General features: G+C 34.7%; 4 protein-coding genes and 1 long non-coding RNA gene across 5 annotated transcripts; 3 read left to right on the top strand and 2 right to left on the bottom strand.

Moving 5' to 3' along the window:
• The first annotated feature begins 12,365 nt into the window (after positions 1–12,365).
• Positions 12,366–13,127, top strand: LOC106393950. Its single transcript, XM_013834588.3, has 2 exons — positions 12,366–12,562; positions 12,653–13,127. Exons 1-2 carry the CDS (start codon positions 12,366–12,368, stop codon positions 13,125–13,127), a joined length of 672 nt encoding a protein of 223 aa, XP_013690042.3.
• A 3,590-nt stretch (positions 13,128–16,717) lies between these two features.
• Positions 16,718–19,948, bottom strand: LOC106391194 (protein DETOXIFICATION 37). Its single transcript, XM_013831793.2, has 7 exons — positions 19,522–19,948; positions 18,549–19,180; positions 17,897–17,953; positions 17,559–17,797; positions 17,331–17,449; positions 17,141–17,227; positions 16,718–17,026 (listed from the first exon to the last, which is right to left on the bottom strand). The coding sequence occupies exons 1-7, from the start codon at positions 19,825–19,827 to the stop codon at positions 16,961–16,963; spliced, it is 1,506 nt and encodes a 501-aa protein (XP_013687247.2). The 5' UTR covers positions 19,828–19,948; the 3' UTR covers positions 16,718–16,960.
• Positions 19,949–34,023: 14,075 nt separating this feature from the next.
• Positions 34,024–37,312, top strand: LOC125593444. The gene is made up of 2 exons (XR_007329345.1): positions 34,024–36,576; positions 36,705–37,312. It is a non-coding gene; the product is annotated as an uncharacterized LOC125593444 (long non-coding RNA).
• Positions 37,313–43,722: 6,410 nt separating this feature from the next.
• LOC111213896 (uncharacterized GPI-anchored protein At1g61900-like) lies at positions 43,723–46,713 on the bottom strand. Its single transcript, XM_022715731.2, has 8 exons — positions 46,297–46,713; positions 45,955–46,074; positions 45,297–45,878; positions 44,970–45,215; positions 44,848–44,859; positions 44,606–44,749; positions 44,466–44,510; positions 43,723–44,066 (listed from the first exon to the last, which is right to left on the bottom strand). The coding sequence occupies exons 1-8, from the start codon at positions 46,364–46,366 to the stop codon at positions 43,993–43,995; spliced, it is 1,293 nt and encodes a 430-aa protein (XP_022571452.1). The 5' UTR covers positions 46,367–46,713; the 3' UTR covers positions 43,723–43,992.
• A 14,602-nt stretch (positions 46,714–61,315) lies between these two features.
• Positions 61,316–62,449, top strand: LOC125593443. Its single transcript, XM_048770068.1, has one exon. The coding sequence runs from the start codon at positions 61,594–61,596 to the stop codon at positions 62,185–62,187; it is 594 nt and encodes a 197-aa protein (XP_048626025.1). The 5' UTR covers positions 61,316–61,593; the 3' UTR covers positions 62,188–62,449.
• Positions 62,450–72,089: the final 9,640 nt, after the last annotated feature.

Below are 72,089 nucleotides of genomic sequence, written 5' to 3'. Positions count from 1 at the left end.
ACCCGAAGAGGAGGCTTCTGAGGCTGAAATCTCGGGAGAGCGGCACGATGCGGTGGAAGTTGGTGAAAGGGAGGAATCTGAAGTTCCTCTTAACGCCGCCCGTCCGGACGGTTCTGAAGAAGACAGCGGAGAGTCGCTGCTTTTGATCAGGAGACGTAACGACGAGGTTGGCAATGAGGTGCGATCTCCTATTCTGGCGTCTTCTCGCGAGGGAACTCCGGTTCCCATTGGGGAAGGGGTCGCTCAGATCGGCACTTCTTCTCGCGGCTCCGCTATTTTGAGGAGGGTGCCCGGAGTCAACTTTCCAAACAAGGTTTCGTTTCACTACGAGGGACCGGCCCCTCTAGTGTACGTTCCTGAGAAGTGTGGAGAGTTCCTCCGCCAATTAAGGGGGAGGGCGCAACCTTTGCTCGCTGTGAAGAACCTCATCTTTGGGGGTGAATACGAGGAAGCCGCGAGGGCCAAGCTGCTGGTAAATGGCTCGGCACCTTCTATATTTTTTTTGCTTCGTTCTTTGACTTTTTCTTACAATTTTCATCTCCTCGTTATTTAGGGGGATAGCGTGACGAACGTCGTGATCGATAAGTACGACACTGCCCTGAAGGGAGCTTTAGGCGAACTCGAGCTGGCTAAGAAGGAGTACGCGGAGAAAGAGGAAGCTTCTGCTCGCCAGCTGAATGCGTCGAGGGCTGACGTCGAGAGGCTTAACGGGATGGTTGCTCGCATCATCGCTCGAAGAGACGAGCTCAAAGCCGAGTTGGAGGTATCTCGAGGAGTCGTTCGTGAGCTCGAGCGGAAGAACGCTGAACTTGAGAGCGAGAAGGTTTCGCTCGCTGCGTCTCATGAAAGAGAGATGAGGCGCCATAGAGACTCCAGGATCCTGGAAGTGACGAGGGAAAGGGGAAGAGTTGAGGCCGAGATGGCCGCAAAAGCTAATCGTCGCTTCGCTAGGATTCGTTCCCGAGAAGAGCGACGAGGTCCCTATGAGGAGGCCCGGTTGCTTCATAGCCAAGCCTTCGGAACCAGGAAATGCCTTGAGGATTTGAAGAGGGCTGGGAACGACATCTCGCAGGCTACTATCGAGATATTCGCCGAGCAAGAGAAGAAATACGAGGAGGAAGCCGAGAAGCTTAGGGTGGGCGAGATGCCCGAGGAAGATCTCACGCTTTCTCCTCTCGTATTGGACTCTCAATTTGTGGATGCTCGAATCTTGGCGAGTCTCGATCCGTATGGGTCCAACGCCGGCTTGATCGATCCGGAGACTGCAGCGAGTCTTCACGTTCCGCTTACCCATCCGACTGAAGAGCGGCCCGAAGACCCGACGCTTCTTCTTGAAGGTCCTTTGGCCGATCCAGAGATCGTCCCGAGATCAGACGAAGTGCATGCTTCTCCGGCTGCTCGTGAGTCAAGCGACAGGGCTTCGGAGCTCTCCGTCCTCAACGATCGCGAGAGCGATTGGGAAGCTTAGTCTTTTCTTTGTTTGTTGTTTTCTTTTGAGTCCCGGATGACTTGTGTTGTTGTCTTTTAGACTCTTGCCTTTCGAGGCTTCTACTTTGTTTTTCCTCTGTTATTTCCGACTCTTCGAATCGTATTAACTGTTTATCTTTTATTGTACTTGTCTATCGAATGCATGTTTTCTCAAGAGTTGAAGTGACTGTTTAGTATAAACGTTATTCGAGATATCGAATCGTTGTGGTGTTAAGCTCGTTATGACTTTGTCTTGGTCGATTTCTTTGACTCGCGATCGTTTGTCATTTGAGTTTAATTATAATCGAGATATCAAATCGTTGTAGTGTTAGTTATGACTTTGTCTCGGTCGATTTCTTTGACTCGCGATCGTTAGTCGTTTGCATTTAATTATAATCTAGATATCGGATCGTTGTATTGTTAAGCTCGTTATGACTTTGTCTCGGTCGATTTCTTTGACTCGCGATCGTTCCTCATTTGAGTTTAGTTATAAGTCCTCAACGTTGATGGTTCCAAATCGACCCTAGCGTAATTTTCAAGCGTTCGGTGGGCCAAACTTTACTTTAGTAAATTACAGGGTGAGTTGGAGTCATTGTCTCGGTCATGTTGGTTTAAATCGCAACACGGTCGACTCCCGTGAATACGTGTCTGATCAGGACATATCCAACGTGGGATGCGAGTACTGATACGCTTGTTCGAGAAGCCAGGACATGCTCGTGTCGGCATCGCTTAAGTGATCGTTTGCTTCGGAGATCGATTCCTCGGGGAGGAGGTTTGTATTTTTTTTTTCCGGCTGGACCCCCTTTTTCTTTTGGGCTGCCTACGTATCCCTTTGTGGGAATAAAGCCATTCGTAGTTCTTAGATTGCGAGTAAAAGTCGCTTTTGAGGCGCATTTACTCGGCCTTTTTTTTTTTTTTTTGAGCGAGAGAACCTGACCGTTGGTCGTTCTTTCGCTCTTTTTTTTTTTTTTTTTTGAGCGAGAAGCGAGTAAAAGTGGCCTTAGTGGCGCATTTACTCGTTAAGGCGTTCGTCTTGACTAAGGATGGAATAGGCGGAGATGTTTGGAGTTCCAAGCTCTCAGTATTGCTTCGCCTGTTGACGTCACGAGGCGGTATACTCCTGGTTTGATGACTTCGAGCTTGCCGGCTTTCCATTCCTTAGTGTTTTCGAAGACCTTTCTTAAGACGAGATTGCCCTTTTCGAGGGGACGTGATTTGACCTTTTTGTTGTAGTAGCTCTCGATTTGATGCTGGTAATTCTGGATACGGAGTAGTGCTTGGTCGCCCTTTTCCTCGATGTCGTCGAGTGCGTCGAGCAGCATGTCGCGGTTGAGTTCGACGTTTTGGGGCATTCGCGATCGGCGCAAGCTCGTCACATTCACTTCTGCGGGGGCCATTGCCTCGACGCCCTAGGCCATCGAGAAAGGGGTAACCTTCGTCGCTCCGCGGGGAGTTGTTCTGTGGGACCACAGGACACCGTCTAGTTCATCTGTCCAGCAACCTTTCTTTAAGTCGAGTCGTTTCTTCAGACCGTCGATGATGGTCTTGTTCGTCGACTCGGCTTGGCTGTTACTTTGCGGGTTTCTCGGGGTCGACATGTTGAGTCGAATTCGCCATCTGTCGCAGAATCCCTTGAAGTGATGCGAGATGAATTGTGAACCGTTGTCTGTAATGATCTCGTATGGGAGCCCATGCCGGCAGATTATGTTCCTCCAGACGAAGTTTTGCACCTCCTTGTCGGTGATGCTGGCGTAGGCTTCGGCTTCAACCCAATTGGTGAAGTAATCTGTGAGGACCAGGATGAACTTCTTTTGGCGGGATGCCGGCATCAGACCGATGATGTCCATTCCCCATCGCATGAATGGGTATGGAGCAGTTAGGGTATGAAGGAACTCCGTTGGGTTGTGTAAGGTGGAAGCATGACGCTGGCATTTGTCGCACTTGCGCACGTATGTCTCGCAGTCGGCGTTCATGGTTGGCCAGTAGAATCCGAGATTCTTTACTTTTAGTGCGAGGGCTCGTCCGCCCGGGTGATTACCTGCTGCTCCTTCATGTGTTTCGGCCATGACTAGTCTCGTTTCTTCGCCGGAGATACATTTGAGTAGCACCTTCGTCGCGGTCCATCAGTGTAGTTCCCTGTCCATGACAACGTAGTGTGCGCTACATCGCTTCAGTCGCCGCACGTCCCATTTCTCGGTGGGCAATAAACCTTCAGCGAGGTAATCGATGAGTTCCTTGCGCCAATCTGTTGGCTGATCGTCCTGCGAAGGAGGTTCTGCTACGTCGATGTCCATCGCTTCGCTAATCGCTGCTGCGATCGCAGTCTGTCCCGCCTTCGTATCGATTTTATGGATTGGGATTGTCCTCTTGACTTGATCGTGTAGCTTGCTTCCTAGAGCAGCGAGGGCGTCGGCACAAACATTTTCTCCGCGAGGAACCTTCGTGAGTTCGAAGAACTCGAAGTCTCGCGTAAGGTCTTGGACGAGTTTGAGGTAGGCGTCCATCCTTTCATTGCAGACGTCGTAATCGCCGAGGTACTGGCTTACGACAAGTAGAGAGTCGCTGTAAACGCTGATTCTTTTGGCCTTCACTGCCTTGGCGAGACGGAGCCCTGCGATGAGGGACTCGTATTCAGCTTCGTTGTTTGACGCCGCAAAACGAAAACTGAATGACTGCCGGATGAGTTCTCCTGTTGGTGATTGCAGTTGCACTCCTGCCCCTGACCCTTTACACGTGGATGAACCGTCGACGTGGAGGATCCAGTTTAAACTTGGTAGGATGAGGTCTTGCTCCAGCTCTGGTGTTAACTCGATCAAGAAGTCAGCGAGGACCTGTGACTTTGCTGCTGTGCGATTCTTTTACACGATGTCATGTTCGCTCAGCTCCATTGCCCATTTAGTCAACCGTCCTGACTGGTTAGTATTCTGCATAACCGTTCGGAGTGGTTGGTTGGAGAGTACTTCAATCGTGTGCGACTGAAAGTAGGGTCGCAGTTTCTTGGCCGAGGTGACGACAGCTAAGGCCATCTTTTCGAGTGTTGGGTATCTCGTCTCCGGCTCGGTCATTCTTTTACTTGTGTAAAATATTGGTCTATGTTCTCCCCGATCTTCTCGAATGAGCATGCTGCTGACAGCGGAGGATGTGACGGCTATGTAGAGAGACAACGTGTCACCGGCTTCTGGCTTTGATAGTACTGGGGGGGTTGTGAGGTAGTGCTTGAGTTGATTGAACACCTCTTCGCACTTTTCGTCCCAGACGAACCTCTTGTTGCCCCTTAGTAGCTCGTAGAAGGGAAGACACTTATCGGTTGATCGCGAGATGAACCTGTTGAGAGCTGCTATGCGTCCGGTTAATCGTTGTACTTCGCGGCTGTTCTTTGGGCTTGGAAGATCGAGGATCGCCGAGATCTGCTTGGGGTTAGCCTCGATTCCTCGTTGAGTGACTATATAGCCGAGGAATTCTCCCGAAGTGACACCGAAGGTACACTTGGCCGGGTTGAGCTTCATCCCGTAGTCATACAAGATCTTGATGCAGTCGCGTAAGTTGTTTAGGTGATCGTCGGCCTTGAGCGATTTGACTAACATGTCGTCGATGTACACTTCCATGGTGTTGCCTAGCTGATCAGCGAACATTCGGTTGACGAGTCGCTGATGAGTCGCGCCAGCGTTCTTTAGCCCGAAGGGCATCACCTTGTAGCAGTAGGTCCCTCTGTCGGTGATGAATGCCGTCTTCTCGCGATCGTCGGGATGCATCAAGATCTGGTTGTATCCCGAGAAAGCGTCCATGAAGGTTAGGAGTTCGTTACCAGCAGTTGATTCGACGAGACGATCGATATGAGGGAGTGGGTAACTGTCCTTTGGGCACGCCTTGTTGAGGTCCGTGAAGTCGACGCATATGCGCCATTTGCCATTTTTCTTTTTGACGACCACCGGGTTAGCCAACCATTCGGGGTATCGGACTTCGGTTATGAAACCCGCATCGAGAAGCCTGTCGACTTCTTCGTTTACGGCTTTAGATCGTTCTGGACCGAGTTTTCGTCGCTTCTGTCGGATGGGATTGAACGTCGGGTCGACGTGCAGTTCATGAGAGGTAACTGCGGGGTCGATCCCCTTCATGTCGGAATTCTTCCAGGCGAACGTCGAGGCGTTGTCTTTGATGAAAGAGATGATCCTTGAACATACGTCGTCGGACAGGTAGACGCCAACTCAGATGATTTTCGTCGGGTCGGATTCATCAATTGCGACTTCGTAAACTTCCTCCTTCTGAGGGTATATCTTGTTGAGTGGTTTACTGACGGAGTTGACAATGGAAGCTTGTGGCTGCGTCTTTACAGTTGCGATCAGTAGTTCTCTCACGAATCGTCTGAGTTTTGCCGTCTTTTCCGGAAAATTTGATGCATTGATGATAAGTCGAAGGGACGGCTTTCATGGAACACAGCCATGGTGTTCCGAGTATGGCATTATAGGGTGCTTTGGCGCTGATGACGGAGAACTTGACGGTGCGGGTTATACCACCTGCGTAAACTGGAAGGCGAATTGTCCCGATCATTTGCTCTGAGGCTCTGTTGAAGCCGGTGAGCGTGCGAGAGGAAGGCTTTATATCCCTTAATTCAACTCCCATTTTGTCGAGTGTGTCGCGAAAGATGAGATCGACTGAGCTGCCGGTATCAATAAGGACTTTTGCGACCAGACATTCGCCGATGTCAAGGTCGACGAGGAGAGGATCGTTATGTGGCATGTGGACGCCCTTGGTGTCTAGTGCCGAAAAAGTGATCTGGTGATAATTTTCGACTGGAGAAGGCCACTTCTGAGAGGTGGTTGCTTGACGTTTGTAATCTTTGATGGCTCGAACCGAGTCACCGCAAGGTGGTGATCCGCCCATTATGACACTAATGTGTGGGGCTCGGGTAGCTCGCATTGATTCGAGTTGCTTCCTCAAATCGTCAGTTGTGTTCTCGAATGCAGGAATTTCTGCGGGCTGTTTCTTTTTTGACTCGAGACATCGTCGCAAGTCGTCGGCCTTCGAATTGAGCTGGTTACGAAGGTCGCCAGTTTGACCGACTATCCGAGCGTTGCATTTTGAGATGGTCGCACGGAGGTCGGTGGTTCCTGTGTTTTCGTTCGTGGCGCTTTTTCGCTTCAATAGAATGCGTAGGTCTTTATCTGCTTTCGAGGGAGCGAGAGACTGCTTATCCTTGCTCTCCAATTTATCGCGCAGATCTGGTTGCACTGTCGGGACGTCGTCATCAGAGGAGTCGCAAGGGCGAGAGAGTATGACTTCCACTCGTCGCCGGCGAAGCGGGTGTTTGTCTTCTGACGAATCGTTGGCGGGGCCGACGTTGTTGACGGGAGTGCGCTCAGGGCTTTCTCTTTCCTCGCTCTGGGCCGTGTTCTTTTGAGACTTCTGTGCCTTCTTCTCCTTGTTCTTACTCCAGCTTTTAGTGTTTTTCAGTGTCGTAGGAGAAGTGAGCATTTGGATTGTCCCATTAGTGATCCCGTCGAAAAACTGCCCGATGAGGACCTTGCATTCCTTCATGTCATGGGAATCCCTTTTGTGGTAGAGGCACCATTTTTTCGGCTCCTCGGAGTTTGAACTCGCTGGTTCGGATGGGGTTGATTGCTTCGGAGCGGAGTCTCGATCCCAGTGGTTCCAGCCTTTCTCTCGCGTGATGGCTGCTGATTTTGAAGATTCCTCATCATCGACCGAGCTAACGTAGCCTTGCTTCTGAGTGGTATTTCCACTGGAGGAGTGCTGGCGGGGCTCGGGGCGGGTGTCGTTTGTTCGGGAGGATCGATGTCTCGCTGCTGCTTCTTTTGCGAACTTTGCTCTGGTGTCTTCTTCCATGCGGATAAAGTTGTGCGAGCGAGCGATGGCGTCGGAGACAGATTTTGTCGGATATCGGTAAAGATCCTGGCGGAATGTGGAGTCGACGTGCAAGGTGTTCATCAAAGATTCGACGGCGATATGGTCGGGAATATCAATCTTCGAGACAATAGCTTTGAATTTCTCCATGAAGTCGCGGAGACTTTGGTCGCTGGCGTGAGTGAGGTTCCACAAATCTGACACGGTCGCTTCCTGGTTGGTGAACATGATATAGTTCTTAAGGAAAGCCGTCGAGAGGTCGTGGAAACAGTCGACGGAGTTCTCTCTGAGGCCGGTGAACCAAGTAAGGGCCTGTCCTTCTAGGGTTTCGACGAAGAGTTGGCAAAAGCCGGCGTCTTTGTCTTCGTCGGTCAGGTTTGCGCGTCGCATCGCTATGTTGAAAGACGTGACGTGAGTAGAAGGGTCAGAGAGACCTTTGAAGGTTGGAAGACGGAGTTTCTCCATCTTCTGTAGCCGCACACCGGTAACCTTTTGCGTGAAGGGTGTACGAAGAGATTCCGCGAGTACATGCTCGATTTGGGGCGCGGACGTCGTCACCTGGTGAATCTTCGAATTGATATCGAGGACCGACTGTTTCAACGCGGCTAGTTTGCTTGCGGTGTGCGCGTTGGTGTCGTTACCGGCGCTTTGGTTATCGTTATCCCGCGTAGGTGCTAAGTCGGTGGTTCGTTCTGTGGCGAACTGGTGTCGACGATACTGCGCTGTTGAAGCTTCGGCGTTTGCAGCGAGAGTAGCAAGGATCTTTGCTATCGCCGTGATTTGGTCAACTGCCGCCTTTTGCGCCGCTTCTTGTAGGACGAGGCGTGCCAGGATAGTTTCCATAGACGCAGGATGGGGAAGTGGAGTTACTGGTGTAGGCGTAGGTGTCAACTCTGGAGCCGGTGTCACCTCGAGAGCTTCGCGCTCCTCGCTTGACGAAGAACTGTCGTTGCTAACGACCATAGTTCTGACGTTACTTTGCTAGTTGCCCCACGGTGGGCGCCAACTGTTTGATCGGAAAACGGTAATAAATAAGATGTGGGGTTTAAACAAAGACGTCTTATTAATGGTCGGAGAAAAACGTTCGGTCGGTTTCAAGGGAAAAGAAGAGAGTGCGACAGAAAGGAAGCCGGTGGCTCGATGAGCTACCGGAAAAGTGCAACTAACGGCGAGATGAAGCAAAGGTGAAAACCCTAATCTAGCCGCCAAGTGTTAGTCAGTGATTTCGGATCCTTCTCTCGTTGTCTCTCCTTTCCCTTATATAGACGTCCTGATGCCTCGTCCTTTACCTAATTTACGCCATCTCGGTGGGCCTCCTCTGCTGGGCCGAGAAGTCCGTAGGCGTCCGAGCAGCCGCTGAGCCGGATGTACTTCAGTCGATGACGATCGACTAAAAGTACTCAAGAGTCAAGCCGAGAGACCTGACTCTTGAGCCGACAGATCGAACTGTCGCTCTACCTAATCCGGGCCAGGCCTTTCTATTCTTCGGGCCACAAGGATGGTCAAATCCATCCTCTACAATGATCAGGTTTGCGGACCTGGTTTCAATGGTATAGTTTTCTAGTGAGTGACCTTTCTTCGTTAGCTTTTCTAACTTTGTTATTCACTACAAAAAATGGTTAACATCATTTATTTTATATTTTTCATTAGTTATACGTGATGGAAAGAATTTTACATGATAAATCTCCCACTGTTCTTCAAACTAGCTGTTTATGTTGTTACTTCTAGTTCTTGTCTTTTTGGTTGGTTGTTAATAAACTTTATTTTCCAAATTAGACAACCAATCACAAAAGAATAATAATAATGGCTGGTTGGTAAAAGAGTATTATTATTGTTCAATACTTATGTGACTACACTAGAAACAATTGAAAACCAAAGCACATGAATCATTGTGATGATGATGGTTGGATTCATTAAATTTAGTTAATTATTGACTGGACCATTTTATTTCTTTTGTCAGGAAAGGTTGGACCAGTTTCAATTGGTTCAGCCTACTAATAATAACATACTAGTACATGACTGGACGTAGCTTTTAATGTAAATATTCCATTTTTTATTTTCTTTTAACTTATCTTTAAGTTAAGTGAAAAATCAAACCGTGAAAAAATCAAACCGTAGAAAAAATCAATAAAACTAAAAAGTAAGTCCCATTTTTACAAACCGGAGTTGCTCTTTCTTTTTTTACTTTTGAAAATATGTATTTTTTTTAATTAACTATTTTTATTATATTCCCAATGGGGCATCATTACAATGAACTTAAAATCAGGATTCAACCAAAATCTGTACAACCATAAGACTTGGTAGTTTTAACTCATCGGACACACAGCCAAGTTGTTGGGCGCAACTCCGGATCCTTCCATTATCACCACCGTATCCAGGTTACTCCGGGAGGAACTGATAGCTCCAACTCTCCTCCATGGCCAAGCCAGGGTTGCTCTTGGAATCCACCTTCCAAGAATTGGTTGAAATGCAAGAGCAGTGGAACCTGGATAAGAACAAAGAGAATAGCAGGCTAGGGTGGATTTGCAAAGACGAGAAAGGTCATGTATTATGTACAAGGGCAAGAGCTGTGACAAGATCGGCTTCAACCATTATTACAGAAATAAAAGCGCTAAAATGGGCTGCAGAAACTTTGGCAGGCTTTGGTTACAAGAATATTATATTTGAATCTGACTCTCTGACCCTAGTCAAGATGATAAATGGAGTAGAAGAAGCAGTGCTGTTTTAACCAATATAATAGACTTTAGCAAATCACGGAATATAAACATTCTTATAAATATTTTTCTATATTTTTTCTTCATTACGTTTCTTTAACTTGAGCTCTAAAATCTGAAACATATAGAAAAATATATCTCAAAACTAATGGTAAGAGTACATATTTCTTATTGTTTTGGTTTTTAATAAGTAAATTAGGTTTACTTAATTATATTTTTTTTTATAATTTAACATATTGAAATAAACCTTTAAAACAACAAAAAAAAAATATTATTGATCCATGGCAAATGTCTATGTTACCTTGGGTAAGAGCCGGCACTGAAAAGAAGTTTGACCAATGTTGCAGCCTACAATAGACGTGATCTGCCAATATTTGTCACAGATTCAGAGTCTTGAGGTCAGTTATTATTCAGGAGGAAGAAATAAAACAGTTGACAAAATAGCAGAGGAGACTTTTGATTTTGTGTCCAATGTTCATATGTTATACAATTATGACTCAAACATCTGGTTTTGTCTGATAAAACAGTGTAAATTGGTGTGAAAACTCACTCTCTTTAATAAAAATACATATATTCACTCTTGTTATAAATCAAGTGATGAATGTCCATAACCGGCCAGGTCCATAACCGGTCCAAACCCTAGAAGAAAGAGACAAAGCCGAAACCATAGAGAGAGGAGAGAGAGGCGGCCGCATGCCTTAGAGGAGAGAGAGAAGCGGCTATAAGCTTTAGAGAAAAGGAAACCCTATTTCCTTTTCCTTGTATATGTAATCTTTCCATTTATGTATTTAATAGTTATCCTAAATCTAGTTGGATTAGGATTTGTACTCTTTTCTTTTATTTCTATCTTGTAAACCTTATATAAGGGATGTCTTATTCATTAATAAAATATATAGAATTCCAATTCTTTTACAACACGTTATCAGCACGATTGTTCTCCGCCATCTAAGCTAAAATCGCCAATCTCTTAAACCTAACCTAGCCGGCGACTTTAACCTAATCCCGACGAACCTTAATTCGTCCTAGCTCGCGTTCCAGCTCGTCAGCAACCGATCAGCTCCATCCCTAAGGTGTTTCTGATCCTAGACGACCTCAGCTTCCGTTCGCATCACAGCCAGCTCGTGTTCCCGATCAACCAACTCGCAATCCCGATCAGCCGCTTGCAAACCAGATAGGAAGCAGACGCGTCCCGTCCCGTTCAGCTCGCATCCGACGACACCCAGCTCGCGTCCGTCCGTGTGCAGCTCGAGGTTCATCGTTCTCTTTGGTGGTCCGGTTTCAACCCTACAAACAAAGGTATACCGATTAATCTAAGAACATAATGATCAAACCCTAAAACTCTGATCCATTATTATGGAAATCTAATGTTCTTGATAAACCCCAAAAATTGATATAACCTAAAACTGATCATCTTATAATCACTAGATTGAAATCGATTTCATTAGAACATGTTGATTGATTGTTCTGATCTGAATTATGAAAACCCTAAAACCCTAAAGCTTGAAATCGATTTTAAATTGTTCTTGCTTGATTGAATGATTGATGATCTCAGTTTTAAGATTAATAGATTGATTGAATCTCGAAACTAAAATCTTAAGGCCTTGAAACCCTTAACCTCATGCTGATAAAATCAGCCACTTAAATGTTTAAAACACTAAATCTCATTTTCCTAAAGGCCTTGAAACCTTGATCTCATATTACTAAAATCAAATTCTAGTATTGCTTAAATCAAAACTCTAATTTTCATAATAAGAAACCGATTGATTAGGGTTGTTTGCATAAACATATAAAACTGAATATGAATTGCATTCGTCTTGTTTTAAAATATCGAACAACATGACATATAGATCGTATAAACTTGAATAGTTTGCATCATAGAATTGTATGGCCGTGCGGCCTAATATAGAATCTATGATTGATCGCACCATGGTCGTTTTAGATTGTTTGAAAACATGATTGTATAAGACTTGCTTGTGGCCGAGATTATTGATTGTCTTGCGGCCACATGATCACATTGTGAAACCCTAAATTTCGAATGATAATGTGATTCAGATGTCGAAAATTTCAAACCTAGACTATGATGCCTTTAATCTCTCCGGAGACAACTATTTGCAATGGGCACTTGACACAAAGATTAACTTGAGGTCAAAGGAACTCGGTGATGCTATCATCGAAGGAAACAATGAGACTGATAAGAATTGGTACAGGGCTATAAGTATTATATGCCACCATCTCATTTAGGGTCTAAAAGATCAGTACCTCACCATGGAGAATCCCCTAGACCTTTGGACCGCTTTACAGCGACGATATGATCACCAGAAAATGGTGCTATTACCAAAGGCTAAACATGAGTGGAAGAATCTCAGATTCATGGACTATAAGTCTGTGGATGAATACAATTCAGTATTGTTTAAGATAGTCTCAATGATGAGACTTTGTGGTGAGGAAGTAACCGAGAAAGAGTTGCTTGATACAACATTCTCGACGTTCCATTCGACGAACGTGTTGCTGCAACAGCAGTATAGAGAGAGAGGCTTCGCCTCATACACTGATCTGATCTCGTGCCTACTCCTGGCCGAGGCTAATAATGAACTTCTAATGAAAAACAGTGAGATGAGACCCATCGGAACAGCAGCATTACCAGAAGCCAATGAGGCTGAAAAGAAAGATCCCAAAGAGTGCAACCACGTCCATGATGATAAGAGATCACACGGCAAAGGCCGTAGTAGATACAAAGGACGTGGCCGTGACAACTACTCATATGGCTGGCAAGGAAACCACAATAACCATGGTCGTGATTCCACCTATGGTCGTGGCCGAGGCAGTAATGGTTGTGGTCGAGGTGGCATATCCAAACCGTCTAACTCGACCAAATCAGCTTGTCACAGATGCAGGATGAGTAACCATTGGGCCAAGAATTGTAGAACCCCTAAACATCTATGTGAGCTCTATCAAGAGAGCCTTAAGAACAAGAACCTGGAAGCCCATATGGTTCATGATACCGAGTATGATGCTGATGATGATTCCGACCTTGAAAAGGACGACCTCTTGGATTTTGAGACTTCTGATTGTCTCAAAGACTAAAATCGACATCTTGTCTTATTGTTTTATGAAATGCATTGAGCTCATTGCTATTATATCTTGCCTGATTTTGCTTGATAATGTGAATGATTTTATTGATAAAGAAATTGCCTAAAGGGCATTATAGTACGGGTATAGTAGCCTAGTAAGAAATCTATGGCCAAGGCATTGCCTAAAGGGCATTATATACACCCAAGAATGTATGACCCATTGAGTTATAATAAAATGGTTTCCAAATAGAAACAATGGGCAAAAGGAAACAAGTTCCTTCAGATTTAAGAAAGAAAGAAAACGCCTAAGACCCTTTTCAGAAAGTGATCAAGACTATACCTATGTAATATACTGATCAAAACTATGCTACATATCAGTATGATAAGAGGCAAGAGCCGTGGTGATCATACTGATATATCCCACGAAAATTATACACTTTATGGCAAGACCGGATTAGCCATCCTAGTCTAAACTTGATGCAAAGATTGATATTGAGAAGACACAAAGAGTTATCCCATAAGATATCACGTTGTGAAACATGTACACAAAGGGAAACTTATTAGGCTTTATTGTCCTACTTCACGAAATTATAGTACGTTCATGAAGGGGAGAGATGATAAACCTGTGATACATGATCAATACTACAAATTCGTGAACAAATTCGTGAACCATGGTCTATGACCATGATATAAACGGCTTGGCCATGCAGTCCATTACCTATAAGGATCAGACATCCATCCTAAAGCATAGATATTCCCATCTCAGATTGAATACGGGTCATAAACCAGACATACACCATCTTAAGTGACTTTGAATAAACCACCACAGACATATGTGCCGTCTAAGATGGAACCTCAGAAGAGGATTGGGAATATATGTTGGATAAGAGTAAGACTTTCTCCCACGACTTCTAAGAGACCTTGAGCCAAATATGGGTGATCAGAAAGTGGCCAGGTACATGGATTGCATGATCAATGAATCCGACTATCCAACATTGAAAGGAGAAAGCTATAAGCTGGTAAAGAGTAAAGAATGATAAGAAACAGAATGGTATCAACCATCATTGTCTTGGCAAAGATCCTCGGATTAGGCTTATAGACGTCCAAAGAAAGAAAAGATTATATATAGCTAGCTAATCGAGATGCCAGACACTGACCCGAAAAGAAAAGAAAAGAATGACTAAGTCATAACCAGCTTAGCACCAAACAAAATCTAATGTCCTAGAAAGAGACACAGTCAAGTTGCTACAGAGTCTATACAAGATAGACCAAAGTGTTTCATAAGATAAGGAACCTCGGAAAGAAAAAGAGAAAGGTGCATAGAATACAAATCCGAGGTCATAAGGAAACCAGACCAGACATTGAGAAAAGGCTGCGCAGCTAAACATTTAAGGTACCAAACCATGTAGTTTGGGACGCCAAGCTACTAGGTAATAAAGGTCCTGGATAATGAAATCTCAAATCGATTAGATCATGTCTGGAACACAATGGAACCATATATAAGTGTCGACACAAAAATATATATTTGTACATAAGAGAGTAGCACTTGAACATAAAGATATAAACGAGGATCATAACCCACGAAAGAGTACTCATAAAGATTAAAGATTAGATTGAAAAGATAAACGTGGGGTTTAAAGTATCTATAAAGAAGAGATAGGCGTATTGGCCATACATACATATACATAAACGTCATCTGATATAAACCAGTGAAATAGATGGGTCTTGTGAGGGAAAAGAAACCGTGAGATATGGTACATGATCACGAGGTCTAAAGGTGTTCATGTTTCCTACTAACAGCATACGATCATAGCTTGTTACACAAGGATACTCACAGAGACCATGGAACATATTATAAGGAGATAAACTCCTATGTGGTGGATGCTGCTACACAATTTCGAAATTGACAAAGGTCTGGTCATAAGAAAGAAATTAGATTGACATATAAAGATGTAGTAAGCAGCATATGGATCACTGGATAAAATACAACATTGTTCCTAAGCTGTTCACGGACTAAAACAAAGCAGCTGCATATAGTATGTAATATTAGTAAAGGAGTTCTATAAGAACGATCAAATTCAGTCCATATGTAAACTAATAAAGAAATTCGAATTCCTTGTGTTTATACTAAACCAACCTAAAGAGAGGTTAAAAGGTTTATACAGATCTGTGACACTAGCATGGACCGACTAGATTGTAGTACGGGCTAGTGGAAAAGAAAGATCAGCCCAAAGAAAGGTAATTCGGATTGTCTCAGATTGCTACCTCGGATAGCATGTTCTCCGGATAGACCAATCCAACATCAGATCCCTTAGATAAGGATCCGGCATAGCAAAACAGTCTGCTACTGCTGTGAGGCTGAGAGGAGACATTTAATATATCCTTCTCGATCGGATACCAATAGGTTGCAGTCCATAAGAATGTGTGATCGAAGTCCATAACCTAATGTATATTCAGTGTGTGATATGATCCACGGCAGAGAGGTCATGGGACGCCATCAAGATATGGATAAGGGACTGCAATGTCTGATATATATATGGCATTACCGAACGCAAGAGAGATTGATAACCGAGGTCCACGAATGTATTTGGCCGCAGAGCCATAGTTTGATAAGACTGTAAAATCCTTGCAGCAATGATCTTGGACGCTCATGGAACGAGTTGCAGACATATATAGACAATGTCTATAATTCAAAAAATGAATCGATCAGAGTATAGTATGGTCGATGGTAGTCCGCACTTTATCATCATAACCAATCATAATAGCCAAGGTATTCGAGAGCTTATGTGGTTGAGATCTATGACTCAACATGATAATAGAGAAAGATCAATGGAAAAGATATGGGTAAACTTCCGTGTATAAGATACACCGGATCATAGGTTTACAACCTGAGATTATTAATTCATGGAACCATGCTAGGTATATTATCCATATACACACGATTTGCAAAGACTCATGCACACATGAGTTTGCAAAGAACCGACAGTGATCTTCGAGTACAATGCAATCCGCATTGCTCAGCACATCTACTTTACTAAAGGCACACAATGTCAAAGGACATGAGAGAAGGCCGAAGAGGTCGAAGTGGTCCAATTACGGTTCAGTAATAACTTGACCGATTTGTTTACTTCCCACCTGCACGTTCAGGAAGATCACGCATCAGATGCGTAGACTAAATAATTTCCACTGAGGTTCACATCAAGGGGAGTAGTACGTGTTGTACTATTTTTCCTTCATCATGGTTTTGTCCCACTGGATTTTTCCTGATAAGGTTTTAATGAGGCAACGTGAAGCGTATTACAATCATGTATGGTTATGGCATCCAAGGGGAAGTGTTATAAATGAAGTGATGAATGTCCATAACCGGTCCGGTCCCATAACCGGCTCAAACCCTAGAAGAAAGAGACATAGCTGAAACCCTAGAGAGAGGCGGCCGCATGCCTTAGAGGAGAGAAAGAGGCGGCCACAAGCTTTAGAGAAAAGAAAACTCTATTTCATTTTCCTTATATATGTAATCTTTTCATTTATGTCTTTAATAGTTATCATAAATCTAGTTGAATTATGATTTGTACTCTTTTCTTTTATCTCTGTATTTTGTAAACCTTATATAAAAGATGTCTTATTCATTAATGAAATATATAGAATTTCATTCTTTTTACAACAACTCGCACACTGAAATACTGATTACAATTTTGTTTCCTCTCCCCCTTTTTCCAGGAATAAATAAATAAATTTCCGAGTCATTAATCAACAAAACAACATACATTTTTCGATTGAAAAAATATGTGTGTTTATCAATTAAATTGGCATCTTTCATGTAATACTCTCAAAAATATTGACCATTGTTTACTGCTTCAGAAGCGGCTCACGGCTCTCTTCCCATTGGTCCAGTCGGCTCGAAGCTTTCTCCACCTAAATGATTTATAAAAAAAACTTTACCATATGGTCCATGTCTATCCTAAAGCATACCAAGATCTATGCCTAACACTTTTCACATAAAAGCATAGAAAATATTTTTTAATTTACCTCTTTATCCCAATCAGTTCTAAAGGTAACAATCACTAGGATTATGGTTTGCATTAATGTGCCACCAATCATCCCTGTCCATATTCCCTGTACCAATCAATCATTACAAACACATTTAGTTATTTTCATTTATCATTATTTAATAGGTACATTTACGTAAACAAAATTAAATACTGATTAGTATATTTACCTTTGCTCCCATGTCATAGGTGAAACCAAGTACAAACCCAATCGGAATTCCCACAACGTAGTAACAACCAATGTTAACGTACGCCACAAATGCTTGCCATCCACACCCAACAGCCACACCTAAAAGTTTGTATTAGCAACATTAGTTTAAAATCTTAAAACTAATTAATAATTAAAAGTATTAATCAACTAAGGTTGATTTGATTTAATTTGTGGGCTTCTTTTTTACCTGACAAAACAGGCTGAACTCCATTGAGGACAATGGTGATGGCTAAAAAGGGAGATAAATCCGCAACGGCCTCGGCCACCTCAGGACTATCAGTAAACGCATAGCTGATGACATTTCGCCACGACATGACCACAACGGCTTCAAAAACCGCTAGCAATAATGATACTCCTGTCGTTACAAACGTTGAAAACGCAGCCGCTCTTGGGTTTCCAGCTCCTAACTCATTGCTTACTCTCACACTAAAATCAACCAAGAAACATATTATTATTAATAACAACAAGGAATAAGATTTATTTATATTTTTGAGGGGAAAAGAAAAACTACTATTTGTTACCAACCTTGCAGCTGCGTTGAATCCAACGGAGACCATGAACGAGATTGCAGAAATTGACATGCTGGAAAAGAAAACAAAATTTTGATGAGTAATTTGATAATATGTGTTAACGAGGCCCATAAGTGCATGCTGTTTTACTCATTGGAAACGCCATGCAGTTTGAAACTCTTTAGAAAGCGACAAAAGTGAAGACAGAAGCTCAAGGAGCTTTCTATGGTCTCTCTACTGACTAAGAAAATGACGTGACGACGAGGAGCCGTGTTGTCTTTTTCGACCCCTCATTGAAAATGAAATCATACCACTTACAATTATTTAATTATTTAATTGTTATTAATTACATCCGTCTCGCTTTAATGCGATTATTTATAACTATCTTCGCATTCATTGATAATTTCTGAACCTGGAAATAATTTTGTTTTAAATACACACTTTTTGCAATAATTACTTTTGTCTATCTTAATACGACAAAATCACATGTTCAAATTCATTGCTACATAGTGTATACTTAATTTATAATGTATATGAAACAAATACTATGTAAAAAACTGCAAATTACGTAGATATTCAATTAAATATCATGTTTTGCAATTTAATGTTATTTTTTGCAATTTAATTAATGTTATTATGTAATGAGATTTTAGAGTTTTGAAAGTTACCATATAGCTAAAGAATCCAAAGCAAGCTCAGGGTTCTTGAGAAGTCCGGCGAGTAAAACAAGAATCTGAGAGTACCACGACTCTAGGCAGAGCATCACCGCTGAAGCCGCCGATAACCGGAAAAAGTCCCAAAGACCTTCAAAAGCTTTCCAGCTAAAACCTTCCCACGTCCGGCGACATTTCGGACTCATCTTGATGTAAACAATCTGAGCCGCGACGATGATCCACCACGACAAGCTATGGATCAAAGACAAAGCCAAGAGACCAAACCCTAGTCGATACACAGCGATCCATGAGAGGACAAGGTGGATGACCAGAGTAGCTGCGGAGATGTAAGCGCTCGGCGTGACGATGCTCTGAGCTTGGAGGAACTTCTGGATGGGGAAGTTAACTGCGTAGGCGAATATCACTGGGATCATGCCGTAGACGAAGACGGAAGCCATTGACGCGACTTGTTCTGGCTCGCCGAGTGTGTTGAGGAGAGGCTTGGAGAAGATGAAGAGGAGCGACATGGGGAGACAGGTGATGATGAGAACCACCGTTGATCTTTGGAGGTACACGCCGAGCATCTCGTAACGATGAGCTCCATGCGCTTGTCCACATAACGTCTCCACCGCACTTCCCATACCGAGCTACATAACCGGAAAATCAACAAAACCGGTTAGATTCAGATTAAGTTGCAATAGATCGGTTAAGAAACCGGTTTAGAATCAGATGAAATCTTTATTATATCAGAAATCAACTAAATCGGTTAGATTCAGTATAAGTTACAATATAACCGGTTTTGATTCACTTTTTTTACATTGGATCGGTTGAGAACCGGTTAGATCAGTTTAAGTTTCAATAACATCGGTTTAGATTCAGTTTAAGTTGCAAATTGAAGTAGATCAGTTGAGTAACCGGTTTAGATTAAGTTTAAGTTACAACAGATCGGTTTAGAAACCGGTTAAGATTCAGAGGAGACTGTTATTACCAGAAGTCCATAAGTGAACATGTTGAAACCACTGTTTCCGAGTGAAGCGGCGGCGAGCTGCGAGCTGCCTACGTGGCCGGCGAAGATACGAGTGAGGATGGACATTCCGTTGTTGATGACGTAGACGAAGATCGCCGGAGCGGCAAGGTGGAAGAGGAACTTCATCTCTATCATCATCGCCAGGTAGATCCGGCGGAGGTACGGCAGTTCTCGGTCGGTTAAGACAGTCTCGAGCCGGTAGTCGATGAACGATTTCGATGATTCAATCAGTGGTCGGTGGAGATTTTCTAACGATTCTGAATTCATTATTTCTTTATTTTTTGCTGGAATATTTGAGAAAATAATAAATGGAAATCTGGGAAAGATGATAGCGTCCCTCTCTCTCTCTATCTCTCTCTATCTCTCTCTTTTGTGTGTGTGTCTCTCAGCAACTTCGGTAGGCCTTATATAATGCGAGTTTTGCCGTGTATGCTGACTGAAATAATAATAATAATAAATAAATCAAAACTGGAAATGAAGAAACGGGAAAAGGCTGTTTTGCACTTTTGAATAATTTTTGTTTTCTGCCGTATTGTATCCAGCAAGTAGGCCTGAGACGGATCGGATATCCGGGCAATTTTAAGGTATCCGGATCCGGATCCTTATCCGACGGATCCATAATTTTACTATCCTTATCCGGATCCGGGGTTCTCGGATATCCGGGTGTCGGATATCCTCCTAAAAATTGTAATATCCGGCGGATATCCGGATCCGGATTTGGATCCTTAAAATAAATAAAAAATAATATTAATATATATATATAAAATATTAACAATAATTTAAAATATATATATATAACATCTTTAATTATTTCTATGTACAATATTACAAAATTTACATAAAATTTATATATATTATTATAAAAATGAAAATATATTAAATAAAAAATTTTTATATATAGATATTACTATTTTTGAAATATTTATTAATAAAACTTACGGATCCGGATATCCGGACTTAAAAATTAAGATATCCGGATCCGGATCCGGCTTTGACGGATCCAACATTTTACTATCCGGATCCGGATTCGGCCCCTCCGGATATCCGGATTTTCGGATCGGATCCGGATCGAATCTCGGATCGAATCCGGATCTCGGATAAAAGTCTCAGGCCTACCAGCAAGGCCCAAAATTACACACCTCTTAAATAAACCATTTTACAAAATGCTTATGTATCATTTTTACGATCATTTTCAATAAATATTTTTTTTTAAACTAGATAACATGTAAATATGACATAGCATATTTTCTTAAATAATTTCAATTTTTATCTAAACTATTTCTACAACATCTCAAACTATATAATTTTCTAAACTAACTAAACATTAGTAAAATAACTAATATATGCATATTTCTATAATATTGAAATGATTGATCATTTGAAAACTAATACCAACAACGGTTTGGACACCTATTTAAATGTTGAATCTTTTTTAATGAGAAGAATGGCATTAAATACGTACATAATTTGTTATATTAATTAAGACAAGTATGTGTGAAAAGCTTGTTTGAGTAAAATATACGAATTATTTTAGATTATCAAGAGATTCTAATAACCCAAAGCTTTGCCAAATGATGTTTTGTTTCAAGCATCACTGTGGCTTTTAGGCTTTTCCTTATATTTTTTTTTTGACGACAGGCTTTTCCTTATATACTCCATTTGAGTTAACAACATTTGATTGTAAATTGCAATGGGTGTTTAGTATATATGCGTGTGTCAATTAACATGACACTAAAACATTAGACATCACCGGTTGCAAGTTGCGACCAGTTTTTTCTGCGTCTAGGTACACTTAGACATGTCGATTAGGGCCGAAGCCCGTAGTCCGAGTCCGCCCAGCCCTAAAATTTACCAGCCTTGGGCTTAGCTTTATAAGCCCAAAAAAAATTGGGTCTTTCAGGCTAAGCCCATTTGGGCTTTGGGTATTTTGGGCTTAAATCCGTTTGGGCTAGGGCCGGCCCGAAAACCCGAAATTTATATTTTAGCGTAAATATTATCCTTCTTTCTTGTAATCGAAACTATTATTAGTATTGATATATTATTTTAATATTTTTATCTAAACTCTAATAAAGCAAATATAAAAGTTTTTAATGCACTTTATTGTTTCATCATTACAAGAGTTACATTTTAAATTTTACAAAAGTACATTCTTCTTTCATGTACAACATGTTTTTATTTTCAAAATATAAAGTATGAAACGTTTGACTATGTTTATCATAAATTTTGTTCTCTTATATTTTTTGTTTTAATTGAAATATTATTTAAATCTTATTAAATTTGGTTTGTGTATAAAATGTTTTTAAAACATACGAAAAAAATAAAAAATTTGTGATAGACAAGAAAATTTGAAACTCACTTTATACATTTTTTTTTTAAATGAAACTCTTTTTTTTAATGAAAATTCACATGTATTAAAACGATGGAAGTGACAATAACAAATTATTTTTCGAAAAGCCCACAAAAGCTCGAAAAGCCCTGTAGCCCTATAAGGGCCGGGCCGGGCTTTGAATTCTAGGCCCAAATTATTTTCGGGCCGCGCCGGGCCGGGCTCAAATATTTACGGGCTTAGCGGATTTGGACCGGGCCGGACCAGCCTGAATTGACACCCCTAGGTACACTATAGAGTGTAGACTCTTTCTTTTTTCTGAGAAAGGGCATTATTCTTGAGTGTAGACGTGGTCATTATTATTATTTGATGGGATATTCAATTGTAGACTCCTTCCTAAAAAGTAAAAACCTCAATAGTTCTGAATGATAACTTCATATAATAACTTGTTTTACTTGATTTAACAACCATTCCAATATAAAACTAATTCTTTCGAAAATTCTAACTTATTTTAAATCGAATCAGACAACATATTATTCCATATTTAAATGATACCTTGTCGTTTGGAGAGAAATTGTATGACTGAGGTTATGAATGGAAGGACAGGACAAGTGCAGTTTTCCTGCAGATGCAGTTTTCCCGCAATACATTCATCATTCACATTTTTTGTTTGCAAGAACAGTTTAAGCGGGAGATCTTAATGTAGTTCAATATTTTTGTTTTTTTGTGAAAAAAACGGGAGATTTGCATGCAGATCTCATATGCTAATATTTGGTGGTGTTGATCTGCTTTTTTTTCTTCTTTTTGATAATAAATAATTTTGTTACAAACACTTAACTTTAAAATATATTTATCTGATTTTATAAATAATGTACAATTATTAGCTCAAACTATATAGTTTACACTAATACTGTTTGTGTTGTTTTAAAATTATAAACATAACGTTCAATCGCCGACAAAACACAACATTTTCAAAGGAAGAAGATATAAATTTTCCTACATAAAGATCAACAAGGGTAAGTAGTTAATATTTTTTTATGTTTTAAAATAGTTAATATATAGGTAAATGATTGAAATTTTGTAAATCTATTGTGAGAAGGCAATTTTAAATGAAATCTTAACCGAGAACGTGTATTTATTGAGTTGTACGATCAAATAATTTTCATGACTAATTATCATTTCATATATCTTACACCCACTAGTAGAGAGTTTCCCGGTAGTAAATTAACCAAAAGTTCAATATTAGTGTAACCTACCAGTTCTCTCAAGAAAATTTTGATCACCTAAAAAGAAAATAGAAGAAATATAAGTATCTTATAAAACATTTACAGACAATTCGGCCGATCCTATAAAATCTAAGATATTTGTTTAGATATCTAGGTGTGATTTTTATTGTTTTAATATATGATCTATAGTCTTGAACTGATTTTGTCATTCATAAATTATAATAAATTATTTGATCTACTTTTCTCCTGCATGATCCGTTTGATCTGCACTTGTCTCGTTTGATCTGCACTTGTCCTGTTTGATCTGCATGATCTGCTTAATCTGTCCCGCTTGAACTGCTTTTACCGTTCGAAGCCGAAGACAATTTAGATGTTCTTAAAGCATTTTGTTTGCTTATATACATTAGTGATTTAGGACTAATCCGATGGATACGCAGTCCTCTTCACTTTACTGGTTTAATTATAATATTAAAGAACTCATGCAAAAAAAGGATCTTGAATAAGTTCGCCCTGGTGTGTTTATAATGATCATGACATATATGTATACTAATTCAATTAGTGTTGAATTAGAAACATTTTAAGCAAGCAAACACAAAATCCAGTCGCTTCGCTCGTAAAAACACAAGGACTTGTGAATTTTTCTTTTTGATAAATTTTGATCTTCTTTTTTTTTCAGTATTTAGACCATCGTTAACCACAATCTCTTAACTGGGATTCTTAGTTTCAGTTAATAGACGGTTCTTAACTTTTCTAGATTTTAACTAAAAAAAATTAAGAACTGTCTCTTAAATAAGAGATATAAGAACCGTTTCTTAGTTGAAAAGTATAAAAAAAAAATGTCAAATCATAAGTTAAGAACTCCGACTAAGAGACCGTGGTTAATCATGCTCTTAATTTTGATCAAGTATATTACTGCTGTAAACACCTAGCTAAAGTTATTCAGATGACATTCCTACACAAATTTTATTTTGTGTAGTAAACATTAAACAAGACACGACGCGAGTAACCATTTACAGAACATTCAACTGCAACGGACTTATCAATAACTTCTATTTTGTTTCAGTTCAGACATAACCATATTTATTGGCAGGCAAAAGAAAGCAATGCTTCGAAACAATTAGTTTGTTTTCTTTATAAATAATTTACTATAATAAAATTGTATTTTTTTTTTCTTTTGCAACTTATGCGTAGGAACACATTAAATGATACTAGCTTTAGAAACGATGTCAAAATTTTGCTAGTGCCAGTATTTCACTTGGATTACTCTCAAAGAATAGTAATACTAGATTTTGATTCGCGCTTTGAAATCGCGAGATCATTTTCTTTTTTAAATTTCATTTAAAAATTGATAAATATTTGTAAAATGTATTATTTTCATAAATTTGATATTTTTATAGCATATTTATAATTGTCCTCTTTCATTAATTTTTATGTTGATTAATTTGATTTTTTTTTGAACATTTATATGTTTTCCATTACAATGTTATTTATTTTTCTTTTCCTTATATGGATTGTTTTTTTGGTACTGTAGAGAATGTGTACGTATAAATCTTACATTTATTAAAAATATTTTGATATTTTTTTTTACTTTTAAATTTTCTAAAATATAATTTTAAATCTGGTGTAATCACAGTTATCGAGTTGTAAAAAATTGCTGCAATAATTTATAATAAGTTGACTTTTAGAACTGAAATTAATAATTTGTTATAAATTGGGCTTCCAAATTTTTAAAAAAATGTAAACACCGAGAGATGTATCTAACCATAGGAAAATGTCATGCATGCAATACATAATTACACCATCTTTTCAGCTTTTTCCAATTAGGACACAGAGCTATTTTTAAATATGTATCTAAACAAAATCCAAAAATAGAGGGATGAGTTAGTTTTGACTTTTGACTGTATTGCGATAAGTATACACCGTTAGTTAGAGATTATTAATTGTTGTTTTATCAAGAGAAAGACGAAGCATAGTACATCATTAAGTATTGGTAGAGGATATTCACTTGCTCCATTTAATTAAATAATACTAAAATTGAAATTAAAAGCAAAGGCATGACATTATAAATAACTTAGAAAACAATGAACAGAATTTTATGAGGGATTCTACTTTAATAGCATAAACGAAGAATTTTACTTTAATAGTATAGATATACTAAATACATACATACAAGATCCTGAGTAGACAGATTCGAATATGACTACGAGATACTCAAGAGATACTTGAGGACTAATCTTGTTATTTGAAGAGTTTTTTTTTGTTATTCGAAGAGTTGCTTCATTCTATGGTCGATATTAAATATTGATTCACTACTACGCAACAGAATAAATTCACATTTCGACTACAATCCAAAGCTGTTATTGGATTTGGATATACCACTGAAAAGGATAATTGGGGTTATATTCCATCTGTTTCATTATAAGTGTCGTTTTAGGTTTCGACACACGGATTAAAGAAACAATTAATTTTGTACATTTCGTATAAAAAACACTATTACCTATACACCTAGCCATATTTCAACCAATAGAAAAATAAATTTTGCATAAAATTAATAAATTTTGCATTAAAAATCGAAAATAACACTTATTTTGTAACAGAAAATATTTTATAAAACGACATTTAATATGAAACGAAAGAAATAGTATCCAAAAGATTCTAGAATATACATAAGAGGCTCTAAAACCTACCTTTACTACTATATTCGGATGGGACATGCAGTTACAAAGATCTTGAATATGGTTTCTTAAATATATATCTTTTCTATTAAAATTAATATACAAAACAATATTTACTTATTTCTAAGGGGTTTCTTACTTTTTATTTCTTTCTAAACTATTTTTCACCATTTTATTTATTGTCTTTTCCAAATAATTCGATTTTATTTATTACAGACGTACAAAATACAACTTACTTATTTTAAGTGTTTTATTATATTTTTTACCATTTTTATTCTTTCTAATTACTTTATTAATTATATTTACCATAATAATTCGATTATATTTATTTTATACTTGCCGTAATAATTAAGTGTGAATAGAATTGATTCATATATGACAAAAATTTAATCGATTAATATTTTTTATTTATTTATAAAATCAGTTAGACATTTGCATCAATCTACGGCGTTAAAATATTTGGTAAAATGGCAGAAAAGAGAAGAGGACGACTATTTGGTAAGCTAGAATTTAGTGTAATATCAACCAGAGACGAAAAACAATGGTTAAAGCGACGTGTCTTTTGCACAAAAAAAAAAGAAAGAGACGTGTCTTAATTACACTAGATATCTGCTCATTTAATTGCATGTCGCCTTTGCGTACCTGGGCGCGTGCCCATTTCGATATAGTGTTGACGTATTATGAATGCCATGCAAAAAGGTTTACGAATTTATCACATAAATGACAAATTACAAAAGTAATTGTGTGGTGAATATTCATGACACGTCTAAAGTATAAATTGAACTTAGCTAGTGAGGTGGTGCCTAACTCTCTGATCTGATCGATAATATCGATCCCTATGTCCAACCTAACTAGTATAGAGTATAGACTAAAAAATATATTGTGTATTACGTGTCGACACAAAGTAAAGGGAAATCTGCCCCTATAATCATAAAAAACAAAAAACACAAACCCACTATCTAAGGCCATCATTATTGCTAGAACAATTTTAAGTCTTTAAAATAAAAAAAACAAAGGACTCCAGAGATATCAAAGGACGAAGGACGAAGGACGAAGGACAGGCTGAGACGTTATATAAACAACGACTTTCCCCTTCGGTCTAGTGTTTTTATGGATCCCTTGCCCTTCGGGACCGGCTGGGACGTTGCGATAATGTTGCCCTAACTAAAACCATTTATCTCTTTAATTCTTTTTCTATCTCGCTCTACTTTCTTACTAAAAGTCTAATTACACTTTTTTGGTTATTTGGTAAATAAGCCCCAAAATAAATACAAATCAAATTTTCAGTATTTATGATTTATTCGTATGTAAAATATCAATTTTTTATTTGTTTTGTTTCAAAAAATACAAATATCCAAAAATTAAATATTTAAAAAATAAATAGATGTTTACGGATATTTATGAATATCTCATCCATTTTGATTAACATAAATAATCTAAAATTTTATATTACAAATCTATTTTAAAAAATATTTTTTGCATGACATAAAATAAAAATTAAAAGAAGTAGTAAAATTGCATGTTTTGTAAATTTTAATTAGCTAACAATAATAATAAGACAAAACTTTAAAAATGTATAATTGTCATAAAAAAATTTCTCCTTTTTATGTAATAATGTCAATAGAATTTGTTAAATAATATGTTAGCATAATGATTATATAAACTTATACATTTAAAAATCTAAATATAACCAAGATATACATGTATTTATATATTTGTCGGATCGGAGCAGATATTCGATTCTAAAATTTTAGTATTTATGATTTGTTTCAATTTTAACTAATATTGGTGTTTTATTATTTACTTTGCTTCGAAAATTTACAGATATTCGATTTTTTTGGATTGAATGAAAATAAATAATGAATCAAATCAAATTTAACTGGTAAAATAATGGAAATAAATAACGAATCAAATCAAATTTAACTGGTAAAATATCTTGTCCTATATATTGTGTATTAGGTTCAAATAATACTCGATCATTAATTTGTGTAGTTATAATCTCAATACTGATTAGCTCGAATCTTATGTTTGTAAATACAATAGTCCATGTATTTATTTTTTAAATCACGTTTGTAATGTTGTGATTACTCAAAAAAGAAAAAGAAGAAATACAAGTCCAATCGAAAAATTTGCTTTCATTCTTAATTTCTTATTGGGGAAAAGATTGGCTTAACTAATTCAATGATTTTAATACCGATATAGATTTCGAATGGAAAATTGGATCAAGCCTTTCGGAACTAGCAGAACAAAAGCCGACAAGCGAATCGAGCGGTACATGTGTATCGAACGGATTTAGCGGTCCAAAACATGTGTTTGAATGGTAAAAATAGATAAAAACGGTTTAAAAAACTATACAAAATTTAAATAATTATATTATATCTATATTACTATTTATCTTTCATAATTGAAATATTTATTTAAAGATTTAGAAAGCAAATAAATATAATAACTAATTTAAATATTATTATTATTTATATTAAATTTAAAGTTATTTATTATTTAACAATATTTTTTTATACTATTTTATAATTTATGTACAAAATATTTATTTAATACAAAAAAAATTAATAAGCTATAAATTATATATGAGTTAAATATGAATAATTAGTATATTGTAAATTATAATCTTGACCTAAAATTTTAAAAAGCTAAATGTTCTTAGCAGTTCTATATGTATAGTTTAAATATTATAAAATATTTGATACATTATATTTTGATTAGATAAAAGACGTGTGTCCTCCGTCTTTTATCCGTCTTCCACTCAAAAACCATAATCTTTCCCTTTCAAGTGAGATGTCTATTTAAGTTTTTCATGCATATTTAAAAAATAGCTCAATTAATTATATATATAATTATATATATATATATATATATATTTAATTATTATAATTATATAGCACCAATTGTTCGTAAAATTTAATTAGATATAAAAGAGATATACTAATCTATATTAAAGAGAAAGCCTCTTGTATCGGTAGTTAGAAGAGATCATAAATAATATATAAGATAGATAAACAACTCTATTTATCACTAAATAGTTTTCGATTATAAACATATCTACCTTAACATGATATCAGAACTTGATCCAAACAATTCAACCCCATCTACATCTATCCGGTCCAGAGTTGGTCCATCAATTTTTGCTCCAACATTATGAGAATGACGCTCAAAAGAACTATCATCTCGGAAAACGTAATAGAAACTAAATCTCTCACTTGTTAGTTACAAAAAAACCCTAAATAATATATAAAATAAATGAACTACATCATTTATTATATTAATTTTTAGGTAGAAAATCTATCTAGCTGAACGATCCCAAAATTCTACATTTAATTTATAAAATAACACATACTCTCTAGAATTACTTTACAGCAAGTTGTTTTTCATTTTCTTGACTGACAAAAAAAATATTCTCTCCGTTCCTAAAAGATCCATGTTTTAGAAAAAAAAATTGTTTCAAAAAGATACATTTTTTATATTTTCAATACATTAATTATTGAAAAATTATACTTTTAAAAAAATACAATTGTGTTTAATAAAATTTCATTGGTTAAAAGTTATTGGAAATAATTAATTAAAAATAATGTATTGAAAAATATAATTTTATATTTTTTTTAATAAGTGTGAAAAAACGATAACATTGATCTTTTAGAAATAGAGGGAGTAATAATTATTCTTGGAAAATGGGCTGAGTTATCAGATGGACGGGTGCGCCTAGTCCTTCAGGCGAAGGGTTAAGCATGTCTTTTGAGCTCTCTGACTTTCAGCTATGTGTTGTCCAGCTTCCGCAAAGTAAATGAAGGGAAGTTTGGGTTGCTGCTAACGCATTCAAAAAAGCACTACCTCCATTTTACTAAGATCGTTGTTTTAAATTTTTTATTGTCTTACAAAATTGTTGTTTTATGTTTTTAATGTAATTTTTACATCTTTACAAAAATTAATATATAACTGTTGCATATAATAATCTTTTTCTGTAAAAATTATGTATTAAAGTAGGAATATTTTTGGTATACTAATTTTACTTTTGAAATGTGAAAAAATTCCAAAACAACAATTTCCTATACATTATTTGCAAAGTGATTTTGACACATGTCTTTTCTATATTCACTTTCACTATATAAATGATGACATGATTTAGGTTAAACGTGACATAAACAATTACTTAATCCTTATTTATAGTTTTGGTAAACTTTTTAGAATATAGTAGTAAATTATACATCATCATTGAAGTAAATATATTCAAATATGATGTCAAATAATATAATAATAGAAATATAATAATATATTATAAATTTTGAAATATTATCTATTTCTATTTTTATAATTATACAATTTTATCACTAAATAATATTTTCAAATATTTTACATTTTCTTAAAAATAAAATTTTTTAATCGTAATATTATTATCATCTTTATATATCTACAAATTTTAGAAATATTTTTATTTTTACTTTTTAATAATTATATACCTTTTGTACCAAATGTTTTTATTAATTTTATATAAGTTGATTTAATAAATTTTATCCAAAAAATAGATAAAAATATATGTAAAATTATAATTTTAAATATATATATATGTATACATTCTTAAATATAATTTAAATTAAAAATTGTTTATTTTATCTTGATTTTATGTTCAATTAACTCAAAATTTTACAATAAAATATTGGTAAAAATAATAAAATTTAAAATAATAATAAAAAATTATATTTAGATATAATTTAGATTTACATTTTTATTACTACAAATTGTGCAGGAAAACATCTAGTCTTTGTGAAACAAGTAGAATATTTTTTCTCTTTATTCGTTCGGAAGCAAACGCACATACCCTCACCTATCCATCATCTAAGACAAGAAAAAACATTCAATTTAAGATGGAAAGAATAATATACAGTAAATAAATATAATTAGCCGATTAATTTCTTTTCTTTTTCGTAAAATTAAACTATTAATTGTAATTTGTTGATGACTAAAACCAAAATCATAGTCGGGACTGAAATATTGTGTATATTACTATATTTTGTTATTTTACACGTTATTATTAAGAATTTTTTTTTATTTTTTTAATAACGAGAATATGTGTGTAGTATGTAACTTTTTAACCAAAATAACTATTGATTTTTTTCAATATTTTGTTGACTTAACTTACATTTAATAAGTTAATATTATTAGAATTTATTTAGACATAATAATACATCTAAAAAAGATTTTAATACTATATGATCCTCAGTACTAATTAACTGGTTTATTCTTTAAGGCTTTAACCAATTACGAAATGCTTCCATCTATGTTAGTTAAATGTGACTTAATAAAGAATCAATATTTTCAATGAGTATTATATAGGTATATATATCTATATCTATATATATATATATATATATATATATATATGTATATATCTATCTGGCCCAGATGACAAACAAGTTAAACAATAATTTAAATCGTGATTTTAAAATACCATAAATTGGTTATTATTTTTAAAAAATTCATCTAATCAATAATACCTTAATAACGGTTTAGTGGCTATTTTTAAAGTTTAATATTTAAGGGATGGGGTTGAGCTATCAATTTTATAAATGATTATCAAACATTAATAAATGAATTAAAAGGGTTAGTTTAGTTTTATCATAAACTTAGGTATATGTGAAAATAGTCATCTTTTTAAAAGTAAATTTGAAAGTGGTATTCTGGTAAAATTGAATTACCTCTTTTATATTTTTATATCATCAAAATTATATTATATAATTTTTAAGATCATCAAATTTCTGAAATTACCTTTGAAAATATTCTAATACAATATATATATATATATTAAATATAATTTATTTAAAATTTTGAGTGTTAAACCTTTTTTTGGTAAACAAGTGTTAAAAAGTCACATTTTTATTGATTCAGATAATTTCTTACTAGATCATTCCTAAATATATATGTATATATAAGTATATAGAAAGATAGATTATATATAACGATATATCGTACAGAAAAATAAAACGATTTAATTAATATTACAAGTGACTCAGGTACACGGGTTCTTGCCTTTTTGGTATCCCTCGCTATGCAACGATATCAAGTGCGGCGTCTGCTGGACAATGGAATTTTCGTCGATGTCGTGGCTGTCACCTACGGGCGATGATGGCCACCATCACGTCAATTCCGGCCCCGGTGGATACTGCAGGCGATGATCGTTACGTATGGCGCCATGGGGAAGAAGATTATAAACAATGCTTCTCTAGTATGCAAACATGGCAGCAGATTAGGGTCACACACCCTACAGTCCCTTGGAGCAAAATTGTATGGTTTCCACAAGCCATTCCTAGGTTCTCATTCATTACATGGCTAGCACTCAAGGATAGATTATATACGGGAGCTAGGAGTAGAGCATGGGGTTGCTTCCAGCCGTGTCTTTTGTGTGGGGAACCGGACGAGACCAGAGACCATCTGTTCTTCGCGTGTCCCTACTCGTTTACTGTTTGGATTGATGTGGTCGGATACCTTCTGGGATCTAGGGTGAGCCCTGACTGGTCTATTACCATAGCAACCCTTCTTTCTACTCGACGTAAGGAGATTGATACTTGTCTCCTGAAACTTGTTTTCCAGACTACTATCTATAGCTTATGGAGGGAGAGAAACAATAGAAGACATCAAGCGCAACCCCAGAGTGCAAGTCATCTAGTTCGTGTTGATAAGACCATCAAGAACAGGATATCATCGCTACTACACCGACACCCATCTTTCTACAATGATATGATGCAGTGCTCGTTCGGTCGCACCACGTAGGCCAAAGCTCCAGTTCTATTCCAGTTTCTGTTTTTTATGGATGGTGTTCATGTTTGAAAGCATAAACCTCAGTGGCGTGTAATTTTTTTTTGTTGATAATCAATTTAAAATTTCAGCAAAAGAAATGTAACTATTTATTTTCGTCAAAAGAAATAATATATATATATATATATATATAACGATATATTACTTGTTCCAAAACAATATTACTTCAATAAAAGAAAAGTAATTGACATTATCCACACAAACAAAAATGGAGACAAACTTTTAGCGTTGCAACATTGGTCAAAAGAAAAAAAATTGGTCAACAAAACTTTTAGCGTTGATTAGAATATGTAAAGATGACGAGTCGTTTTGAACAAAAAGGAAAAAAAAAGATGAAGATGAGTCGTCGTAAGGATATCACGTGGGACAGCAAGCACGCTAAACTCGTGCATCAAATCAACACACGTAGAGAGAGAGAGATCTATGGTCAACCTAACCGCAAACGCGGTTTGTCTCATAAACGCCAAACTACAAGTAACAAACTCTCAGCAACGATCAATTGCGTATATTTCAGCCAAATGTGAACATAAAGATACAGTGTAATTTTCATGATTATATATGGCAGAAAATTATCATTAACATGTGTAGTATTTAATTTGTCCTCTTCAACAAAATATTCTCAAAGGAATAACCTGTCCAGTTATTTTTGCTTAGCCAGAAATAATTAGATTCTTTTTCTTGACTAAAGGCATAATAATTAGATTCTTTTTTATCTATTAAATATCTGATAAAGGATTTATCCAGTGATTACATTTATTCTAGAAAATTTAGTTACGTATTAAAATGTTTAAATCATATTCCATATGATTTTAAAGTAAATAATTTTCCACCCCAAATGATTGCCGAAGGTGTAAACAAATGTAGTCTCTGTCTAATGAAAGTCCAACCTTTTAACTAACTGTTGTATTTTTTTCAGTCAACGACAAGTAGTTAGCATAGAACCTTTTCATTGACTTTCCGATACAAAATCATATACGCCTTCATCATTTGATTTAGGGACATAAACTATTGTCTTTCCTTTGGAAGACAACTCAAACCTTTCAATTTTGATTCGCTACTAAAAAAGGTTTAAATGATTAAATCTATCAAAATGTTAGTTTGATCTGTATTGGATAATGAAGTATTCACATCCTTAAGTTTTGTTTTATTTAATGATGAGAGTATTAATCATTTAATATCTATGAAACATATAAAATGTAGATTTTACTAGAAACAGAAAGAGTGTACAATAAATCAGATGGAGTGAAGGCTTTCAAGTTTTAAGCAAATATTTTTGGGAAAATTCCATAAAAATACCTCAACTTAATTTTGATAAGATAATTTGTACACAAACTTTTTTGTTACCCAGTTTAATACATTAACTAATTATTTTGTTCATTTTAATACAATAACTTTTTTTAAGCGGGTTCATTTTAATACTCAAACTATATTTATTTTAATTAAAATATTAATAAATTGCAAATGAAACTTATAAAATCTCTCAAACTGAAAAAAAATCTTAAGGTTATCAACTTTTTAGTTTATTTTATTCCTAAAATTTAAAACTAACTTATTTTTGAAAGAAATGTTTTGAATTTGAGAGATCTTATAAGTTTCATATGAAACTTATTAGTATTTTAGGGTATTAAAATAAGCAAAATTTTAAAAGTTAGTGTATTAAAATGGAAAAATAATTAGTTAGGGTATGAAACTGGGTAGAAAAAAAATTTCGATATTAAATAGCTTAACAAACTTTAATAGGGTATTTTTTGGTGGAATTTTCCCAGTATTTTTCAACCTTGAATATTATTCAAACCCTAACCTATTTACATTATGAAGTTTTATTACTCTCTCTCTGCTTTTATTTCTTGGCGTTTTGGGTTTGTACATATAGATTAAAAAAAGTATTTAATTTCATTTTTATGAAAAAAAAACATCATTTATATCTAATTAATCACAACCCAACCAATAGAAAAACAAACAGTACAATATAAAGAGTCATATAATATAGTATTAATAAATTTTACATTGAAATTTGAAAAACTAATGTAATTTGAAACAATTTTTTTCTAAAACGTCATTTATAAAAAACGGACGAGGGTATTCGATCTCAAATTTGATACCACTTTTTAAATTTAGTAATTTAATTTTAAATGCTAATCTTATTTTTTTTTGTTATCAACATACAGACTCATCTAAGACCATGTGAATCACTCTTGTAACTCCGCATCCATATGAACGCGAAAAACGATTGTTTCCAAGCATTACGTGCTAGATTGTCACTTTTAAATGCTAATCATTTTCGTAAATACCTTAAATTTATTATAAAAGACAAAATTAACATTCTTAAATCATAAAAGTTTATAAACCCAACCCCACCACTCTAAATACTAAATCTTAAACAAGAATCACTAAACCATAAACCTAAATATTTAGTATTTTTGATTGAGGGTATTTGAAAAATAGTATTGAGCTTAGTAGCAATTTCTCAAAACGAACGGAGTATTATTTATCATGATGCATCCAAACGCTGCAACTTACATAAAGATATCTAGATTTTATTATTCTCGCAACTCAAACTCATCATCCGGATTCAACTCTTGAGTTGGAAACTATTTAATACTCGGGCCCCTTAGTACTCCTACTAAATATGCATATGCATGATTAAATACTGAACATGTCATGTTGTAGCAGAAACTAATTTTAGTCGTATAAACGAAAAACATTGCAGCATTTGATTTTCCTTATGAGTTATGGCTATTATCCTCTAGGTAGTTAGAGCAGGATTGATGCGGCAGCAAAGAGGAGTGCTTAGGGGTGGGTTCCACCACAAAAGGAGAAGAAGCAAAGCCAAAGACGCCAGATCTGGCGTCGATGCTTGAGCTGTTTCGCGGGCCCCACTGACAGGTGGCAGTCCGCGATTGGTTCGTTTTAAATTTTTTTTTTTTTAAATCAGAGAAAAAACCAAAAAAAAATAAAATAAAAAAAATAAAGCTCCCCACATAAAATTTATATAAAATCACTAGAAACACTTGCAAATCTCATGTTATTCAATTAACCATTTACAAAACTTAAATCAAATCCACTGTTATTGAAAGGTAGACACTATTTTGAAAGAAAAAGCTATGAATGTGATTTTAGAATACTTTGCGTTAATTCAAGTTAGAAAATGTGGTTATAAAACTCCTACCTCTACATGTGTTATTTGGACTGACTTCACAATAAAAATAAAACATGTATCTAACGATGAAAAAGAAAATATATACAGAAGACAATTGACGACTACTTTGCATCTATCTAATTCTTGAGATGATCGTTCAATGCGTATGACTTGCAGCTTTGTCTCTCTGCTCCATTAGCAGATAGATACAAAAAAATCAAATCTGTGAACACTTCATCTATGGAGATCGGCTCAAACCCCATAAAGTTTCTTCCTTTATCGATAACACTACTCTGTTCATCTTCTTCCTCTGTTATTATCCCGCGATGGCTGCAGATGTAAGATGCTTAGGAGGAATCCAAACCTCTCACTGATCCTTAGTAACTTTGCAAACGCCACTCTTGGGTTCCTCTGTAATTTCTGAAAAACCAAGCTATCAGCTTCCTTGTAGGACACACGAGCATACTCTATACTAGATATTTCAATTTTTGGGTGTGTCTTGTTGGAACTTGGAACAATCAGGAGAACATAGTTATCAATCTCGAGCTTCCAGACATGGTTTTTCTTGTCCGATCCCAGAGTCTCCTCAGTACTGTGGGAGCTTACAAAAACTGGATCTATGTAGCAACCAATAATTGTCTGGTAACATCCCTCCACAACTGTGTACTAGGTTACTGTTTTTGGTGTCTCTTGATATGTCAAACAATGATTTGAACGGTAAGATTACTTTAGCAGAGTGTAGGTTTGTGAACTCTTTGGTTCTGTCGAAGAAACAGTTATCTGGAGTTGTCGTCTTTGGGTAGATTAGCGACGTTCTCTTTGTCTAAGGTCGCATTCCATCTTTCTTTATCTCACCTAAATACTCCTCTGATGATTTCACTGAGAATCATGGTCTCTCTGGTCATTCTTTATCTTCGACCTGTGGAGTTAAGCAAGAATAATCTTGTGATTATCAGCTGGCGTGTTTGGTGCTGCTGCATGGATGTTGTTAGCTTTTGGGGTTTGGTGGTATTGCCATTTGAAGTGTACAAAGAGAAGAGAAGTAGATTAACAAAAGGAGGAGTTAGTTGTTTGGCGTAAAGACTTAGTAGCCATAAGCTTGCTCAAGTTTCTTTGTTTTAGAAGCCTTTGGTTAAAGTTAAGCTTGGGGACTTAATGGATGCAAGCTCTGAGAACATTATACTAGGACATGGACAACGTATAAGGCGCTTCTTTCTGATGGCACAACATTTGCGGTGAAGCACTTTAGCACATGTAAGCTAGGGGAGAAGGAGTTGTGGGAGCTGTGTCACCCTAACTTGTTTAGAAGTTCTTTTTGCAGGCACAACACGATAAACCTGATAATTGTGTACTCTTTTTTTTTTGGAAAACATCACTCAAGTTATTTGTTTCGGATTAAGCTTTTACACGTAACTATAACTATGAGAATGAGTGTATGACATGTGTAGCAAAAATGAGCGTACATGACATGTGTAGCAAAAATGAATGAATTAACATGAAGACTTGTTAGTAAATCACCTATTATATATTTCTTGTTGTCTTATAAATTTTATATTTTGATAAACATTTTTGATCTATTATATCTTCTTCTCAGTAGTAGCATCTCCACCAGACCTCATGAACACTAGACATATCCTCCCTCTTCCTCTGGGCTCTTTTGTGGATACCCAACTTCCTCTTAGCAACCTTAAGAGTCCTCTTGTCTTTACCAACTTTGAGAAGCCTCAGTGGTTTTCTTCTAAGAAGAAAATCCAGTTACTTCCCTTATCAATGATCTGATGAACCACGTCGTCTTGCTCGTTTTCCGTTTGTGAGAGTTGCGAAACGGAGCCAACTCGCGTCTTGTAACGATGTGTCATTTGTTCAAAAATAATGGAATAACATAGATTAATAATATCAAATAATCTAGAGTACTCTGAAATATATATTTTTTGCTAATAAGTACTCTGAAATTTAAGAGTAAATCTCACCCGAATCTCCGTTTCTCTTTCTAAATTCCACTCATATAAACGAGGTTTAGTCCAAATCTCTTCAAACTCCAATATTTTTCTAAATCCATTCAAACTTTTAAAATCCATGATTCAATACACCCTCCTTAATCTCCATTTTCCTAGAGTCAGATCAAAACTTTCTCTCACTCATTCCCACGTGAATCGCGATCTCTACTTAGAGAAGAGGATATTGCGGAAATGAATAATGACTTATGGTTACAGACTTACAGCTAAAATAATAATTAAGCATAGTTCAATTATTGATCTAATCAGATTTAAATCATCACTTCTGATTGGACTGCGTTATAAATTCTGACAGATGGACACGATATAGATGAACTGTTTTCTAGCTAATGGATATCTACCATGCATATTGCTTCCCATAGATAACCTAACATTGTAGGTTGCTATATTTAGTAGTAGGCTAGGGTGTTCTAAATCATATACATCAATACATATATCGTCTTGGAGTTATGTAAGATCGAAAACTCGAGAATCTCGTGGGTTTGGCTGGGTCTATATATCTATTGATGAATAAATTAAGAACGTAGATAAGCTTAACTGAGTGAAAAAAAAAACTGGAGCTTTTGTTTTGTACGTGTAAGAAGTAATTAAATTTTGTATTTTTATGCCAGATATCACGTTATATTTTTTAATCATTTTTATGTCAGACGTATGGCAAAGATGAGTGAAAAAACTGGAGCTTTTGTTTTGTACTTGTAAGAAGTAATTAAATTTTGTATTTTTATGCCAGATATCACGTTATATTTTTTAATCAATTTTTTTTATGTCAAACGTATGGCAACAACAAACCCACTAGTACATTTTCAAGAGGCAAGCATTCATATTCTATATCACACATGATAGATTAAGAACTGAAAAAATCTTGGGTGGTCCTGAAAAATCTAAATAAAATAGTATTTTAAATAGCACAGGGGTAGATAGAAAAAAAAACGAACTAGGATACATCCTTTTTTTTTAACAAAATCTAGGATACATACTATGTAAGATAAATTGGTAAAAAACTTATCTTGTCTTTGTGTCACAAAAAAAAGCTTATCTTGTCTTTATTTTACCAAAAATATATAGTATTGTTAATTTGTTATACAAAAAAATTATTGAAGTGGAAGATCATAAACTACTTAAAGCCGAAGACATCTTAACACATTGGGATAAAGGTTCGACGTCAACGCCAAACTGAAGTTACTGAATCCCATTCTTGAAGTGGAAGATCATAAATGAAGAGGTGATAAAAGTCTTGTGCAAGTTGACTAAAACTCCTAATCTCTGCAACAACTTGCATGGTACATTTTTGTATCACGTGATATATTAAGATAGGCTACCCTTTGAGATGTCACATCGTTAATTTTTCCAGAAAGTTTTGGTCACATAGTGTTGCTCTGGAAAATCACATCAACAAATTGAAAACATGTTATCTTATCATGCAACACATTGTAGATATCCTAGTTCATCAAGCCCACTAAGTTCAGGCTGAGATTTTAGGGCCCAAAACGAAATAATAGAAAATGACATATTTTCTAAATAGTGATGTTGAGAATTTAGGCTGTGTACACACAGAAATTGTCAAAATTACGAGAATACCCGGAGCACTATTCAACTTTATTTAATACGATAACATCCCTATACGTCTACAGCTACACTATCTTGTACTTGCAGATTTCGTGTTAGATTTTTGAAGCTACGCCATGCAATGCACTGTACTACACCGCTATGTAGACTCTCCTATTACACAATATTTTCTGAACAACACTAGTATTAAATAAGTGAGACTTAGAGAACAAACGAGATGTCGTCGTTTACAGTGTTCAATAGTTCATTTTTTTGTGAAAGTCACACCTTTTCAATCGCCTTTCTTCATAAACCAAAGAAAAATATAATTTGCTTCGTTGCACAGGCTTCGAAATCTTAGCAATATGCGTTATGGATCATCTGTTTTTTTTCCAGAACGATGTTTGCAGCCGGTGAAGAATCGGTCGGAAAAAGGGTTACTACTTACCACAAAACTGAAGAAGATTGAATCCATAATCAACATCAAGATCCGGAAGAAGTAGATTTCATGTGAAACACAATGTTTGGGAAGATTATATCCCAAGCCGAGAACCCTTCATTTTCCGGCACTTTTTATCTGTTCGTCGTTATACGAATGCTCAAAGTGAAGAAAAGGTATGAGATCTGGTTAGTAATGCAAGGTTAATAATGTTTTTAGAAATAAGCTTTCTCCCCTAAAATAAGTTTTCTCATAATTAACATAGCAGGTATCTTAATTAGTACTTGCTAATATTTATGGCATTTGAAAGACCCACAATGTGAATTGGATGTACATTACTCTTTGCTCTTAATTAGCTAACTTGCAGCTTACCCAGCTAGGGTAATCAGATAATGTTCGTCATTTTTGTAACCCAAGTATGATACATGATACACTTCATTTGATTGTACTCCTCGCAACCTAGCATCTATCTTAATTAGTAGTGTTTATATGTATCTAATTCCAAAGACAAGCAATTTTTTTGATGGACGTTGCTCTTGACCATAACGTGCTAACATGCAAATTAACAGCTACAGTAATTAATAATTGTTAATATTTATAAATCCTCACATTTGCAATTACTGGCACACCCAAGTTTTAGATGCTAAGATTAATACTAGATGTTATTAGTATAAATTAACCAAAACGCATATGGTTTGTTACCAGTTGCTACTATTATGCAGGAAAAGGTGACATCCATGGTAGTGGATGCTACACACTCTTGAAACGATTTGGTGTGGGAGGGTGCGGTGAATGACGAGGCTGTGGACAATCTTATCAGACTACTCCAGAAAGGTCATGTATTCAAGACGATAATGCTCACCGTGGTGGACCTGGCGCATATGAGAGCTGAGAGAAAACAAAAAGAACAGAAGGCCAAAGTAAAGAAAGACAGGAGAGCCAAGCTGACTCACCCGATGCTGAGGTTGGTGACGTAAGAGACCCTGGCCGCATTGCAAACCTTGTAGAGGGGATAGTAAATCTCAAGATCGAGGATGCAGTGTACTAACCTTTTTGCTAACTTTTTTTGTAACCCTTCTCATATTGTACTAACCATATATCACAAAATAAGTTAACATGTATGAACCGCCGAAGATTGTTAAATTTTTTTTCGGCTTTATGTATAAAAATATTCCTCTAATTGACTTTCATACTTATTTGTTTACGTGTAATTAAGGATTCAAACCAATGCTTGTTCAGTTTCTGAATTTCTGAATGGAAGTTTTATGGATTGTGTTTAACATGACCAACAACAGTTAGTAGGTATGTTACATATTAACATCCACTAAACAAGGTAACATGTAAGATAAAACTTAACACGCACCTATGGTCAATGCCATGCTCAGCATGGCAACTGTAGTAGCTCGTCCCTCTCCAAGCCTAATAACACCGGTCCCAAGCAACGGTTGTACTGCATTCAATGGAGCAGCTAAAGAGTTTGTTGATGACTCGAGTCCTTCGCTTGTTTAAACAGCAGCCACATGTGCCCTCCTCGTCGAGGATAAAGTTTTGTCAGCAATGTGTCCTCATCATCTGTTCACACCTCCATCATGTTGGCTTGCTGACATCTAACATTGTGCAAACATATCTTTCCAAAAAGTTTTTCTATCGTTTAACCACCACGTAAATCATTCACACGTCCCAAAGTTAGATGGTTAATAGTATAGTTACCACGGCATGGTATTGGCTTAGGGGCTAAGTTTCAAGTTGAATTTCCGATAACAACCACATCGTTAACAACTATTGTAAAAAGAGATTCCTAACTGCAAAAAACTTTATCTAACAGTCTTCGTTATCTCTATCAACTCGAGTTTACATTTATGTTTTTTCAAGACCCTATTAATACAAAATAGTAAACCCTAAATATTTGGGGGTAAGCTTTAGATCCCGCCATGCTCTGCTACAATTAGATTTCTCCCAATTTTTTGTAGATTTTATATTGTACCTTACACAGAAATCAAAGAAAACGAATGGAGGGGGAAGAAGGGAGCTGGAGCCCTACATCTTGATAGCCACCTAGGTTTGTACTTTAAAAGATCACCACCAAATCAATTTCGGTAACACGTTAACTTACATATCTAAATCTAAGGGTAAAAAGGTCATGGGGTACACAAAAAGCTACAGTGGGAGAGGGTTTTTCATGATTTCGGGTATTTACTTAATTTCCTGGCCATTCTAGTATATTGAGCCAATAATCTCTATTATTTCCCATTGCAATTCACATACTCAGGGGTGTTAAAATGAGTTATAGCTCATGATCTGGCTCAGTTCAACTCGTTTTTTCATAAACACGATCCCTATATTTTAAGCTCATTTAATAAATGAGTTTAATGACCGAGCTTAAATTAGATCAAGAGTGATATGAACGATCTTTAATGAACATGAGCTGACTCATGAGCTTGTTTATTTTATACTTACAATATATATATATTATATTTGGATAATTTCTATTTTTTATGTAAAAAGAGATAATTTCTATGTTTATCATATTTATCTTTTAAAATTAAAATGTCAAACCAAATCTTCTTAAAAGATAATATCTATATCAATCATTTTTATCTTCTAAAATTAAAATGTAAAAAATACATATAAGACATTGAAGATGAATTGGCTCAAGACTCTCACGAAGAATAGAGATTTGGATCATTGATTTTGCTTTAATTTAATTTATATTAGGTGTTTTTTTATTTTTATTTTCGTCATGTGTTGGTTTTTATTTAGTATTTAATATTTATGTTTTGGATTTTTTAATATTAAAATTTTGAACAATATTATACAAGTTATTCTATCACTATTTTATTTTATAATTATTATTTTTATTTAGATCATGAGTTAGCTCATTTAACTCATGATCTAGATTGATCTGAGTCCGAGTTTACATATTAAAGCTCATATAATAAATGAGCTGATCTGAATTAGCTCATGAAAAAACCGAACTCACTATAAGCTGAGCTGAGTTGAGCGAGCTAGACACCCTGCGCATACTAAATCCCAATAGTGCCAATAATGGGTCCATATTGTTGCCATTAACAAAAGATGTTCCCATTAACGTGGTTCGTAGAGTTTCAATTTCTTTAAACACAATTCCAGTTCACATTTTTTTAATCAAAGATATTGGTATCATTGGACACTCATCGGAGTTATGTCCACCAACATATGCTTTAGCCATACAAAGATCCAACGAACACCGTTATGTCTTGGACTGGATGGATTATGTCAAAAGTATGTAATGTTCAAGACATAAATTTCCAACCGAAGTCTATAGTTGTCAGAATTTTAATTTCTTCAGTTTCAATCTAAAACAGAAACTGGAACTCTTGACCATTCATTCTTGGTAATGATAACAAAAAATCAGATGTTTCTTGGTTTATATATAAAAGAGTACTATAAAAAGAATTATCACAAAAGGTCCAACTATCATAACATGCGAAAATAGCATGAATATGTTGGCTCTATTTGTTTTCATGTCGCAACAATCTGCAACTGCAACTTGCGATCAGTCGAACGTCATATATCACAAATCACAAGTTGCTATTTGTTTTGCTATCACAAGATTGATTGCACGATTAGATCATAAGTCTGCAGGTTATTGTTTGTTTTGATTTACGCGACTTGTCACAAGTTATGATTTTAAATCCTGAAAAAGATTAGCAACTAAAAACCTATGATATGAAACGAATAACATTTGGTCACAGAATCTGTGACATGCAAAAATGGCTGTTTAAACATCACATGGGAGGTCAAATAAGCAAAATCAGATCAAAATTCATAGAGCCATCACTTCTTTCCACCATCCCAAAGCTTATATGCACGCATGATTTTGACAAATTTTAACTTTACCAACTAGAATCGGATCCATATGAAATAAAAAGAATTACCAAGTAGCACTTTTAATTTCCGAAATCAAATGTCTATAAATAAATAAAAATTGTAAAGTAGAGAAAATAAACATATTATATATATATAAGCTCACAGAAAATAAATCCTACAAGACCTTTTTCTTTACATTAAAAAGGTTTCCAAGAATCATGAATCAATAAAGATAAAAGACTTTCCGAAACTTATACCTCAAACAACTCAAGCACTTGAACCGGTTATGTCAACATACTACTTCCGACAGCTGACTGTACCGGTTTGATCACAAAAACCACAGCTATTACTAGTAAACCGGTAAGAGATAAGAGTGAACCCGGTTTAGTTCTGGTATCATGACAGAAGCATCACAAGAACCATAAACAATACAAAGATCACCAAACGTTTCACTCCCTCATTGTAGAGACCTGAGAGATCAAAAAGAAAATTAAAACACATTTCAGATTTGACTAACAAACCAATAAAGTTTTTAGTTTCGAGTATATTAAAGTCCCACATTGAGACTTTGTGGACAATATATAAAGACCACATCTCCAATGTATTTTACTATTTATTCCTCTAGAATAGAATAATTTTATAATATAGGTGGAATTTACCCTAATGTATTCTTCTAAAATAGCATTTCCCTATAATAGAGTAAAAAAATAGAGGAATGCTATTTCTTCCCTTAAATATAAAGAAAAATGTAGAAATTTCTATTTTAGAGGAAGATATTATGACAAAAATATACCAATCTTTACTCTTGAGCTATCTTTTGGTGAGAGCTAGGCCTATTACTAGTGTAACGTTAGACAGGAAAAACTTACTGGGTTGCGAGGAGGCAGCAGCAGGAAGAGCAGGGATTCTAACAGCTGCAAAAGAAAAGACAAAAGTGGATATAAGTTAAAGCCCAAAAGAGATGTACATGTCTAAAATCAAGAAGCTAGACACGATAATAACAACGCACTCTTTTTACAGGTAGAGGCTGAGGACTGAGATGAAGAAGGCCATGGGGCTGGAATGTTGTCATTCAGATCACAAGTGAAGCTAATTCCCGTGTCTTGATCGAATATCGCATCAGATGGTAAGCTTGGTAATAGACAACCAGATTCTTTAAACCAAAAAACAAAGAGAAAAGTCTTAAAAGTTAATAAAAATGGTTTTCAAGTTTCTGAAACGATGAATGTAAATGGAAAGTTTAATTCACACCTTGGTTTCCAACTGTATGAATCCAATCCACAATGCATCACCAAGCAACAGAAAGATAAGCAAAACTGGTTAATGATTTATACCGAAAGGAAAATAGATGTTGAAAGTGTAAAGTAGAGAACCTTGAAGAGAGAAGTCTTTGAGACTTATATGACAAGCAGTGAAGACATTCTTAGTGATGTTTAGCTTCTGAAGCTTTGTCCCAAGAGAGGTTGCGCAATCCAAAGCTTGCAAATTAGTTATAAGTGATTGCTTTTGCAGATGAGACACATAACTCTCCATTGCACGGCAACAACTTGTTTGGTTACTCAACTCGTTGCTGCAGTTACCACTGATGTGTCGCATGTGTGGAAACACAAGAGGACAAACTGAAACCAATTACACACACAAACATGTGAAAATGTTAATAAATAAAAAGTTAAAATGTTAAACCCTGACTTGGTTTTTACCTCTATTGAGTTTGCAGTTTGCTAAACCTCTGAGAGTTTCCTTAGCCTGAGAAGGGTCAAGTTTAGTAGCGAGCCAACGGTGCACTATGTTCTTACAATCACTGATCCGAACCGAGTTATCCATCAAAGGCTCAGATGCATTGAGAGTAATATTAGTAGCTGCGTCGAGTATGGCGTTTTGGCAAGCCTGTTCGCAACACTCCTTGACAGGATCAACTTTCTCACAAGCCAAGAGAAGCTTAGACGTGTCCACGGCGCTTTTGAACTGATCCACGTCGGTCAGAGGGCAGGAGGAAGCAGTGAGATACGACGAGTGAAGGGAACATATACTCCCAAGCTTGCTAGAAGCGCCTTTGCCTACCAAGATCTGCTCTAAATCCGAGAGACAGTGCTTAGACTGTGTTCTGTTTAAGGCAAGCTGACCAGTTTGTTTGCTTGCTTTGCCGAGGATGATGGTGAGAGCAGCGTCTAGCTGAGGACAACACATGACATTGGCTAATAATGGAGCAAAGACAGTCCAGCAGTTGTGTGATGTTGTTTGAATCAAACTCTCGGAAGCAGTGAAATTAAGCGAGCAAAGCCCTGGAAGACACCAAAAAAGGAGTGAGTAGAGATTATTAGGCAATCACAATGAAGAAATGTTAAGACAAGAAGAGACCAGATAGCTTGGGGATGGTGGTGTTGATGTAAGGAGCCATAGGAGAAGGAGCAATGAAGGGAAGGAATGGTTGAGGCGACGTGTCTGGTGATATCTGAGGCAAGAACTCCTCAGATGAACCTATAGCAAAACCAAACCATCACACAACAAGTTGAAGCATTACAGCATCTATAAACCCTAAGTAACATAAAACACTCATGACCCATCACAATAAACAAGCAGATTGTTCTAAATCAAGCCAAAAGAATCGAACTTTCAATCAAAAATGTACCAATCAATTAAGGAAACTCATAAAACCCTTTTGCTTATAAACCCTAATTCAAGAAGAGAATCAAGACTCACATAGCGATAGCAGACACATGAATTGAAGAACCACGAAGAAACCTAGCTTGAACTCCGCTCTTCTCGTCATTTCTCTTCCTTCCTTTAACAGAGAGAGAGAGAGAGAGAGAGAGAGAGATTGTGGACTGTCTTTGGTTTCTTTCAAAGCTCTGTCTTTTCACCACTACTGTCTGAGAAATTAGAAGGAAGAAGAAAAAGAGAAAGGTCGTTTCTGTGCCGGTTTGAAGTAAAAAAGTCTTGCTAGAGAAGAAAATAGACACGAATAAAGAAGAAGTAAAACTCAGAAACAGCTGTCTTCGTCTTCACAGAAAACAGAGAGAGAGAGAGAGAGAGAAAGAGACCCCACAAGGCAATGAACACAGACTGTTGTGTAATAAGAGAAGGGAGCGCTTGAGAGCATTTATTACCCTCGCCATTAAAGTTCCCACCTTTTCCTCTCTCTCCCTCTCCCTCTCCAAGTCTAATCTCTTTACACAACCGGAGTTAAACCGAAACTTTAACCGGATTGGGAAAATTGGTTTGATGATTTAATTGATTAACCGGATTTGATCATTAATTTATCATACGTACTCCTACTCTGCTCTACTACTCGATTTTAATGTTCATTCGTACCGAGAAATTGAATAAACAAGGCCGAACCGTTGGAGTAATTTATCAAACCTGTTGGTTATTACCGGTACAGACTGATTTCTCTGTGAGAACGCATTTATAACAATCGGTAAACTACGGTTTCTATCTTAGGCCATATTTATTTATTTATTTGTTTCACTTTCAGAGAGTTTCGTCGTGCTGAAGAAATGGAACACCAATGACACGTGACTGTGCTTAAGGCGTAGGGTATGGGCACGTGATCGGAACCGTGCTTGCTGCTTCCGGAAGCTAGAGCGAGGCTTGATGGTAAAGTGGGCCTGCGGGATCTAGAACGCAATGATGGACATTTAATGGGCTTATATGCCCCATAAAATGAGTTTTATATAATGTTAAGAGGTCTTTAATCTTTGACCATGGTTTTTTTTTTGACATCTTTGACCATAGTTTTTTGTTGTTGTTCTTAAAAGTTTGATAAAATATCTGATTCCGTTCAATTTGAGCCAAAAAAATTGGATACTCGTAACTCTTCGTAGCAAAACAAATACAAATATGCATTATGCAATATCAGAAACGACACAAATCAAATATAGTTATATTTTTAGGAACATATATTCATTTCGTTATATACATATAGTTTAAAAATTATATATATATATATATATATATGAAAAATTTCCTAGGGTCCTAAAAAGGTTTTTTCACAAAATAGTTTTATAAGGGTCAAAATGACCAAAATATTTCATTAAATAGGTAAATAGACACTTATAACCATATGGTTAACTAATTTAGACTTACGATTTAGGTTTGATGTCGGGGTTGGGGTGGGGTTTAGGATTTTTTTTTAAATAAAAAATACAATAAATTTAAAATAAAATATTTTTAAATTGGTTCAAAAAAAATTCGGATTTCAAAATAAAATTGTGAAGAAAAAAATCCAAAAAACCAAAAATAAGAAAAAGTTGGAATTCAAAAACGTATTATTCAAAAATGATAATAATAATAAATTATTTTTTATTTTTTATTTCAATTATATATTTAAATAATTATGTATATTTATATATTTATAAAGTAAAAGTAAAAGGGTCTTTTACCTCTTTAATGAAAATCTATTTTGGTCATTTTTTTCTTGTGGACTATTTTGGTGAAATATCTATTTTAGGATCTTTTAAGAGAACTATCCAATATAAATTATATAATTATTATAATTTATCTAAGTTTTACAATATTTTATTTATTAAATTTATAATTTTAATTATTGAAAATTTTAAACTATATCTTTTTTGTAACAAAATATTATTATTTTGATTTTTTTATTTATTTTTATTTTGTTTTATTTTTAAGGATAGAATCGGATATCTGGACACCGAATATATGGATACCTACAAATCGAATTCAATCGGATAATTGATAATTTAGACAAAATGGATAGGATCACGAATACCTCAAAAAATGCAGATATTTAATTGGTGTCCACCCTTAGTTTTTTGGGGTTTTTGCCAAAACTAACCCACAACTTGATTTTAATCCCAAACCTATACTCAAACTTGAATCAAATGCAAAACTAACCCAAAAGCCTAGTGAAATTACATCTCAACCCCTTGTGACCAAACAAAAAAACAGAAGCCATTTTTACGAATATAACCCCAGTAAATCGTCTGAGTCGTCTGAGATGTTGGAAGTCGTCTGGACGACTGAAGTGTAAGTCGTCTGGTACCAGTTTATTTTAAAAATAATTTATAAATCTTGTAAAAAAATATTTTGATGCGTGAAAAATAAAAATCAAGTAATTATAAACAGTTTTAAGTGATATAAATTAAGATATGATAAAATTGATTTGTTTTGAAGATAGATGAGTGGAAGTAGTGAATCATGAAATACTTTGGTTTAGGAGTTTGGCAAACATATGTTGTAGTATTGTATGTATTGTTAGGGTTAGATTTTGGAAAACTAAAATGTTTTTTTCAAAAATTAGTTTTCACCTATATGTGTTTATTTCTGTGTATAGTAAACACTTTTCAAGTTTGATTTGGTTTTATGAAGTGTTTAATTAGATAATTAAGTTTAGGGGTTATGTTTAGGGTGTGGATGACTTATATTTTAGTCGTCTGTTGAATAATTTACCCGGACGACGTATATTTCAGTCGTCCACATCGTATCGAACCTTTAATTTTACCAATGTACGTTTTAACCTAACCGGATCATTTTACTCGGACGACTTACATTTCAGTCGTCTAGTGAAGAAATTAAAACAGACGACTTACATGTAAGTCGTCCAAATATTCCCGCCTAAATTTTTTTAAAAAAATTATTTTCCCGCTTAAATAATTTAAACCAGACGACTTACTTGTAAGTCGTCAGGAAAGTCTTCTATTTTAGTTTCCCGCTAAAAATATTTAATTTCCCACTAAAAATATTAAACTCTTCTGGACGACTTCTGGACGACTTACAAGTAAGTCGTCAGTTTTAATTTCTTCAACAGACGACTGAAATGTAAGTCGTCTAGGAAGTCGTCTGAGTCAAAAATATTTAACTTAATTGGATTTTTTGTCTCCCTATATAAAGAAAAATTTACACATTCTCTCTCTTCCTCTCAAATAGCTGCAACAAAAATGTAATGTTCATCATTCTAAAACTCTCCAACCTCTTTCTAATCTCTTTGACTTGAAAACACCAAACTTTATATGAATTTTTCAGTTTTGTCTCATATATTTCTTACTAATCTATCTCTTTTGCAGGTTTTTAATCAAATGGTACTCATCTTCCACTAATTTAAAGGTAGATCTATTAATTTTAGATATGTATTTTTGTGTGTTCTATAAATATAGATTTATCTAGTCTTCCACTCATTTTCTCTATTTTTAAGTCATTTGAACGTTTTTGGATATGCAGGTTTTTCAGATCTGGATTTGATATGCAGGTTTTTCAGATCTGGAAGACTTCTGAGACGACTTACTTGTTAGTCGTCTGGACGTCTTGGAAGTCTTCTGACAAAGTCGTCTGGACTTCCAGGAAGTCGTCTGGACTTCCAGGAAGTCGTCTGGATTTCCAGGAAGTAGTCTGGATTTTTCTGAGCGTTTTGGTAAGTTCTTATGTCTGATTTTTCTTCATTTGGTAACTTCTTGTTGTATAAAGTTCTTATTTTTTTCCCAAACTAAAACTCTCCAAACCCACTCTAATCTTTTTGACTTGAAAACACCAAATTTTATATGAATTTTTCAGTTTTGTCTCATGTCTTTCTTACTAATCTATTTTTTTTTTGCAGGTTTTTAATTAGATGGTACTCATCTTCTACTAATTTAAAGGTAGATCTATTATTTTTAGATATATATTCTTGTGTGTTCTGTAAAGGTAGATTTATCTAATCTTCCACTCATTTTTTCTGTTTTTAAGCCATTTGAACGTTTTTGAATATGCAGGTTTTTCAGATCTGGATTTAATATGCAGGTTTTTCAGATCTGGAAGACTTCTGGGACGACTTACTTGTTAGTCGTCTGGAAGTCGTCTGGAAGTCGTCTGAAAGTCGTCTAGACTTCCTAAAAGTCGTCTGGACTTCCTGTAAAGTCGTCTGGAAGTCGTCTGAACTTCCTAAAAGTCTTCTGACAAAGTCGCCAGAACTTCCTGGAAGTTGTCTGGACTTCTTAGAAGTCGTCTGAACTTCTTAAAAGTCGTCTGGTCTTGTCTACTCAAGTGGAATCCAAGCTTGTCTTTGTAGAGGAATGATCTATAATAGTTTTGTTTGTGGTCTGTTTTGTGAATTGCATGCCTACTCTTTTAGTCGTGAATTTTTTGTAAAATCAGTAGTAATGTTTTCCAAGATGTATTAAATGTGCTAACAATGTGTTTACACATTTACAAATCAATGAAATAATAGACTTTAGTAGCCTTTTTCTTATCTTTGGATCTCTCATATGCAATAATAAACTTCAATGGCCTTTTCTCATCTTAATAGACAAGAATGTTGGTAGCTTCATATTGATACAACATTTTAAGAAGCATTTAACCCTTCTTCCAACTCATAACAATAGTCATCATTATTATCTATAACAATAATACTTAAGAGATGGAAACAAACAATAGTAACTAGTCAAAGCATATCATATTTTTTATAAGTTTGCGTTGAAAAACTTAGTCAAATTTAGTAAAACTAAGGGATGAAGAACATATTTTGTAAATATGAGTTTTACATATCTTGAAGTTACTTATCACTCTTAAAAATACAAGTTATTCAAAAACTAACGTAGAAGACTTAAAAACTAGAGGAGAAGACGCGGACGACTTCAATCTAAGTTGTCCAGACGACTAAACTATACGTCGTCTGGTCAACGCAGAGGTTATTTTTGCAATTGACTTTGAAATCTGTTATTTCGGACGACTGAAAAATAAGTCGTCTACTATTGTTTGGTTAAAAAAAACTCCAAAAAAGCTAGACGACTTACATTTCAGTCGTCATAGGTTAGTTTTGCATTTGACTGGATTATTTCAGAAGTTTGACTTTTCTGGACGACTTACATTTCAGTCGTCTAGTGAAAATTAAAATAATAATATATTTTTAAAAGTAGACGACTTACAGTTAAGTCGTCATAGGTTAGTTTTGCAATTGAAAAAAAAAGCTTCAAGATTTAATTATATACAGACGACTTATAATTCAGTCGTCCACGAGACGACTGGAATGTAAGTCGTCCAGGATTTACGAGGTTTGACCAGAATTTCGGAAAAAAAATCCTCGACGACTTACAAGTAAGTCGTCTGGTGGACGACTGAATTATAAGTCGTCTGTGTATAATTAAATCTTGAAGTTTTTTTTTCAATTGCAAAACTAACCTATGACTACTTAATTGTAAGTCGTTTACTTTTAAAAAAATATTATTATTTTAATTTTCGACAGACGGCTGAAATGTAAGTCGTCTGGGGAAGTCAAACTTCTGTAATTATCCAGTCAAATGCAAAACTAACCTATGACGACTGAAATGTAAGTCGTCTAGGTTCTTTGGAATTTTTTTTGAAACCAAACAATAGTAGACGACTTAACTTTCAGTCGTCTCAGGTTACAGATTTCAAAGTCAATTGCAAAAATAACCTTTACGTTGACCAGACGACTTCCAGGTAAGTCGTCTACAGCCAGACGACTTCCAGGTAAGTCGTCTACAGCCAGACGACTTCCCAAGTAAGTCGTCTGACGAACAGATCTGGAAAAAAATTCGATGTCGTACCTTAAATTGGTGAGATAAGTTCCTTAGCATACATAAGGCTTCTCCAAGCACACAGAATCACAAACGAAAGTCACCCACCCAGAATCGTTAGCTTCTATGACTCTATGAACCATAAAAATTTTAGAATCAAAATCTTGGGTTTTTTAGCTCATTATGGAGAGAAAGTGAGAGATATGTTGTGTTTAGTTCACAAGAATGGAATAAGAAGAAGGGTAAATCGATTTTGGGAGCATTAAGAGCTTCAAATTGGTTGTTCATGGTGGTTGTGGTATTGATGACAATGGCAATCTTGTAATTACTTGAAGATGATGAGGGTGAGAGAGTAAAGATGTCATTTTCAAAAAAAAAAAAAAATTGATGGTATTTTCGTAAATTATATGAACTTGTAGGGTGAATAGGGCAAAACCAATTTTTTTTTTTAAAAAAAGGTTAGTTTTGTGTTTGACTTTAAGTTGTAGGTCAATTTTGCAAAAAAACCCTAGTTTTTCATGGATATAAGAGCATTGGCTTAGCATTGCTAAGAAATCTATTGAATTTCTCAAGCTAATTTAAATAATAAAATAAGATTAACCATTAAAATTTAACAAATGCTAAATGAATCTCTTAAGAATAGTGAAAATTTTCAAATAAGAGAGTCTCATACTTTTTTATATTTTTATTTATTGTTTATTTTTATGTGTAAAATGATTTCTATCAATAATGACAATCTAAAGGAGTTCATTAATCTAAATTTGGTTAGAAGACCTTTTTTCATATTTTCTTCTTCTTTTTGTTAGGAGAATTTGTATGCAGAGCATCTTGTGACAGCAAAACAGTGGGAGCCCTAAATCAGTTTGAAAGCATACAAATATATTCGAGATTCTCTTGGTCTTGTCTTCTAACACTAATGGTTGGAGTTAATATATAAATTTTCAGAAAACAAACATAAAACAATAATAATAAGAATAATAATGTATCACTATTCCAAGGAAAATAAATAATTTAGTGTACTATTTCATTTGTCTTTTAGAATGATTGGATTTTATTATGGCAGGTGAGATTCTGATTCTTTTTTGTGTGTAAAGATTCTGATTCTTTCCGGCATACATAGACATGAGCTAAGATCTTGTCATCCTTTTTTGTGTGTAAAAATTTATTAAAATTTTTTATGCCTGAGCTAAGATCTTGTCATCCTTTCTCTCGTTTAATAAATTTTAATTTTTAACAGCCATATTTTTTCACATTCCCATCTCATGAGCTGTTTCAACAAAACTAATACAATGTATATACAAAAACTAGATTTTGTGAAGATGTTTCTAAAAGTTGAGTAAGTTTCTAAGTTAATTAGTTTGTTCAGCTTTTATTAGTTTTTGTATTCAGTTCGGTTAACTTTAGTTGGACTTGGATTTAGTCAGCTGTCTCTCTTGGTTTTTAGTAGAAAGAAGCTTAGAATCCAAGTAGAAAGCGATTTTCTTAGTGAGTACGGGAAACCTGAATTTGATCCCATCACAAACTATCGCTCTCAACCATACTCGCACAAATCAAACATAAACTTAGTATTTTTCTCTCAGAGAATCTACTTCTCCAACTATAATATCTAAACAATTTTCCATAATACTATGGCTTGTGGTTTTGATGGATCGTTAGTCTAAAACTCTCATGCCAGGTTTAAACTTTATTTAATCTCACGATCTAAATGTGGTCAATATGATACGGAAGAATCAAATTGTTGAGAATACCGATCAGTTTCATGTCATGTGGGTTCCAACTCTGTTGGATGGCTTCTATCTTTATTCTCAAAGATGTCTTTTTATTAACTTAGTGGAGTACTCTACTAGAAAATTATTTATCTTGTAATCACAAAGTTTGTTTGTTTGTTTTATGGTTGGCTATTGATCGATGGAATCTACAGATCCAATCTTGGCTGGCCTTACGGCTTTGCACATGGCCAATCATTTTTTTTCTTTTTACATTTCCTTAAAATGACTATTCTGAATGTTATTTGTATTGTATGTCAGTTTAATGTGAAAGGGATAAAACGAAATCATACATAGTCGAACGTCTTAACAATATTTAAACCCTAGTCTCTTCTAATACGATTATATACATACGGGTAGATCAGGAGCGGACCCACGTGTTGGCTTGTGGGGTCACTTGACACCACAAATATGCTATGATTTAAGTTTTGTAAGCTGTGTACAGTAGATAACAGTAGCCTATTTGGTTGAAAAGAGTCTACTTGAACCCCTAAATCTGGGGTAGATAATAGATAACCAAACATTACTCCACTATCACCAGCTAAATACAAATTCTGAAAAAGGGTTCAAAAATAAAAGAATTTTCTAACTACGAGTCTACGAACCACTATTTTTTACTGACTCGCCTAGTAAATAGGTAACAACAGGCTTATACAAGCATAACCAATGAAAATTAAAGGAATGATTCATCCACTGAACTAAACTGGTGGGATTAGTGACTTTATTTGGAATTTGGTCAGCTATATAATCGTAATACAGGATTCGTGTGATCTGCAGTTTAATATTGTCACATAGGTTCTCCGTTTCTCACTTAATATAATTAGAAATTAAATTATTAAAGTGCTTGAGGACTTTTAATAAAAATTTATATATTCATTCACATGTACATAACTGTTTTTAGGTCATTTGAAAGACTTTCTATAGAAGACGTGATCTCTTTTTATTAGTTGCACTTGCACCCACTTCTGTACTTTAAAGTAACTACAACGAATGATGAATAAAATTTTACAAGAATAGATAAGAATGAATAGAGTAAAGCAATAAATAATGGAGATATTCAAATATACGGATGAAATAAAGAAAACTTAAAATAAAAAGATAGTTTGTTTGAATGCCAATATTTTCAAAACCAAATATCTCTATAATATTATTTGTCAAGCCAGTATTTGACAAGCCAGTTTCGAAAATGTCTCACCCATATTAAATTTTAAAAAATTAAGTTACACGATTATCTTTAATGAATTAAAATTAATACCTAATTTTCTTTTAAGTTAAATTATACCTAACTATTGCTTTTATTTCATTTTTATTAATAACATTTTAATTACCTTTTAAGTTAAATTTCCTCTTTCGAAAATCATATAAATAAGAAAAAAGGAAATATTTATAATATATTTTTATATATATATATGACGAATTTTATTTTTCTTACTTTACATTTACCCCAAACAGCATACATAAAAAAGTAAATATCTATAATTTTCAAAATATGTAGGTATATAAAACATAATTTACAAAAAAAATGACAAATAAATTAATTTAATTTTTTTTTCAAAACTAACATAATTATTATGATTTTTCTGACCAAAGGATAAAAAATACTCTAAACAACATAAACTTATAATCTAATATCATATTGTTTTTCAAATCTCATGCCTAATTAAGAGTAAACATAAAATTATTAAATAATGTTTTACTTAATTTTCATACATATAAATTATAAAATGTCTTAAAATTTTTAAACAGGTTGTTAAAAAATTAATTAAATTTGGTTAATTTATAAATATTTATATATGTACATGAATTTTCAAAATAGTAAAGGTTATGTTTATTAATGGAACTCCAACATCATATTTTTGTTTCTTATTTTTCAAAATAACATACAAATTTTATAAATTTAAAACTCTAGGAGCATGAACCAAAATAAATGAAGTTATTAGATAGTAATATAATTTTAACTGTATTAAAATAAAACAGAAAAACCGCTGTTCAGTTTGAAATAATACATGCAACTCAATGTCCCCAAAATGAACTCTTGAACTGATCTAAAATATTATATTTGAAATCAAATACCTAATTAAGATTGAAAACATAAAGATATGTACATTTTATATTTTTGGATATAATTATGTTATAAAATTGTAATTAATCGTGAAGTTTCAAAATATTTCCGATTTCGTTTGCTTATACCACTCTCAGCCCCTCAACACTTCAACTTTTGATATTTTCATCTAGAATGAAATATATCAAAATTTAAAATTTTGCAAGTATTTATTATGCAACTCGGACTTTATATTTTTTTATTTTCTAAAAAACAAGGTATATCAAATTATAACAACTTGTATAAATATATTTAAAATATAAGAGAATAACCAAAAAATGAAACTAAAAATAATACTTCAATTTAACATAATTAAAAATGGTGAGCTCAACATACCATACATAAACCAATATAAATTATTACGCATGAAATAACATATCTAATTAAAATGATACATAATGGTACTTAATATAATATTTTATTTATTCTTGATAATAAATAAAAACGACTTAAAACTTATGAGTAAACGAGTAATTATATATATATATATATATATATATTCATGCAAGAAAACATAGTGACACTTAATACAATTTTATTTTTTATCATCAATATAAATGATAAATTTACTTAAAATTTATAAAACAAAAGTGAATATTAACAGTTTTTATAATTTGATTATTTGTAAATATTATATATGTGCGTGAGTACGGGAGAAACACTTAGTTCACCAATAAACATGCATATTTTTTCATTAAACATCGATAATAACTATATGGTCTTTACTACTCTTCAAGACTTCAGTATAGTTATGCATTTGTGGATGAAAGTTCAGACATAAATATTGATTAGCAATTAATTGTTAGTTAAAATAATATGATTTATGTAACACCAATTTTTTGTGCAATTCATATGAACTTTTATCCTTCTATATAATTTTTGTTAAGAGTTCCCAATTTATAATAAATCTATGAAAAATATAAAATGTTTATTGTTATTTAAAAATACATCTAGTAATCTTATGTAAGTGTTAGATGAGTGTGATCAACTCAAAATAAAATAACCCAAACATATGGAGTTGTAACTATGTATGGATTTCCGTAAATTTTTGCATGAACATGATCAATTCAACTGTTTGATACGATTAGAAACAAGAAAGCAGTACTGAACACTTCATAATAATATTGTAAGCCAAAAAGAACTTCATAATATTGGGTCATTTGCACTAACACACATATCATTGTTGAAAACAATTAAAAATATCTTTTTTTTTTACAAAATTTAAAAATATCTTTACAAAGCAAATGATTTCAAAATAAAATATTTGTATTTGCAATTTAGTAGAACCAACCAAGAACCGTGAGAGTGAAAAATATACAATAACGCTATAATTTCCCTTGAGGTGGTGGGGGTTATTAGTGTGGGTGGGACATTGAGTGATAACAACACACTGACCGTTTCATCTAACAAAAAGACAACTAAAACTCACAATAAAATAATACCCTTGTTAAATATAACAAATAGTAATTTTTTTTTTTATAATCTTTGGTGTTATCCCAAAAGGTTTCTAAACCCAAAGATTAATCACCAAGAGGTCCATAGAAATCCAGATTTTTTTGCCACTTAAGACGTCTAAGGGTGGCCAAGGAGAATCGAACTCAGGGCGGAAGCTAACGAATAGTAAATATATAAAAAAATTATTGATTAAAAAGGCCCCGGAAATTTATGTGCACTTTGGTTTCGATGTTTTTTTTTTCTGAGAAACACTTTGGTTTCCATGTTCCGTATGTTCCCATCAGATATATGATCTTTAGTTGTTTGTTTAAGCTGAAAACAATAACGTGGAATGCCTTTTTCTTTGCCTTTGCAGTAAATATCTGTCCATCGAACTATTTGGAATATACTTCATCATAGTAACATAATATAGTTGCAAAATCAACAAAATAGTAGTATAAGATAATATAAAATTTATTACTACAAATAATAAACAAAATCGTTATAAAATTTGTGTTTGTATTTTGTAAGTTGGTACTCAAGCCTTGCTCTCATCCCAAATAAATGTGACCTCCCATGCTTTCTCGATCATTATGGCATCCGGTTCATGGTAGCTTCACTTCTTGGTGATTATGCGTTAGTCCTAGAAGTTCTTAATATTCTTGTTCGTCCTTGCTTTTAAGTTTATGTATTATGTTGTTATTGGTTTTGTTACTTGGGGGAAATCTTCGCGTCGCCGGTTTATGGCTCTGGAAAGAGTGGGTTCTTTGCCAGTTTAGGTTTTATTTGTAAAAAACTGCAGTTCATCCGTTCAAATATAATCGACAGATGACCAAAAAAAAAATATTTTGTAAGTTGCAAGTTGTATCTGCTGTTTACTAAACCTGTCTGATACTCTGTCGTTCACTCTCAGCCGTTCAAGATGACCACAGTGGGACCCTAGGTTACGTCGCATAATACAAGTGGACTCTTGCTTTTGTTTATTAACACGACCTCATAAAGAAGAATATTTAAACTTAGCACGACCTCATAAAGAAGAATATCTCAACAAATATAATGAAAATAACAATAAATTATAGAGTGAATCTATAAAAAAGAACAATATTTTAAAAGAGCTCATCTGAGTGAACATTAAACTAAAATTCTTGATAAATATATATAATCATGTTTTGCGCAAAATTAAAATCCAGAGCTAGAATTTAATTTTGTTACATTATATTTGTAATTATGAAAATTATCCAATATAAACTTTCTTATGTCTTAACATTTTTCACCAGAAAAAAAATCCTTTCTTATGCTAATATTTATTAGTCGAAGTTTCTTTTAACCAAAAGTGTGGCAAGTTGCTAACATTATTGTCTTCTTGAAAGTTCGACCTGTAACACGCGCCGTTGAAGAGCGCGTCACGAGACTTACCTTAGTTTCTTACAGTGAATTCATCATACGTGTGAGGGCAATTAGGGTTCGACATGAATACTAGTTACTTGACTTATATCTGCTATTTGATCCATATTTGTTTCGTTTTTTCAAGTATTCATCGTTGTCAAATCAAATATTAACTCTTTGAGTTTTGCTATTTGCAAGAACAAAGAACAATGCGAGTAACGAGTATCACAAAAAAATTACAACTCGCTTTGATATTACTTGTTACTTGTTTTAGACTGAAAAAATGATAACTAAACCATAAAAACCAAAATCATAAATAGATATTTCTTTGTTGTAAAAAGCAAACAATACTTTCTTATCGAATTCCATCCTTTTTTATATTAGGTGCAAATATTTTATTTAAAATAATTCTCGTGTTTTTACCAAGTAAAGTAAATAAAACAAACTTTCATAAACTTTTCTCGTAAAATATTATCTATCAAATAACTTTTAGAAACTTAGAAATATATCCAAGTAATTAATAAATACTTGTAAGTAATAAGTAATCGAACAAGACAAATAACTTGCAAGTAACATATTTTGGGATAAATATTCGAAATAACAAATAGTCGTTTCCGACAAATCAAATATAAATAAAAATTTATTATTCGTTCAAAGCAAACCAGGTATCAAGTATACGTTAAAATAAAATAACAAGTACCCACCTTGCGCAATGGTAGAGCTTAGGAGTCGGACGACTGGATCTTTATAATATCCACATAATTAGACAATAAAATATAAAAAATTTCAGTTTCTATCGTGTTCCGAAAGGTCCTCCTCCTCCACCTTCGTATCAAACTGACTTAGATTCTTTTAGATTTGACCAAAATACAAAAACAGATGGTGGAAATTTAAATTCCTTTTTCATAAGATGACCGAATATTAAAGACTTATATTGGACGAAAAAGACATTTATTGAACACAATATTTTTTCCCACGCAATTTCTTATAGTAAATTATTGTAAAACTAAATTTATTCCAACTTTCATCATTCTATTAATTTATTACAGTTGATATTAACTGAAATGCTATAAAAATATCGTAGTAGAAAACATTATGTAGTTGGAAGAAACCCTTTAGTATAGTTAAACATAATTTCTAGTAATCTAATCTGTAGTGAGTTGGCTTTTCTCTCATTCTTTCTAGGTTTAGCTTAATTGCTCAAAAACCTACAGCTAAAGTGTAAACTAAAAATCGTTTTATTCCATCTTAAATTGTAAACTGTACGACCTAAAAAGTCATAGATTTGTATTGGTTTCATGCATTTTCAGGAGAATGTCTTTTACCCAAAAAAAGAAGTAAGACTATTACCAGGACATTCCAACGAAATTATAGCAACCGAATAAGAATAGCAAAAATAATGGAATGAATTTGAAATACAATATTACAATAGTGATATCAAAAATAAAGAATAAAAAGGATCAACGAAGATGTTAATTAATCTTGGGAAAAAAAAAATTTAGGCCAAAAAAATAATAACTATGTCTCTCATTAGACTAATCTTATATATTTTATGTTCCATTAGACTAATTATTTTCAAAATGGAAATAATGCCCTTAATTTCAGTTATAAATTTGAAATTACAATTAACAAAACATTTGTTAAATATTAAATATAATAAATAATTAAAGTAACTAAAATAAATAACATTAAAATCCTCAAATAAAAGAAACTCTATCGCCAAGTTTTTTTAATTTTTTTCTTCTGAAAATCTATTTTATTCATATATGGAAACTAAATATTTCCAAATAATTTTTTTCACATTTTTTGGAACTGATTATTCTTACCCGTAAAATACAATAAATCTGTAGAACTTGGTTTCTACAGGTTTTTAAATTTATAGTAATGTGTAGATTTTGATTTCTAAAAGTTTTTAAATTTATAGTAACGTGTAGATTTTGATTTCTACAGGTTTTATTTACAGTAAATACGTAGAACTCAGTTTCTACAAGTTTTTAGATTTATAGTAATGTGTAGATTTTGATTTCTGCAAGTTTTAGATTTATAGTAATCTGTAGATTCCGATTTCTATAAATTTTAGAGCGGTAAGTTAAGCGCGGAATGTGTAATCTAAATATGTTTAGAGTACTATTATTTACATAGATCACGTATTCTAAATATAGTAGATTCAATAAAAAAATGGATTTCAATTTCTACTTCGTAGAATGTCAATTCTAACAAAATCTGAAATTATGATTTAAACATTTTTAGAATTGGAAAAAAATATCACTAAGTTCATAGTCATATAGGTATTTCATAAGATCAGTAGTAACTATTTTTCAACTTTTTGTTTGTTTGTAAAACTATTTATTTAAATTTATTTTCAAAAATACTAAAGAGCATCAGAGACAAAATGGTACAAAATAGAAATTAGTCTAATGAGACATTGTTACTATTTTTTGGTCCAAAAAACAATTTTCCCATTAATCTTTCCATTCTGTATTATATACCTTTATGCTACTGCATGTGGCTATTAGATTACCCAAGATAATACATTTTCTGGAAAATAAAACAAAAGACGAACCAATGGATTTGAAAAAACTTTGTTCTGAGCTAACGAAAATTGTAAGGCATTTAGTAAGAAACAGAAAATATAGAAGCCATATTGCACAATTTTACTATTTATTGTCACATTCTTTTGCACTTTCTCCTCGCAAATGCTATATATATACTCCTCCATTTCACTCGGTCTGAAACTTATAGCAAAATCTCTAACATTTAACTCCTTAATAATAATAATTATATTATTATTATAAGTAACCAAATTTAATTAAGCGACAAGAGGCTGTGGCTGAGTTGCATGGCAAGAGGTCGAAATCCGACGACGATGAACCGGAGCGATCGATACCTTGGAAGCTACAGTTACGGTGACAGTCACGGAACCTCCCTCACCGACGAATTAGAGCTCGCCGAGGAAGACATCTGGTCACCGGCAGTCATTCACGACACCGAGACAGAAGATTCATACAGCGGGTGGAACTTAAGTGCTAACTCTATGAAAAGTGGGCGCGTGGGACTCTCGCTTACTTTCAAGAGCTCCTCAAACGCACCGTCGTCATCTCCGATGCTCGTGCAGCAGATCCACGGCGGAGTAGGCGAAGGAGGAGAAATCATGCGGAACTTGGCGTCCTCAGCGCCGGTTAACGTGCCGGATTGGAGTAAGATATATCGAGTCAACTTGGTTGAGTCAACACACGAGCTTGACGGTGACGACGAGGAGGAACCGGGGATGATGCCGCCGCACGAGTACCTTGCTAAGAGCCAAGCACGGCGGAGCAGGAAAATGGGAGGCGGTGGGGCGTCGATGTTTGAGGGTGTAGGAAGGACTCTCAAAGGCAGGGAACTAAGGCGTGTTCGTGATGCAATTTGGAGCCAAACAGGGTTCTACGGCTAAGAAATTAACAAATAACAATATTCTAGATTTCAGTTAAAATATTTGTTTTGGCAGAATAGAAGTAATTTTGTAATTTTCGAAGTTTTTTTTTTGCCTTTAACGAGCCTACAAATTCAAGTTCCTCTTATGATGTTGCCTAAAATTCAAAAATCATTTTGTCTTATGCTAATTAGTTTAACTAGCTCTGAGTTATAGATTACTAGTTTCATTATTTTTTAATAAAGACACATTAATCTGTTGAATCTAGATATCGGTTCGGTTTTAGGTTGTTTTTTGGTTTTTAATCTCCTAAAATATAACTATCATTTTAAATCAATATTTATTTGGTTTATTCGGTTAAAATGTTTGATGTTTTTGGTTTTTTTTCCTGCGATAATCAAAAATTACTATTATTTGTTTGTCTTCATGTTATGAATCTTAGATAGTCGTGATGTGGAACCAATGGTTTCATATTATAGTTTCTAAACGGATAATAGTCAAAAAAAATAAAATTATTTAGACAAATCATTTTACTACAATTTGGTCGATAGTGAAAGAAGCATTAAGAAAAAATATTTTAACTTCCAAAAAAATTAGATATTTCAGTTGTGGTAAATACTTAGTTATAAGGTGCTCACGTCAATGTGCATATGTATGTGTATGTAAAAGTATATAAAAATGGTTGATAAATATTGATGCGGTCATCAAATCAGTACCTGAACCAGAGGCCAAGCAGTTGCACCAATCAGCTAACCAAAGGACTAACCAGGATATGTGTTCAGTAAAACAGGCGTATCTTACCAACCATGACGAATTTTGCCATGCAACCAATTTTCATGCATTCTACACTCAACAAGGAGTCCAGAACAGTTTGAATCATCTTCAAAGCTACTCGGACCAAGAAGATATGAATTTTACAAACCGGAGATTCTCCAGCCCGTCCATCTGCGAGCATCCGAGTTTAGAAGTTGTTTCAAGCCCAACCAAGAAGCGTTCCGACCCAAAACAAAGCATGGAATTCAAGATGGATCTATTATCAAGCCAACAAGCCCAAGAAGAGGAGAAAAGACCATGGAAATCTCAATATACAATCATTTTACCAGAACCGGTCAAACCGAGCAACTTATGGAAAGATTGGACAATCAACTGGTCCAATTGTTTCCAAACCGAGCTCAACCAACCAGGACGTAATATACATGATCCAAGGCTTCCAGAATACACATCCAACCGTCCAGAAGAGCCCCCCCCCCCTTATATTTCCCTACACCAGCAAGCATAGGATCAGCAGGATCTTCATTTACAACAACTTACCATATCGGTAGGTTTTCCCAAAAAGAAGCTCTGAAGACCAACGGCTCTATTGCTTCGACTACTGCCTTCTGAACACATTCAGAATGAATCTAGACGTCCCAAGACATCAGAGTTTTCCCACAAAACTCTCAAGACTCAAGAGAATTATCACCTTCCTTATTTTTGGCCAAGCAAGCCATTTAAGGCCTAAAGGCTACTTCCTTTTATTCTTGATTCTCTTTCTGATTTCTAGCATAGTTTTATTGTTTCTGAGAATTACATAAGCTCATGGTCGTGCATTGTAAAAACCACCTTTCAATCCTTAAGAAATAATATTCAGTTTATCTTTTATCAAAGAGTTTTCTTTGCTTAAAAAAATCTGTTCTTTAGTTTCTAAGTGTGAGATACATTAGAAGGCTATTGAGCTCGTGGTTCGTAGGTTCTTTGTGTGATACAAGAGCCTTGAGACACAGATTGAGAGAGTCAATCAGCACCTACGGATTGAGAGAGTCAATCATCATCTATCCAACATCATCTATCCAACATCATCTATCCATCTTCACCATCTTCCCAGCCGGTCTCATCCTTACCGATAAGATCGACCCATCGCCCATCCATTTCATCGACCCAGCTTCCCAGCCTGCAACATTTAGTATCAGAGCCTAAAGCTTCTGTATCAGGTGATATCAATCCATATCAATCTTTGTTCTTTTCATTCCTTGCTAGTTTTCATTTATAAAAAAAAAAAACCATAAAAATTGTTATTTGCTTCAAGTTTGAATTTCTGCATTTTGTGTTCTTGAGAAAAGAAAATTAAAAAGAGAAAGAGTTTTGTTAGTTTGATCCACGAAATTCCTTTGACATATTAGTCTAGTTGTTTGCATTCATTTCCCCCACCTCCCCTTTCCATATTTAATTTTGCATACCATAAAATCTCTCATTTTGAATTTTTCCTAGTTTCCTTTTTCGATTTATTTGCATTAATAAAAAAAAAAGTGTTCTGTGTTTCTATTAATCTGAAAACCAAAATAAAAACTTGTTTCTTTGTTTATTTTATATATATTTCGTGCTGCTTCTGATATATATTAAAAAAAAGGAATTTTCCATTCTTGTTTTCAAACTTTTCAAAAAAAAAAAAATTTAATAAGTTTCCATTTTGCTCATTATTCTTTCCTTTGTTTGTCTAGCCACGAATTGATTCTTCTTTTATCTGTTTGTGCAAGGTAAACATTAAGAAAAGACAGAAGAGACGCCATGGAGTATTACTCAGAAGAAGAAGACTCTTTTGATTCAAGCCAATGTTCCGATATCGACGAAACCGACCAAGCATGGTCCAGTAAGGAGGATGGCTGTGAAAGATCGTGTTCTGCTGATGAATACTCTAGTTCAGAGTATGGAGACGACCCTGGTGAAGAAAGTCCTGAACCTAAACCACCAGACCACTCTCAAGGCAACACAAGATTTTACAAGAAAGGAGGTTGCCGAGAAAACAAATCATGGAGCATTGACACTGATTCTGAAATCAGTATGGGAGAGGAAGATGAATGTGATCCACATCCTACCCAGGTTTTCAATCCTCTCAAGAAATCACTGACGCCAGCCAGCTATGGAGTTACTCCATACAAAGTACCAGGCCGATCCAAATCCACCACAGCTAGAAAAGCTCAATCAACACCAGCTGCCACAAAGAAGCAATCCAGAACAGCACGTGGGAACACACCTGATTATCTAGTCTTTTCAGGTTCTAGCATGGACCCTGGAGTCTATTTAAGATGGGAGGATGATATGAAGCGGTGGCTGCGAGCAAAGAACATCCCAAAGGAAGATAAGCTATCATATGCCCTTGATATGCTTATTGGAAAAGCTTACACTTGGTGGGAACAAGAAGATGCCCAGACCTACTACTCTAATCCAGTACTCAATTGGGGAGATCTTAAGGCACGCATGTATAAGGAGTTTGTAAGGAAGCTCAGGGCCAGCAACAAAGTTCTCACAAGGCCTATGTACCAAGAAAATCGGTGGAGTTCAATGTCAACACCAAAGGCAAGACCAGCTGCTGATGAGAGTCACGCCCACTGTCATGATCCAAGTAAGTCATTGTCCACTTCAAAGAAGGCAGAGGAGGTTGAGAAACTTTCTCCAGCCAAGAAGTATCAAGGCTGGACAAGCACCACATCAAAGCACCATCACCAAGCAACATCAAGGAGAGAGGTGTCTAGCTTAAAACCAGAATCTGCTTTTATGCCTATGAGTGCTCACGACCTTAAGCCCAAGAAGGTGACATCAAGTGTCCTTACACCCCACAAGGGAGCTATGAGGTCGTCCCAAACAGAGAAGTTTCAAGAGAGACCAATCCCTACACTTTTGATGGGATCACAAGGGATACAAGAAGTATGTCAAAGGTCCAAAGAAACTTCCAACCAACAAGAGAACATAAGAAGCCAAGGTAAGTCCTCTAACTCTAAAAATTTAAAAGATCAGACATGTTATAGATGTCATAGACGTGGACACTTTGCTGCTGTTTGTCCATCTAAGAAATTGAAAGAAACATCACTAGGAGAGAAAACTGAAATATCAAAAATAAGTGATAGTTTAATTCAATCTGGTTTGTTGGTTTCCAATGCTTGTATAATGCACTTGTCTATGCCAAAAGGTGATAATACAGGTCCTAAGGAGCATGAGTCCATTTAGGAAGAACCACCAGGAGAAATTCTTGAGATGGACCAGAATAAAGCTCAAGACATAAGGCAACACATGTTCCCTAAGGAGATCAATTCCGAGGCATCCATACTGCCCAATCCGACCAGCACTACACCAGGTATGATCCAACATCAAGATATAATTAGTAAAGCTAATTTGTGTGTTCATGGTACAGGAAGCCCAAGTTTGGAACATAGGATCCAAAAGAGTAATGGGGATAATATTTCCAACAAATGGAGGCAGAATCCAAGCAAAAGTTATACAAGAAAGAGTGAACCACAAGAAAGTGAGGCCACAACTGAATGTACCAGAGTTGCTGAGACCACTCCAAGAGAAGTCCAAGGTCATGAGATCATTCCTGAGCCACTCCACAATTGGAAGATAAAACCAGAACCATTGATTTTTTTAGAACCAAAACTCAAAGTAAGTTTTACTTTAGATCAGTGTGTTCTTTCTTACTCCTTGACAACATTGATGCACTTGTCTTTCCCAAAGGATTTTGAGACAGGTTTAGGAACTCAGAAGAAGTGGACGGCCCAAAGACAAAGGACACCAGTTCTGATATTAGGTACATCACTTGATTTAAATAAAAGAACTGATAGTCTTGTTCCATTAAAACTTTCAAATTCTAGATTTATGCACTTGTCTTTGCCAAAGAGTTTTGATCCAGGGATAAGACAAGGTGATGGACGACCAAACCATGGTAAAAGGATGGAAGAGAACCAGGGACAGCACCTGACTTGTCCACAAAACGTTGTAGGAGATGCAAGAAGCATCAAAAGCAAACAAGCTGCCAAAGAGCAAAACATCCTTCAACTAGCTAAAACCATTTGGGTAAATCTGAACTTTACTTGTCTTATTTACAAATTTTCAAACCCAGATATAATCCACTTGTTTCCTGCCAAAAGTGTTGAATTTATTTCAGGGGCAGAGGCTAAGCATCACATTGATGATCAACGCAAGGAGATCACAAAGTGTTTACATGCCAAAAGAAATAAAGAAGTTGTCATCAGCAACCTCTTGATCCTAGACGTTCCAGAAGATAAAACACCACCCAGCAGAGTGCCAGAACAAAACAGAGGAGTAGCCTTGTCGTTCCTACTCAAGGAAGAGCCACCAGATGTGCCATCAAAGATCAAACCGATCAAATACCAAGGTAAGGTCCTAGAATCTCAAAAGAGGATGAAACCTAACTTCCTCTATCTTGGTGCAGATTATCCAGTTTCGAGGTCGAAAATATTTCAAGGGAGAGGGTATGATGCGGTCATCAAATCAGTACCTGAACCAGAGGCCAAGCAGTTGCACCAATCAGCTAACCAAAGGACTAACCAGGATATGTGTTCAGTAAAACAGGCGTATCTTACCAACCATGATGAAGTTTGCCATGCAACCAATTTTCATGCATTCTACACTCAACAAGGAGTCCAGAACAGTTTGAATCATCTTCAAATCTACTCGGACCAAGAAGATATGAATTTTACAAACCGGAGGTTCTCCAGTCCGTCCATCTGCGAGCATCCGAGTTTAGAAGTTGTTTCAAACCCAACCAAGAAGCATTCCGACCCAAAACAAAGCATGGAATTCAAGATGGATCTATTATCAAGCCAACAAGCCCAAGAAGAGGAGAAAATACCACGGAAATCTCAAAATACAATCATTTTACCAGAACCGGTCAAACCGAGCAACTTATGGAAAGATTGGACAATCAACTGGTCCAATTGTTTCCAAACCAAGCTCAACCAACCAGGACGTAATATACCTGATCCAAGGCTTCCAGAATACACATCCAACTGTCCAGAAGAGCCTCCCCTTATATTTCCCTACACCAGCAAGCATAGGATCAGCAGGATCTTCATTTACAACAACTTACCATATCGGTATGTTTTCCCAAAAAGAAGCTCTGAAGACCAACGGCTCTATTGCTTCGACTACTGCCTTCTGAACACATTCAGAATGAATCTAGACGTCCCAAGACATCAGAGTTTTCCCACAAAACTCTCAAGACTCAAGAGAATTATCACCTTCCTTATTTTTGGCCAAGCAAGCCATTTAAGGCCTAACGGCTACTTCCTTTTATTCTTGATTCTCTTTCTGATTTCTAGCATAGTTTTATTGTTTCTGAGCATTACATAAGCTCATGGTCGTGCATTGTAAAAATCACCTTTCAATCCTTAAGAAATAATATTCAGTTTATCTTTTATCAAAGAGTTTTCTTTGCTTAAAAAAATATGTTCTTTAGTTTCTAAGTGTGAGATACATTAGAAGGCTATTGAGCTCGTGGTTCATAGGTTCTTTGTGTGATACAGGAGCCTTGAGACACAGATTGAGAGAGTCAATCAGCACCCACGGATTGAGAGAGTCAATCATCATCTATCCAACATCATCTATCCATCTTCACCATCTTCCCAGCCGGTCTCATCCTTACCGATAAGATCGACCCATCGCCCATCCATTTCATCGACCCAGCTTCCCAGCCTGCAACAAATATATAAAAATACTGGTAATTAATATTAAATGACACTTTTTCAAAATAATACATAAAAAATAAAATTCTTAAAATGAAATTATTTAAAAACAAAAATATTGTAAAATTTATATAAACTATAATATATAACTTATATATAATCCTTTAAATATATGTATATATATATATATATATATATGCATATAACAGATCAAATTGGATATTCGTTCCTATAAATATTGATATTTGTGATTTGCTTTTTTTTTTATTGATATTACATTTTAGTATTTGATTTGTTTCATAGAGTAACGGATATCTGGATTTTTTGGTTCGAATCAAAACGGATAACAAATCGAATCAAAATTTATGAATAATTTGTCCAACTCTATTCGTAAACATTAAAAATAACGTAAAGAAAAACCATGCATGTGAGTTTTATATTAAAAAAAACGTAAAATACATAGTGTGAACATATTTATGTAGAGTTTGGCTGAGAAGCTCTCTACATGTGACATGTGTCCATTTTAGTGTGAACGCATTTATTACAATGCTTATACACGCGACATGTGTCTAGTTGAGTATGAACGTATTTATTACAATGCTTCTCCTTTAGTATATAAGAGATTTTCTTGCCTAAATTTGGCTTTCAGTTTTTTTCATAAGTATTTAAAAAAATTTAAGATAATATTTGATATAATATTTTACTAGTACAATATCATTTTTGATTAATACTCATATAGCTTATCTTTCTAATTAATAAAGAATATTTATACGGTTAAAATTGAAAATTTATAAAATAATTTTTCCGGAAGTGACCAAAAAATAACAATAAATTTTGCGAAAATAGAAAAGTCACTTCACTTGAGATTTTTAAATAGTATATGTATTCAAATATTTTTTACCTTGTCAAAGTTGATAAACTTTGAGTTTAATTTTTTATATTTAGTTATTAACATATCTAACAAAAAAAATTCTATATGTTCTAATTTTTTTTTTGATCTGTGTAAAATAAAATGAAATTTTATAAAATAGAAGAAGTATTTTCATTAAAAATATAACTTTGTTCATAAATGACATTTCCCTCCATAAAAACATGATTTTTTTTATAAAGTAAATACACTTTTTTTTCATGATCGTATTGATTGAATGAAAATTTCTAACAATTACGTTTCTCACATGTTAAGAAAATGTTTCTCACATTGTGCATATTTGACTAAATATAAGAACATTTCTCCATGCGCAAATATAATAGTTTTAAAATTTAATATTATTTTATCTTTAAATGTAAATATAGTTTATATTTTGATATTATTATTTTTATTTTAAATTTACAATTTAAATTATTTGTAATTTATTTAAATTTTTAATAAAATAAAATTTACATGTTTTAAGATAAAAATTCTATTTAGCTTAAATATATAACAAGTATTTATTTTAAATATGTCTATATTTGAATACATAAATACTAATACATTTTGATTTTTGTTTGTGGCCAGTCTTTCTTACACCATACAACCTGCCACCGGAGATGTGCATGCAATGGGAGTTGCTATTCTTGACCATATTAATACATGGTAGGGGTGTTCAATCCGGATATCGGTTCGGTTTTTTTGGGTTTTCGGTTAGTAAAATATAACTATCATTCTAAATCCATATTTACTTCGGTTCGGTTTGGTTTATATACCGTCGGTTTTCGGTTTATTCGGTTTTATATCAAAAAACATAATTCTTTATTTTGGGATCATATTATATGAATTTTAGAGTCTTGTTGTCAACACATTAATTTATTAAAAAACATTATAAGTTTAAATAAAAGAACAAAATAAAAAATGTTTCTATGATCTAATAAAATAATCAAATCTATAATTAAAATCAAAGCTCAAAATTTTGATAATAAAAATAAAAAACAAAAAATAAAACAGAAGCATGAAGCACAAAAAAGTAAGTTATTATATTCTTTCATATTTAGCGTTCATCAAAGTCATGTTTCTTCTATTAAACACGAAACTCTATTCGTTTATAGATAAAAAAAATTGTGAAGAATTTCCACTAATTGTTATCATCAAATTTATAATCTTTATTTCAATTTAACCAATGCTAAATTAAAGCAAAAAGATCAAAAAAAGACTAAGAAAATAAGAAGCATGTTTGCGATGAATTATTATTTAATTATAGTTCAAGTGTTTTACAAATCAGGACTATTTTATTACTATAAAAAATATGGTAATAGTTATTAGCAAAAAAATTAACTTATGATTTTCATACTTTGTTATAAAATATATACATATTTACATGTTTCTATTTTTGATCGTTTTATTCGGTTTATTCGGTTTTATCGGTTATATACCGAACCATATCCAAATCCTACGGTTTTTTAAAAATCATATCCATTCGGTTTGTATGGTATATACCAAATCCAAACCATATTATCTATTTCGGTTTGGTTCGGTTCGGTACAGTTCAATTTTGCCATATTGAACAGCCCTAATACCTGGTCCGAACCATCCAAAAAGGTCCATGGATGTTTTCCTACAACCACTGATAAAAGAGTTGAAGGATTTGTGGTCAACAGGGGTGAGGACGTATGACTGTTCAACGAAGATGAATTTTACGATGCGAGCGATGCTTTTGTGGACCATAAATGATTTTTCTGCCTATGGGATGTTGTCTGGATGGACTACACATGAGAGATTAGCTTGTCCATATTGTAATGGAACGATAGATGTGTTTCAACTGAAGAATGGTAGGAAGACAAGTTGGTTTGATTGTCACCGTCGATTTCTTCCCATTGGCCATCCTTACCGAAGAAGCAAGAATTTGTTTAGGCACAAAAGGATTGTGAGAGACACTCCTCCTCCATATATAACTGGAGAACAAATTGAAGTGCAAGTCGACTACTACGGAGCTAACGAAACAGTTCGTTGGGGTGGTAATTGGCATGTCCCTCGTAATATGCCTGATTCTTACGGTGTTCATCACAACTGGCACAAGAAGATTATATTTTGAGAGTTGCCATATTGGAAGGATCTTCTTCTGCGCTACAACCTCGATGTGATGCATATAGAGAAGAATTTCTTTGAGAACATCATGAATACAATATTGAATGTCCCAAGGAAGACAAAAGACAACATAAAATCAAGGTTGGACTTGCCGGATATTTGCTCAAGAAGCGAGTTACATATTAAAAGCAATGGACAAGTTCCCGTTCCGATATTCAGATTGTCTCCAGAAAAAAAGTCGGTGTTGTTCAACTGGGTGGCATCAGAAGTGAAGTTCCCCGATGGGTATGTTTCGAATCTCTCTAGATGTGTTGAAAAGGGTCAAAGTTCACCGGGATGAAGAGTCATGATTGTCATGTCTTTATGCAATGACTACTGCCCTTTACATTTACGGAGCTACTTCCAACAAACGTACATGATGCACTTGCAGGTACGTAGTGTATTATATCATAATAATTTTATAACGGTCT

The sequence above is a fragment of the Brassica napus genome, chromosome C9, assembly GCF_020379485.1.
Source record: "Brassica napus cultivar Da-Ae chromosome C9, Da-Ae, whole genome shotgun sequence".
NCBI classification, from domain to species: Eukaryota; Viridiplantae; Streptophyta; class Magnoliopsida; order Brassicales; family Brassicaceae; genus Brassica; species Brassica napus.
This window is presented reverse-complemented; position numbering and strand designations above follow the sequence as displayed.

Bases quoted from the DNA above. Each gene is read 5' to 3' on its own strand.
- LOC106393950 (XM_013834588.3), top strand. From the start codon at position 12,366: ATGGTGCTATTACCAAAGGCTAAACATGAGTGGAAGAATCTCAGATTC. The intron at 12,563-12,652 runs GTATAGAGAGAG...AATGAAAAACAG, and splicing joins AACGTGTTGCTGCAACAGCA to TGAGATGAGACCCATCGGAA.
- LOC106391194 (XM_013831793.2), bottom strand. From the start codon at position 19,827: ATGAATTCAGAATCGTTAGAAAATCTCCACCGACCACTGATTGAATCA. The intron at 19,181-19,521 runs GTAATAACAGTC...CCGGTTATGTAG, and splicing joins TGTTCACTTATGGACTTCTG to CTCGGTATGGGAAGTGCGGT. The intron at 17,027-17,140 runs GTAAATTAAAAA...TAAATCATTTAG, and splicing joins GAACTGATTGGGATAAAGAG to GTGGAGAAAGCTTCGAGCCG.
- LOC111213896 (XM_022715731.2), bottom strand. From the start codon at position 46,366: ATGACGAGAAGAGCGGAGTTCAAGCTAGGTTTCTTCGTGGTTCTTCAA. The intron at 46,075-46,296 runs GTGAGTCTTGAT...GTTTTGCTATAG, and splicing joins CATGTGTCTGCTATCGCTAT to GTTCATCTGAGGAGTTCTTG. The intron at 45,879-45,954 runs GTCTCTTCTTGT...GGTGTCTTCCAG, and splicing joins CACCATCCCCAAGCTATCTG to GGCTTTGCTCGCTTAATTTC.
- LOC125593443 (XM_048770068.1), top strand. From the start codon at position 61,594: ATGGCAAGAGGTCGAAATCCGACGACGATGAACCGGAGCGATCGATAC.